This window comes from Astyanax mexicanus, chromosome 19 (genome assembly GCF_023375975.1).
Source record: "Astyanax mexicanus isolate ESR-SI-001 chromosome 19, AstMex3_surface, whole genome shotgun sequence".
In the NCBI taxonomy this organism is placed as follows: Eukaryota; Metazoa; Chordata; class Actinopteri; order Characiformes; family Acestrorhamphidae; genus Astyanax; species Astyanax mexicanus.
This window is the reverse complement of record NC_064426.1, coordinates 42,233,063-42,305,151: the sequence shown is the minus strand read 5'-3', so window position 1 is coordinate 42,305,151 and position 72,089 is coordinate 42,233,063. Positions and strand designations below refer to the sequence as shown.

Genomic DNA, 72,089 nt, shown 5'->3' with positions numbered 1-72,089 from the left:
GAGAAAAGTCAAAACCCTTAGTAGATAACGGAAAAAATATCAATCAATCAATAAATTAACCTTTATTTTCACTCGGAAAAAACATTGAGGGTGACCCTCAATTACAATGTTGCCGATTATGTACAACATCAAAGGGATTGAACACATTTAATAATAAATAACAAGTAAAAAAAATTATAAAATAAGTAAAAAGATAACACTAAAAGTAAAGTAAAGGAAAAGATAAACTAATAAAAATAAAAAAAAATAAAAAAAAACTTTTATTGGCTGTTTACAGGACCAGTTAAGTTCAGGTCACTAACCAGTATACCCCACCAGTTTACGATTACGAATTGGGTCAAAAAAACATCTGAACTGTCATTGGGAGGCCAAAAATCATAGCTCCACCCCTCACGCATCCCATCAATAATGCATAAAAACGTGATTGTTCCGGCTACTGCACTTGCGCAGATCTCCTCGTCTACAGTCGGCTTGGTGTTGGTGGGATGATGGGATGATGTCTCCAAACTTCACAGCTTTCTCTCCAAGAAAAGGAGGGAGGACGGGGGAAAAGTGGAACGAAGGAAGGATGTGGAGAGTGAGAGAGAAAGAGAGAGAGAGCTGAATAGCTTCACTGTGCGAGTCTTTTCCTCTAATGTGGAGCAGCCATGCTGAGAGCGAGCCGTTCCTCCAGAGACCGGGGCCCGGCCGCCTCGCTCTGTACCCAGCTCTCTAAAGCCCTTCGGGGGGTTGGGAGGGAGGGACGAGGGCTAACCCAGAAACCCCAGCTCTCGCCCTGTTTGTTCCATGGGAACTTGAAATGTGGAATCTAATCCCACTTTTTCGGTGGGAGAGCAGCGTTTCAAAGCGAATGTGGGAGTGCGTTTCCCTTCTTTTAAAACAAAGCGAGCGAAGACCCCGGTCGGCCCCGGTCGGCCCCTGTGGCTCCAGGTCTGAGCTTTCATGTCGGAGTGGTAGCTAGGGTAATGTAGAATATATCTACACTGATATGCGTGGTAAATTTCTGGTGTATTGCTATGTAAGCAACGAAAAACACAAGTGCACCACTGACTGAATACAACCTAGACAGACACCAACAGTCAGACGTCCACTGGTATCTTGGCAACACGTGCACAAACCCAACTTAAACTTAAACCCAACAATAAAAAGAATACTATATAAAATAACATTACTGTTCCTGTAAATTAGATGCTGGAGCTCCTTTACAGCATGGCTGCAACGTTAAAATAGCAATCCGCCAAAGTCAATTTTAAAATGTCTAGTTGTGTCTCTAGTATGAATGAATGCCTTGTAAACTGTTTTTTTTTTGTGGGAAAAAAGTCCTCCGGTGATCTGGTATAACACTGCTTTAGTACAGTGGAGGAGTGGGCAAGGGGAAACGATAGGATTTCGGCTCTTGCTCGTGAATATTCATACATGCAAACATATCTGGCATGTTTTATCATTTATGTGATATCTCTAATGCTTGTTCTACCATTTATCTCCACAAATTACGCCCCTAAATAGTCTTTATTAAGATATAGAAGGAAACTGTCACTTAGGCTACGTTCACATTACAAGCCACATTCCTCAAATCGGATTTTTTACTCCTTCTTCACCAACAACATAAAAATTCGTATTAGAGAGACGAGAGACTCGTAGCTTTATAAAGGGTTATAAATGGATGAGTTAGCAGCTCATATGTGGAGCATCTTTTGCTGGAGTGGAGAGTAAACAGCTGCTCTGAAGTTCATGCTCAGGTCCAGAGGGTGAAAAAAAGACAGGCTTTGGTTTGCTTTTGCTGTTTTTTGCAGCTAAGAGATGCAGTGTGGGTACGAGGGAGTAGCACGTAGCGCTAATGCTAATGCTAATGCATAAAAGCAAGAAGATGCATGAATTCTGATTTGACCGTTCACATTCATGTTGCATGTCCGTGTATTGGACACCTTTACGATTTAGAATATACATATGAAAGTGACTCAAATCAGATTTGAAAAAATCTGATTTGGCATGTTCACACAGCCTTGAAAAATCTGATCTGAACCACATTAAGCAAAAAAATCTGAGTGCGAAAATGAGTGCATCATTCAGAGCGAACTTCTATTTACTCCCTGAAGGCAACAAAAGCAGAGAGGATGTGGAGGAGCTTCTTTCCATGGGCCATTCGGGTTCTCAATTCTGATTTGAGTCACTTCAGCCTGGTAATGTGAATGTAGCCTTTGATATTGAGCCTAAATGACTAAACATTTTATAAACACGATTAACAAGTGGTGGGTTGTTCATTTTGTGTTTTGTGTGTGTGAGAGAGAGAGAGAGTGTGTGTGTGTGTGTGTGTGTGTGTGTGTGTGTAGAGTGTGTGTGTGTGTGTTCCTGAATGAAAGAGACAGACTTCAAACCAAGTGTTGGACGGCCTTCCTCTCACCCAGTTGGAGACTCCTGAGTGAAGGTGGTCTTTGACAGAGGACCTCACACTCAGACAACACACTCAGCGTGACACTCTCTCTCACACACACACACACACACTGAGGGCTTTCAAATGGACCTGTCACTTAATCCCACAACAGAAAAACAGAGGAAATGATGCCAGAGAGCGCCCCCCCAACCACTCACACACTTCTCTCTAACATTCTCTCACTCCTGCACACTCTTGCACACACTTGTGCAGTCTTGTGCACTCTAGTGAACTCTAACACTGTCTTTCTCACTCTAGCTTACTCTCAGATCACTCTCAATCACTCTCAGTGCACTCAAAGCTCACTCTTAGCTTACTCACCCTTGCATATTCTTGTGCACTCTAGCACCCTCTCAATCACTTTTGCTTACCATTAGCTCACTCTCGCTCACTTTCAGCTTACTCTTGGCTTATTCTGAGCTTACTCCTCACTCACTATAAGCTTACACTCTCTTACACACTCTCACTCACTCTCAGCTCACTCTCGGCTCACTCTAAATCACTTTTTACTCACTATTAGCTCCCACACCCTCACTCAATCTCTGTGCACTTTCGACTCACTCTCAATCACTCTTCGCTAACTTTTAACTCAAACATTCTCACTTTCTCACTCTCAGCTCACTCTCAATCACTATCTGTGCACTCAAATCTTACTCTTAGCTCACTCACTCTTGCGTATTCTTTTGCAGTTTAGCACACTCTACCTCACCCTTAATCACTCTTCTCTCACTATTAGCTCACACAATCTCACTCGCTCGCTCTCCATCACTCTTCGCTAACTTTTAACTCACACAATCTCACTTTCTCACTCTCAGCTCACTCTCAATCACTCTCTGTGCACTTACAGCTTACTCTTAGCTTACTTATTATTGCACATTCTTGTAGTCTAGCACACTCTCAGTCACTCTTCCCTCACTTTTAGCTCACAGGCTCTCACTCACGCTCAGCTCACTTCCAATCACTCTCTGTGCACTCTCGGTTGTTCTAAATCGTTTTTCTTGCACTGGTGCTTACTCCAGCTTAGTCTCACTCATTCTTAGCTCACTCTCAATCACTCTTCGCTATCTTCTAACTCACACAATCTCACTTTCTCACTCTCAGCTCACAATCACTATCTGTGCACTCAAATCTTACTCTTAGCTTACTCACTCTTGCATATTCTTGTGTAGTCTAGCACACTTTACCTCACTCTCAATTACTCTTTGCTCACTATTAGCTCACACAATGCCACTCAGTCTCAGCTCACTCTAAATCACTCTTCGCTCACTATCAACTATCATTCTCTGTGCACTCTCGACTGGTCTCGATCGTTTTTAATACACTGCTGCTTACTGTAGATTAGTCTCACTCATTCTGAGCTTACTTTTAACTCAGACAGAAAGAGCTAGAGGGGGAGAAAGAGTGAGATGAAAAGTGAGGGAGAGGGAGGAGGGGTGAAAGAAGAGTGAGAGGGAGAGGAAAAGTGAGAAGGGGAAAAAAGTGAAAGAGAAAGAAGAAGAGAGTGAGATAAATCTGGTGTTTGAAGCTGTGTGGTGTAGAAGGTGATTTTGATAATACTAGTTGTAGTTTTAATTGCAGTGCCTCTTCTTTTAGGACATATTGTTGCTGAAGTGTCTCCATTTTTGTCAGTTTTTAGTTTACTAAATAAATTTGAACAGATAAACTCTGTCTCTTACACTGTGCCAAAATTTATTGAGTAACGGACCAATAGAAACTCTTCAAAATGACCTGAAATAAACTCTTTTTACATTGACTTCCATTGAAAGTTTAGAAGGTTTTTCCTTTCTTCTGTAAAGTTGCAGTTTTGGAGATACTTGTTTTTTATTGGATCAGTGATAATATGATAGATATTGTGCAGTTTGGTTATTGGGTGGTTTTGTGAAATGTGTTTTGATAGTATTTTGATAAAACTGTAATGCAGAAAAGTACATTTTATAGATCTTAGAGCAATAAACAGTCATATGAAAAAGTTTGGGCACCCCTTTTAATCTTAATCATTTTTAGTTCTAAATATTTGGGTGTTTAATCTTAATCATTTATGCACACCTCGGGTGACTCTGTTTGTGGCGTGCTTGCAGAAATGGCTTCTTTCGCATCACTCTCCCATACAGCTTCTCCTTGTGTAAAGTGCGCTGTATTGTTGACCGATGCACAGTGACTCCATCTGCAGCAAGATGATGCTGCAGCTCTTTGGAGGTGGTCTGTGGATTGTCCTTGACTGTTCTCACCATTCTTCTTCTCTGCCTTTCTGATATTTTTCTTGGCCTGCCACTTCTGGGCTTAACAAGAACTGTCCCTGTGCTCCTCCATTTCCTTACTATGTTCCTCACAGTGGAAACTGACAGGTTAAATCTCTGAGACAACTTTTTGTATCCTTCCCCTGAACAACTATGTTGAACAATCTTTGTTTTTAGATCATTTGAGAGTTGTTTTGATGAGCCCATGATGCCACTCTTCAGAGGAGATTCAAATAGGAGAACAACTTGCAATTGGCCACCTTAAATACCTTTTCTCATGATTGGATACACCTGGCTATGAAGTTCAAAGCTCAATGAGGTTACCAAACCAATTTTGTGCTTCAGTAAGTCAGTAAAAAGTAGTTAGGAGTATTCAAATCAATAAAATGATAAGGGTGCCCATACTTTTGCCCCGGTCAAATTTTGGTTTAATGCATATTGCACATTTTCTGTTACTACAATAAACATCATTTCAATCCTGAAATATTACTGTGTCCATCAGTTATTAGATATATCAAACTGAAATGGCTGTTCAAACACCCAAATATTTACAACTAAAAATGATTAAGATTAATAGGGGTGCCCAAACTCTTTCATATGACTGTATCACGTGCTGTCTTTTAAGTCAGAAAAGAGGATAGGGGTCAGATTTGAGTTGTTCTGTCTGTTCTTTTCTCTGGTTTTATGTGATATACCTCTCTCCAGCTTCCAGATCATAAGATCAGAAGGTCACTTCATTAGATAACGTCTTTAGTTCTTCTCTTTTTCGTGATGTTCTGCATCTCGCTCTGAGCGTTCAGCACCTGTGAAACCTGCAGCCGATAAATCCTATATATTTATTAATAATCTCCTTATTTTCCTCCTGATAGTGACTGAAGCAAAGTGTGTATGAGCCAGATTTTAACACCACACCACTGCAGGGCTTTGATGTAGCCTCCTCTCGATCTCCAACCCCAACATACACACACACACACACACTGTTATACACACACACACACAGTGTGTGTTAGAGGTGTCTCTCTACTTTAAGGTGATTAGCTCCACAGCGGTTGTGCTGATGCAGTGTGAGTGAAGTGTGCAGTTTATTAACTTTATAAAAGAGACGCTATTAGAACAGGAAGAAGGCGATCGCTAGTTTCTCCTTTCAGCTCAGCAGCAGGAGCTCCGCCGCTTTGATCTCAATCACTGATAAATGTCTTTTGTGAGACAGTGGGAGCTGCTGGGACGAGGACCACATCAATTATTAACTCTCTCTAACTCTCTCTCTCTCTCTCTCTCTCTCTATTCTATCCCTCCATTTCCTCCTCCACATAATCTAGATAGATAGATAGATAGATAGATAGATAGATAGATAGATAGATAGATAGATAGATAGATAGATAGATAGATAGATAGATAGATAGATAGATAGATAGATACACAGATAGATACATATATAGATAGATAGATAGATAGATAGATAGATAGATAGATAGATAGATAGATAGATAGATAGATAGATAGATAGAGATAGATACATACATAGATAGATAGATAGATAGATAGATAGATAGATAGATAGATAGATAGATACATATATAGATAGATAGATAGATAGATAGATAGATAGATAGATAGATAGATAGATAGAGATAGATAGATAGATAGATAGATAGATAGATAGATAGATAGATAGATAGATAGATAGATAGATAGAGATAGATAGATAGATAGATAGATAGATAGATAGATAGATAGATAGATAGATAGATAGATAGATAGATACACAGATAGATACATATATAGATAGATAGATAGATAGATAGATAGAGATAGATAGATAGATAGATAGATAGATAGATAGATAGATAGATAGATAGATAGATAGATAGATAGAGATAGATAGATAGATAGATAGATAGATAGATAGATAGATAGATAGATAGATAGATAGATACATAGATAGATACATAGAGATAGATACATAGATAGATAGATAGATAGATAGATAGATAGATAGATAGATAGATAGATAGATAGATAGATAGATACATAGATAGATACATAGAGATAGATAGATAGATAGATAGATAGATAGATAGATAGATAGATAGATAGATAGATAGATAGATAGATAGATAGATACATAGATAGATACATAGAGATAGATACATACATAGATACATAGATATAGATAGATAGATAGATAGATAGATAGATAGATAGATAGATAGATAGATAGATAGATAGATAGATAGATAGTCCAGACAAGAGTCATGAGGCTTTTATTGTCATTACATCTGAGTACAAGCAATAGACAACATAAAGTGCAGGAGTGACGACAGTGCAACATAAAATTATAAAATTATAACACTAAATAACAATAAATACAATAAATACAAAAGACGAGACAATTTAAAGACAGGACAGTGCAGTACCGATACTTTATAATAAAGTGTATAGTGGGGATAAGGTGCAGAGATGTGTAACATACTGTAACATATAGAACATATATAATCACAGCAGTTACTGAGGTAGAGAGTTTATAGTTTTTTGGGAGAGGCAGCAAATATTGCTAATATAAATAAAGACATTTCAGTCTCTGTATGAGTGTGTAAAATGAGTAGTGGTGAGGGGGTTCAGCTCTGTCTCTGTGTGTTGAGGAGTCTGACAGCCTGGTGGAAGAAGCTGTTGCAGAGATAGATAGATGCTGTACAAAGAGATCATAAAACAAAAAACGTAAAAACTTGGTTGGAGGAGCGTAAAACACGAGGGGTCGAGCGAAGGTGAAGCAGGTCAGAAATGTAACTCGGAGCCATGAGTCATGAAGAGCTTTAAATTTAACAGTAAAACTTTAAATTCCACCTGGTATTTTAGTAAAGCCAGTACAAGAGAAAGTGGGGTGAATTGTGCCAGTGGGGAAGATGTGGCAACCCCCTGTTTCTAGGGAACCACAGAAGAAATTGGTCATGTGACCACACATTTTTGAAAAGTCAGCAATTTTAAAAGAACAGAGCCTCATTGCATGAGAGATAAGCACATTTAGGGTATTTTTGCCATTTAAAGTAAAATTTCTATGATCAAGGAGTTTTGATTGTTGTGTCTGAACAGTTATAGACAAGTTTGAAAACATTTCACACGTGTTTTAGTGCTTTGGTACACTATGCTTCACTATGAGTCTATACAGCTAGCATAATGTTAGCTCAAAACTGTTGTGGGGTCTAGAACTGGAATGGTACATTTTAGTGTTGGTTAATTGCATGGTTTATCCACAGGGTGTCTCTGTACTGCTCTCAAATGATCCTATTTAATGCATAAATCATTAAAACTGAGCATTTCTAGAGGTTCAGAACACACCTGTATCAGAAGCTACAGGATCTGATAATGATCTGATAATAATCTGATAATGATCTGATGATCAGGTTCAGGTGTGTTAAAGCTCAGAGATGCTGCAGTGTTTCAGGAATAAACAATGATGCTGGATCCACTAGATGGAGCCACAGTGCTTTAAAACAAGCACTTCTACAGCCTTTACTGACCCTTAAATACAGCATTTAACCTGTAAACTGGGGTAAAGAAAAAAATCTAATATAAATATCTATAAACTATTATAAGAGAAAAACAATTATTATTAAATATTAACAGTGAATAAAAAAACAAGAATAACAGTATTAAAATTCAATCAACCTTTATTTTTACTCAGTAATACATTAAGAGTAACCCTCATTTTCAGTGCAGCCGAACATTTACAACTCTGAAGGGACTGAAAAATACATTAATAAATAAAATTAAAATCAATTTTTTAATCAGGTGAGCTAAAATAAGAAACTTCATAAACAAAACAAACAAAAAAAATGATTAAATCAAATTTTAATTATTATTATTTGTAAATAAATAAAACTATTGGCAGAGGAAAACAATAATTGTTTATTATAAAATATAAAAGACTATACAAATAATAATTAAAATAGATTTAATTATTAATAAATTTAGTAATACTAGTAATCAAGTTAATAAAACAATACAATTGTCTCTTTAACTATGCAAATTACAAATTCATAGAAAATGATATACATTAGAATTAAAGTCTAAAATATATTTTAAAGATGAAATGTGGTGACAGGGTCAGAGTTTTTTTATGCTATAATTTAATTCATTTTATTTTATTTTAAATATAGTCAAACTTTTCTTTACCATGCTATATTTATGCATGTTTACAGCTCTGGAAAAAAATAAGAGAGCACTTAAAAATGATGAGTTTCTTTGATTTTACCAAATTAAAAACCTCTGGAATATAATCAAGAGGAAGATGGATGATCACAAACCATCAAACCACCAAACTGAACTGCTTGAATTTTTACACCAGGAGTAAAGCAGCATAAAGTATATATATATATATATATATATATATATATATATATATATATATATATATATATATATATATGTAGCTGCATCATCTCTGTATTATAAATGTAGAATTAGTTGATTTGCTCCACAGCAGCCAGCAGGTGTCAGTGTTGCACAATCTTACAGGTGATGAAACTGAATGACGTAGGTCTGAAAACACATTCAGCGCACCTGTATCTCTCTCTAAATACACACACAGGTGCTGCAGAAAGCCTGTATTACCTGCAGCAGGTGTGTTGGGTAAGGGATGTGGTCTGTGTTCTTATAATAATCCTCAAACATCACTGAAATACACTGATATGCCAGAATTCATGGGACAGCAGTATGTAAATTGATCAAAAGGTTTTTCTTTAGAGAAGAAGGGCTTGGGAACACCACACCTGTATTATGTAAGTTGTGAGGTGTTATCTTGTGAGTGAGGCTGCTTAAAAAATGCTTAGTTTAATATTTCTTCTGTTATAAACACAAGTACTAATTTTAGACTATAGGTTCTTACATAAAATACAATAGAACTAATTTTAGTGTACAACATTTTACATTATTAAAAAACAAGTACTAATTTTAGATTACAAGGTCTTACATTACAAAAAGAAAATACTAATTTTAGATGACAAATTTTTACATTATAAATACAAGTACTAATTTTAGACTATAGGTTCTTACATAAAAAACAATAGTACTAGTTTTAGTATACAAGATTTTACATTATAAAAACAAGTACTACTTTTAGTTTACAAATTCACTACTTTATAAATACAAGTACTAATTTTAAATGACTATTTCTTACATTATAAATACAAATACTAATTTTAAATTACAAGTTCTTACAATACAAATACAAGTACTAATTTTAGTTTACAAGGTCTTACATTATAAATACAGATAAGGTTCTACAATTACTTAAATTTTTGCAACACGAACAATTCCACAGTTAACCAGTATTTTGTTGTTTCAATAAACAAAAATACCAAAAAATGTCATTTTGCCAAAGTGCCCAATGTTTTTGCATGAAACAGTGGATTATTTAATCTATTTAATCAATATTTATGTTAAAAAAATACATATAAATAAATATATCAAGTTTTTACATTAATTTATTTTATTTTTATTTTGTTATTTATCCCCTCCCACAGCAGGGGGCGTGTCTGCCCTGTATAAAGCGGCTCATTTACCAAAACAAACAGCACGCTCCAGCCCCCAGAGATCCTCTATAGAGGAGATTCACCACTTCACGATCTGCTATTCCTTATTCAGACACTAGAGGGCGCTGCTGAGGGAGCACAAAATGAATGGGTTCTTATGGAGCAACTGAGCAAAATCAGAGTTTATTAAGGTTTGACTAATTAAATACTGAAAATGTACTAATTTTCAATATCTGATGTTTGAGTACCACACATATATAAGCTTTTAAACTCCCATTATAAGCCTTTTAAAATAATTTATATAATATAATATAAAGTAATATAATATAATTAAGGATGCACAATGACATCCAAATTTATTCATATGACTTAAAGCTTTAAAACTCCAATTATCAGCCTTTTAATTATAAAAATGCTCTGTCTGTATCTAACTCAGCCAGTCACCTGAGTTAGTAACAGCCAGGAATGCTAGCATCTAGCATTATAGCTTATTCTACTTCCTAAAATCGAAGAAATATCCTAAACAAGTAATTTGGCACTATTTTTAGGGTAAAAAAGTCAAAATACTAGGGAATAAACCTTTTCTTTGCTTTCAATGAAAAATATCCACTTAAAATTCTGTGTATTCTAAGTCTAGGCTTAATACCTGTACTGGCAGCTGCCATTAAAAGTGTAACATAAAAAAACATTGAATACTTTTATGTCACTAAACCCTTAATTATATATTTTTCATTAATAGCTGAAATGTGTTCACACCAGACCTGCTTTAAAGTATATAAAACATTTCCTAACCTTTAAAAAAAAACTTCATGCATCTGCATCTCGCACTGCTCAGCCCAATCAGCTCTCCCTTCTGCCCCGCCCCTAAACCCATACATCACCCAGTGCCCCTCCCAAACTGCCTCTCATTTTTTAGCCTTTTCCAAATTTGAGCAAATTTAAGAGTGGATTCAAATTAGCCTTTTAGTGACATCATATTCTATTTATGCTTATGATGTCTGCATAATGTATTTGTCTTTTATTCTTCTTTTTTATCATGCATTAATCTTTGGCCGATTTTAGGAGTGGATTGTTAAGAATTCGGATACCTATTACTTTCAAATCCAACAAAATGTTTTATTTCTGCAAAAGTTTTATTAAATTTAAAATGAGATATTATTAATATTAATTTTACATATTTTCAGTATCCAAGTATTTTCTTAATTTTTTGTTAATTAATTTTTTTTTATAGTTATTATTTTAATTTGAGTTTTTAGCTGTTCACCTCCATTCAACCCCATTCATTTAGTCTCCCTCGCGGGCGCCCCCTACCGGTTTGCATTATGTACTGCAATAACTCAGTCAACATAAACTGGAGCATCTCGCTATAAACCAGCTTTGTTATTAAAGGGACTTAATCGATCTCCGAGCTGGTGAATGGAGGGAGATCCGGGGATCTGATCCGGATTATTCTGGTCTGAATGATCCAGCTGGTTTTGTCTGTGGTTCGGTTTTGTTGTGTGAGCTGCTGTGGTTGTAAATCAGGGGAAATGGTTAAAAACAGATCCTGGACCTGCTGATGGAGATGTGAAGGAGGATTACACAAATAAACCGGATTAAATCGGTGAAGCGGAGCCGCGGAACGGTGAGACCGGATCACACCCATCCATCCATCCACCCTTCCTTCCATCCCTCCATCCCTGCATCCCTCCGCCGCCCCGCTCCTTTATACCGGAGCTCTGTGTGAAGCTGCGAGTGTGTGGTGAGGCTGGTGTGGGTGTGTGTCCTTATTGTGCTTATATATTTATGCATTAAACCATATATTACCTCTTTAACCAGTAAAACAGGCGTGCTCTGTGTGTTATATATTGATACAAATGTATATATTTATTTATATTGTAGCTGTTGTGTGAAATTTCGCCCCCACATCCATACAGATGGTGCTGATGCTGAGGATGATGCTGATGCTGAGATGCAGAGCTTTCAGACCTCAAATAATGCAAAGAAAACAAGTTCAACTTCATTTAAGTTTTAAGAGTTCAGAATTAATCAATATTTGGTGGAATAATCCTGGTTTTTAATCACAGTTTTTTTATGCATCTTGGCTTTTTCGTGTTCTCCTCCACCAGTCTTACACACTGCTTTTGGATAACTTTATGCTGCTTTACTCCTGGTGCAAAAATTCCTCTTGATTATATTCCAGAGGTTTTTAATTTGAGATTGTATGTTGGGAGTGTGAGACACAGGAGTGTGTGTGATTATTACAAATAGGGCTCTATATCACCTGTTGTTAGATGTATAATGATGTATAGCTCATCTAACGATATAGAATAGAATAGAATAAAATAGAATAGATTAGATTATAATAGATTTAATAGAATATTAATACACACATCCAAAAAACGCATATGATCTGTTGGGAGTGGAGGACAGAGAGGGGTGTGTTATGAATAAGACCACATATCACCTGTTAATCAGTACATATGTTTTAACTCTTTTAAATATATATTATAATAATATATTATATCAGTGCACACTCCATTCTTTCTTATGTGTTTTGTAGCTGGGAGTGAGGAAAAAAGATTAGAAAAAAGATTTTAATGAATTATAGCGCATATCTCCTGTTCTATTTGTATTACAGGGTTTTATATATATGTATGTATTATATGTATGTATGTGTGATTTCACTGGATGGTACTGGATGTTGAGGACAAGAGCTAAATACTATCGTTTAGTAAATTAGACCATATACTTCCTCTTTAATCACTATTACAGATTTGGTCTGTGCGCTGTATAAAATAATATAATATAATTAAGGATGCACAATTATATCAGAATTTATATATATGTTTTATTTATTGTATACTTGGAAAGAACCAAGCTATAACTTTATAATCCTTTGAAATAAGCTTATTGTTGTATACCTTTAAATTGTTTTTTGTCTGTTGTTTTGTTGTTTAACTTGTTTATTTGAACTATAAAGGTGTTAGAAGGATTGTCAGTATGATATTAGACAACATCCTACAGTGTTACCTGGTTTATATGTTGTAGTAATCTCCCTGTATGTAGAAGAATCATTGGAAATTATATATATATATATATATATATATATATATATATACAGTGCAGTCACTGTAATTTAACAGTAAAGACAACTGTAACTTGCTCTTATGACCTATAACACTGTGATGAAGCATTCAGTCATGATATACAGTAAAACATACTGTATCTGAACACCCAAGGGAAAGACTACACACTGATGGTGTGTGAAGGTTTGAGGGAGACTATACTGCATCAACAGCAATGTTCTGAATTTGATTGAACCAGCACTTTTCTCTTAGACTTTCCCTTTAATCATACATCAGTTAGCATAGCTCAGTGTATCTAATAAATATTACTGGCAGCAGTGATTTGATGTTGTGAGTGGGGCATATCACTGCACACAGAACCTGGAAACACACTGCCCTCATTAAAGCTGCATGATCCCCTGAGTACTGAATGAATATCACTCTCACACCCATGGAAGTGACAGGAGGAGGATGGATCCTGCCACCCAGGGCGGCACAGCGGGCATCCAGCGATGACCTCTACTGTAGAACAACTGCAGGCAAACAGTTCCTGCTCGTGTAGCAGCAAATTCCTGCTTTAAAACTGAACAGAAATGAGAAACAAAGCAAGATATTTCATATTTAATCTGCGTAACTTCATTTAATTTATTAATAAATAATTGATTTCTGCATTTAAGACCTGCTACAACAGTCTAATTACACATCCTCTGCCTTCTGAACTTCTGAGTATATCTACACTGATGGGCGTGGTGGTCTAGACAGATGCCAACAGTCAGACGTTCATTGCTATCTTGGCAACAAGTGCACAACCCCAACTTTTACATCAACAATAAACAGAATAGTAAATAAAATAACATTGCTGTTCCCGTAAATCCAGCAACCAGCAGCTCAGTTTCCTCTGCTGAGAAGAGTTTGTTGGACACGTCCAGGTAGCTGCACCGTTACAATAGCAATCCACCAAAGACAGAGCTCACCTGATCTACTCTTAAAGTTAATGATGAGCAAGTGATACTCTGATTGGTTTATTTCACGTTACGCCCAAAATTAACCACACCCATGACTAATTAAGATAAAAAAATTAAGTAGTACATGCCTTTTGCTTTGTGTTTCAAGGCTTGTGTACTTTTCCCGTCGTTACAATAGCAAAGACAGACTGACACACCCTAAAGCATGCTGCACAAAGTGAACGGTAGACGGCTCTTCTAGAAATCACTAAAATAGGACTCTGAGGAATATTTATAGATATATCATATTGGCTTAGTGTTATCCAAAAGCAGTGTGTAAGACTGGTGGAGGAGAACATGATGCCAAGATGCATGAAAAAAAATGTGATGGAAAAAACAGGGTTATTCCACCAAATATTGATTAATTCTGAACTCTTAAAACCATTATTTGAGGTCTGAAAGCTCTTCATCTTTTTTTTGTTATTTCAGTCATTTCTCATTTTCTGTAAATAAATGCTCTAAATGAGAATATTTTTATTTGGAATTTGGGAGAAATGTTGTCTGTAGTTTATAGAATAAAACAACAATGTTCATTTTACTCAAACATAAACCTATAAATAGCAAAATCAGAGAAACTGATTCAGAAACTGAAGTGCTCTCTTCATTTTTTTTCAGAGCTGTATCTTTTATTTTGCTTTTTTTAGGTTCCCAGGAACCATGAGGCATGCCGCGCCGCTGTGGCCCAGTGCGGACACAGTTGCAGGGGAAGATTGAACGCTGCTGAAGTCTCAAGGTGAGTGTCTTTTCTAAGAATCTGAATTTTTATTGATCTGGAGATCAGGCTGACCTCGCTCGGGCTGAACTGATCAGCTGATTTATGACTCCAGGAGTTTTCATTCGGGTTTTCTTCTGCTGGCTTATCTTTTATATTTTATAATATCACCACACTGAAAGCATCAGGCCAGAAGAAATGTGCAGAGTTGTGGTTTAAAGTGTCATTAAAACCAGCATTACGTATTAAATTTTACATTTAAATGACAGATTTAAGGCTCAGAGAGGTCGAGCTGACTAAGGCGCTGCCACTATGATCGGGAGATTGCTGATTCGAATCCCGGTCATGCAGCTTGCCATCAGCTGCCGGAGCCCTGAGAGAGCGCAATTGTCCTTGCTCTCTCTGGGTGGGTACAGTACAGTAGATGGCGCTCTTTTATCCCCTCGTCACTCCTAGGGTGATGTGGATCAGCACAAGGCTGCGTCTGTGAGCTGATGTATCAGAACCGAGTCGCTGCGCTGCTTTCCTCTGAGCGTTAGCGCTGTGATGCTACTCGGTAATGCTACAGCATCAGCAGCAGCTCAAAAAGAGGCGGAGTCTGACTTCACATGTATCAGAGGAGGCATGTGCTAGTCTTCTTTACCCTCCTGGTGTGTTGGGGCATCACTAGTGATCAGGGGAGTCCTAATGAGTGGGTTTGGTAATTGGCCGTGTAAATTGGGGAGAAAATGGGATAAAAATTTGGTTAAAAAAAAAATACAGATTTAAAATGTTTGCAATGCTCCACAGCCTAGTTATAAAGACACCCTAATTACTGCACTGTACTCAGCTCTGGAAAAAAATGAAGAGATCACTTCAGTTTCTGAATCAGTTTCTCTGATTTTGCTATTTATAGGTTTATGTTTGAGTAAAATGAACATTGTTGTTTTATTCTATAAACTACAGACAACATTTCTCCCAAATTCCAAATAAAATACTGTCATTTAGAGCATTTATTTACAGAAAATGAGAAATGGCTGAAATAACAAAAAAGATGCAGAGCTTTCAGACCTCAAATAATGCAAAGAAAACAAGTTCATATTCATGAAGTTTTAAGAGTTCAGAAATAATCAATATTTGGTGGAATAATCCTGGTTGGTTTTTAATCACAGTTTTTTTTTCATGCATCTTGGCATCATGTTCTCCTCCACCAGTCTTACACACTGCTTTTGGCTAACTTTATGCTGCTTTACTCCTGGTGCAAAAATTGAAGCAGTTCAGTTTGGTGGTTTGATGGTTTGTGATCATCCATCTTCCTCTTGATTATATTCCAGAGGTTTTCAATTTGCTAAAATCAAAGAAAGATTTTCCAGAGCTGTAAATCAGGTTAAACTGCACCTGAACAGCTGTTTAGCTTAAACCTGAAGAGTATATTTGATAGTCGGGTGAGGTCTTGGTGCAGTTGTTTTGGTCCAAACCTGAGCAAACCGGATCAAATATTTCTGGTGTGAAAATGCCCTAGGAAGGAAAGAGCAGAAGGGAAAGGATCCAAGCTGTTGATGAGATGTATAGTCATTTATAGTCATTTAAACCTAGTCATTTAAAGTTAATAGTTCCCTGATTGGATGGAACACACCTGGGTAAGATTCCTGTTGGTCTCTGAGATCCTGGACGGCTGTTTGGATCCTCTATAAAAGAGAGACTGAGGAACCAGGTGCTCATGCAGAACATGTAAATGGAATTTGTTTGTTTAACAGGCTGAACTGTGGTTTCTTGCTGTGGTGTTCTTCCCTGTAGGCCAGAGTGTGTGTGTGTGTGTGTGTGTGTGTGTGAGTGTGTGTTTAAGTGTGTGTGTGTGTGTGTGTGTAGGAGCACAGGTTTCATTTCTCTCAGTAGAACAAACTCAGCCGAAAGCTGCAGCTCCACCACCAACCGTCCTATTTATATCAGTTTAGAGGAGCTCAGATTTTGTTCTTTCTTTTCTTTTTTTCTATGTCTCTCACTCTTATTTCATCCCTCTCTCTCTCTTTCTGTCTCTTCACCTGTTCCCCTCTATTGTGTTTGATGATCAGATTATGTTGCAATCCGTTTTACACTGGGTCAGGTGCGGCAGGTGTGTGTGGAAGTGTGTGTTCAGGTTTCTGGGTTATTTATTTGGGGTTTATGTGGCACGTCTTCATTTTTACCACCCTGTTACACACCTGCTGTATTAACCCTTTAACCCTCTGTTGGAAAAGATGTTTTATGATTAATTATATTTTTTATTAAGGTAGAGCAATGTAGAGACAGATAAAGCAAGGTAGAGTGTGGTAAAGGTGGGGAGAGTGAGGCAGAGCGAGGGTAGAGTGAGGTAGAGTGTGGTAGAGCATGGTGGAGTGAGGTAGAGTAGGGTAGAGCAATACAGAGTGAGGTAAAGTGAGGGTAGAGTGAAGTAGAGCAAAGTAGAGTGTGGTAGAGTAGGGTAGAGCATGGTGGAGTGTGGTAGAGTAGGGTAGAGCAATACAGAGTGAGGTAGAGCGAGGGTAGAGTAAGGTAGAGCATGGTAGAGTGAGGTAGCGTGTGGAAGAGCATGGTAGAGTGACGTACAGCAAGGTAGAGTGAGGTAGAGCATGGTGGAGTGAGGTAGAATGAGGTTAGAGTAAGGCAGAACATGGTGGAGTGAGGTAGATTAGGGTAGAGCAATACAGAGTGAAGTAAAGTGAGGGTAGAGTGTGGTAGAGCATGGTGGAGTGAGGTAGAGTAGGGTAGAGCATGGTGGAGTGTGGTAGAGTAGGGTAGAGCAAGACAGAGTGAGGTAGAGCGAGGGTAGAGTAAGGTAGAGCATGGTAGAGTGAGGTAGCGTGTGGAAGAGCATGGTAGAGTGACGTACAGCAAGGTAGAGTGAGGTAGAGCATGGTGGAGTGAGGCAGAGTGAGGGTAGAGTGAGGTAGAGCATGGTGGAGTGAGGTAGAGTGAGGGTAGAGTGAGGTAGAGCATGGTGGAGTGAAGTAGAGCGAGACAGAGTGAGGTAGAGCATGGTGGAGTGAGGTAGAGTAGGGTAGAGTGACGTACAGCAAGGTAGAGTGAGGTAGAGCATGGTGGAGTGAGGCAGAGTGAGGGTAGAGTGAGGTAGAGCATGGTGGAGTGAGGTAGAGTGAGGGTAGAGTGAGGTAGAGCATGGCGGAGTGAGGTAGAGTGAGGATAGAGTGAGGTAGAGCATGGTGGAGTGAAGTAGAGCGAGACAGAGTGAGGTAGAGCATGGTGGAGTGAGGTAGAGTAGGGTAGAGCAAGACAGTGAGGTAGAGCGAGACAGAGTGAGGTAGAGCATGGTGGAGTGAGGTAGAGTAGGGTATAGTGAGGTAGAGCATGGTGTAGTGAGGTAGAGTGAGGGTAGAGTGAGGTAGAGCATGGTGGAGTGAGGTAGAGTGAGGGTAGAGTGAGGTAGAGCATGGTGGAGTGAGGTAGAGTGAGGGTAGAGTGAGGTAGAGCATGGTGGAGTGAAGTAGAGCGAGACAGAGTGAGGTAGAGCATGGTGGAGTGAGGTAGAGTAGGGTAGAGCAAGACAGAGTGAGGTAGAGTGAGACAGAGTGAGGTAGAGCATGGTGGAGTGAGGTAGAGTAGGGTAGAGTGAGGTAGAGTAGGGTAGAGTGAGGTAGAGTGAGGGTAGAGTGAGGTAGAGCATGGTGGAGTGAAGTAGAGTGAGGGTAGAGTGAGGTAGAGCATGGTGGAGTGAGGTAGAGTGAGGGTAGAGTGAGGTAGAGCATGATGGAGTGAGGTAGAGTGAGGGTAGAGTGAGGTAGAGCATGGTGGAGTGAAGTAGAGCGAGACAGAGTGAGGGAGAGCATGGTGGAGTGAGTTAGAGTAGGGTAGAGCTAGACAGAGTGAGGTAGAGCGAGGGTAGAGTAAGGTAGAGCATGGTAGAGTGAGGTAGAGTGTGGTAGACCATGGTAGAGTGACGTACAGCAAGGTAGAGTGAGGTAGAGCATGGTGGAGTGAGGTAGAGTGAGGTTAGAGTAAGGTAGAGCATGGTGGAGTGAGGTAGAGTAGGGTAGAGCAATACAGAGTGAGGTAAAGTGAGGGTAGAGTGTGGAAGAGCATGGTAGAGTGAGGTAGAGTGAGGGTAGAGTGTGGAAGAGCATGGTAGAGTGAGGTAGAGTGAGGGTAGAGTGTGGAAGAGCATGGTAGAGTGAGGTAGAGTGAGGGTAGAGTGAGGTAGAGCATGGTGGAGTGAGGGTAGAGTGAGGTAGAGCATGGTGGAGTGAGGAAGAGTGAGGGTAAAGTGAGGTAGAGCATATAAACTGGTATTTAAATGACAGTAATATAGTTTATTCCAGTTATATCTGGGGTTATAAACGTATAATAAATATATAGTTATGGCTCCAGGTCTGTCTGAATGCAGGGTTTAGTGCAGGTCGTGTTTATTAGTGCAGTTTTCTGTGTGTAAAGTAGGACAGTGAGAGACAGCGGCGTCCTCCTCCACCCAACGTCTCGTCTCCTTCAGACGCTCTGTCTGACAATTCTTCTCCTCTCTCCTTCTACTGCCATACACACTTTCAGTCATCTCTCTCTCTCTCTCTCTCTCCATCATCTCTCCATCCTGGATCTTCACACTTTATATAAACTCAGACTGGCTTAATTTCTCCTTACCTCAAATTCAGCCATCCCTATTTTATTATTTCAATATCCTCCATGGTTTTATATATATATGTGTATATATGAGTATTTAAACAACAGTTAGTTCCGACCTTACAATCTGATTGGTCGAGAAGTGTTCAAGCCGTGATGATATTCGTGATAACAGCACGGCCTTCTCACACTAAACCTGTATCACTCCGCCTACGCATTGCCGAGTAACGGCGTATGAACACAGGACAGCTTAGAATCTACAGCGGCTGCGGTAGCTTAGCACAGGCTAGCGCTCAACCATGCCATGCTCGCCCGCAGCGCTGGCTGTTTTTTGTGGAAAAAAGGGAAAGAAAATTGCTCGGTTAATGCCGTCTGACAGCCAGAATGCTAACCAGCCAGGCTAGGCTACGCTAAGCTAATGCTGAGCTAAAGCAAGCTACGCTAACCTAACCACAGTCCAGCCGGCTAGCCAAAACCAACACCACCCAGCAAAACAAGCAGAAATGCTCAAAAAACACACACCTTTCACCTGAAGACGACTCCACGGAGCAGGAGAGGAGAGTATTAGCGTTATTTCACGCTCCTAACATTTACCATCCTCACTTATTCACAATTTTACTTTCAGGCTAACTTTCGTGGTGTTAGTCTGTATAAAGCATACAACGTTTTGTAGTTAAGTTTCAGTTCTGTTACAGTTGTTGTGGAACTACTTTTTGGTGGAAGGCTCAGTCCATATTAAAGCATATTCATTCTGAATTCCTTAAAGTTCTTTGATTTATTTTCTTTATTCATTTTGTTAAAAAAACTGCTGTATAAAAGCAGTAGAACACTCGAGGTCGTGTGTGATGATCTACAGTACTCGCCTTCAGCTTGTGCCTACGACCGAATCACAGCCATGATGTTATTCGTGATAACACACTCCCTCTCGGGTTCTATTGCTTAAATATGTAATATGTGTAAAATAAAAAGTTTTGGCCGAAACTGAAGAAACAATTAAATATTTGCCCAAATACAGAAAATAGCAACAGTGCAATGAAACCAGAGGTGTTGAGTCTACTAACTCTGTTAAAATAATCCCTAATATTAGAGAAATTATGGCAATATCTTCTAAAATATACTTTTTTATCATTTTTTGGACAAAGAACAACATTTTTTGTCATTTTTCGGCTGAATTTTTTTGGCTTTTTTGGTCAGAATACCAAAAGTTCTTTTAAAATGCATTTCAACAGATTATTTTCGTGGGTTGCCAGATATTCAGGGCATGCCTAAAATTATTTGGTCTTTTTACTTATATGTTTGAATAAAGAAAGAGCTTTTTGCACAATTTTTAAGACAATTTTTTTTTTGTTTAACATATATTCAGTGCATTCTTAAAATTGTATTATTATTTTTTCATTTATTCAGCTGAATACCAAAAAGGGCTTTTCTCACAGATTGTTTTTTAAAATGTTAAGTGCATCCCTGAAATTGTTTGCTCAATTATTCATCCAAATATTTTTGCCACATGTCTGAATTATTTCGGTTTGCCGGTTTTATTTGTGCATCCATAACAGTATTATTTTATTTATTATTATTTATTTATCATTTACTCATCAGAATACCAAAAGTGTTTTACCATTTTTGACCAAATTACTTTGTTTGTCAAATATCGAGTAGATCACTAATATTATTCAGCTTTTTCACTTATTAATTTTCTAGTTGGGCTGGGCGATATATCAAGTTTTTAAGAATTATCAATATATTTTCATATGAGATATAATATGAGGCAATATCTCATATTTATTATCATATATGTCATAATATAGCCTTTCTCTTCCTACAGTTTGTCTTTACTGATACGTTGCCAATTTATGTTTCCAATCCTTTAAAAAATCTTATGTTTATCTATAAATTATTATTTTAGTTTATCTATATGCAGAAGTTTCTTTTTGCTTTTACCTTGTGGATGAAGAAATATAACATATATCCCCATTCAGCTAAAAAATAATCATATTTAGATATTAGTTTTGATCCAATTCGCCTAGCCTACACTGAAAAAAATGATGAGTAAAATTTTCTTTAAAAAAGTTTCCCAACTTTCTGCATTTACTTTTTTTAAGTAAATTTAATTTCAGATAAATTTAAGTAACTTCAACTCAGTTTCAAGACTTAAATAGAGTAAATAAGTGAACTGAACTTCAGTCAATCCTTTCTTTTATTAAACTTTACTTCATTTATTTTTACTGAATCAATCCTTTCTTTTAGTAAACTTTACTTCATTTATTTTTACTGAATCAATCCTTTCTTTTAGTAAACTTTACTTCAGACAATGTGCTGTCATGGTTCAGATCGTACCTCACTGGGCGCTCGTTCAAGGTGTCGTGGCAACGACAGCTGTCCTCAGCCCGCTCCTTATCCACTGGGGTTCCCCAAGGTTCGGTACTGGGACCCCTTCTCTTCTCCATATACACCACCTCTCTTGGTCAGGTTGTCCGCTCACACGGATTTTCCTACCATTGCTTTGCTGATGACACCCAGCTATACCTGTCATTCTCACCTGAAGATCACTCAATCTCTGCACGGATATCGTCGTGTCTCTCTGACATATCCTCATGGATGAAGGAGCATCACCTTCAATTAAATCTCTCAAAGACTGAACTTCTGGTTATACCAGTAAAACCATCTTTTCAACACAACTTCTCTATAAATATCGACTCTCTCTCTCTCTCACCGACAAAGGTTGCTAGGAACCTGGGTGTTCTGGTTGATGACCAACTCTCCTTCACGCACCATGTGGCCTCAGTTGCTCGGTCCTGCCGCTTTGCGCTCTATAACATCCGAAAAATTAGACCGTTCTTGACGCAACAGGCCACCCAATTCCTGGTGCAAGCGGTCGTCATCTCACGCCTCGACTACTGCAATGCCCTGCTAACTGGCCTCCCGGCCTGTGTAGTAAAACCACTCCAAATGATCCAGAATGCAGCAGCACGTCTGGTCTTCAACCAGCCAAAACGGGCACATGTCACCCCGCTGCTCATTGAGCTCCACTGGCTACCGGTTGCTGCTCGCATCAAATTCAAAGCTCTTACAATCGCCTACAAGGTGATGACAGAACAGCTCCTTGCTACCTGCACTCGCTCCTGAAGGCTTACGCTACCTCCCGGCCGCTGCGCTCCTCCAGTGAACGTCGCCTCGCTTTAACAAACAAACATTCACACAAAGCAATCCAGACTGTTCTCATACAGAGTTCCCCAATGGTGGAACAAACTACCTTCCACTACCAGATCAGGAGAATCTCTCGCTATCTTTAATAAACTCCTGAAGACAGAGCTCTTCAAAGAGCACTTACTCTCCTAACACCTCTAACTAACTACCTTCTACTACCAGATCAGGAGAATCTCTCACTATCTTTAATAAACTCCTGAAGACAGAGCTCTTCAAAGAGCACTTACTCTCCTAACACCTCTAACTAACTACCTTCTACTACCAGATCAGGAGAATCTCTCACTATCTTTAATAAACTCCTGAAGACAGAGCTCTTCAAAGATCACTTACTCTCCTAACACCTCTAACTAACTACCTTCTACTACCAGATCAGGAGAATCTCTCACTATCTTTAATAAACTCCTGAAGACAGAGCTCTTCAAAGAGCACTTACTCTCCTAACACCTCTAACTAACTACCTTCTACTACCAGATCAGGAGAATCTCTCACTATCTTTAATAAACTCCTGAAGACAGAGCTCTTCAAAGAGCACTTACTCTCCTAACACCTCTAACACACTAACTACTTCTAACCTCATTTCCTTCTTCCCCTCCTTCACTCCTCTATCCTATTATTCCCCTTTGACCTCCTTTTATCCCTATCCAAAGATGTTTTACCTTTAAACTTATTTTACATTGTACTTGACTATTGTAAGTCGCTTTGGACAAAAGCGTCTGCCAAATGTAATGTAATGTAATGTAATTTATTTTTACTGAATCAATCCTTTCTTTTAGTAAACTTTACTTCATTTATTTTTACTAAATCAATCCTTTCTTTTAGTAAACTTTACTTCATTTATTTTTACTGAATCAATCCTTTCTTTTAGTAAACTTTACTTCATTTATTTTTACTGAATCAATCCTTTCTTTTATTAAACTTTACTTCATTTATTTTACTGAATCAATCCTTTCTTTTAGTAAACTTTACTTCATTTATTTTTACTGAATCAATCCTTTCTTTTAGTAAACTTTACTTCATTTATTTTTACTGAATCAATCCTTTCTTTTATTAAACTTTACTTCATTTATTTTACTTAATCAATCCTTTCTTTTATTAAACTTTACTTCATTTATTTTTACTGAATCAATCCTTTCTTTTATTAAACTTTACTTCATTTATTTTACTGAATCAATCCTTTCTTTTAATAAACTTTACTTCATTTATTTTTACTGAATCAATCCTTTCTTTTAGTAAACTTTACTTCATTTCTGCATACAATATTACCTAATTACAATTACTTCATTTATACAATATTAATGAAATGTAAATATTTTAAGTTAAAACACACATTTAAATATTTACATAATCTCATAGATTTTTTTGTAAACAGATTAAGTCTCACTGTCTCTACACATGGACGGCATGTAATACATTATTTTTAGTTTACTAGTATAAAGAATGTATTAAATGCCGTCCATGTGTAGAGACAGTGTAATATGTGTGTTTTAACTAAAAATATTTAAATTTCAGGAATTATAATATATTATGTATCATAAATTATTTGAGTAATATTGTATAAATTAAGTAATTGTAATTAGGTAATATTGTATGCAGAAATGAAGTAAAGTTTAATAAAAGAAAGGATTGATTCAGTAAAAATAAATGAAGTAAAGTTTACTAAAAGAAAGGATTGATTCAGTAAAAATAAATGAAGTAAAGTTTACTAAAAGAAAGGATTGATTCAGTAAAAATAAATGAAGTAAAGTTTAATAAAAGAAAGGATTGATTCAGTAAAAATAAATGAAGTAAAGTTTACTAAAAGAAAGGATTGATTCAGTAAAAATAAATGAAGTAAAGTTTACTAAAAGAAAGGATTGATTCAGTAAAAATAAATGAAGTAAAGTTTACTAAAAGAAAGGATTGATTCAGTAAAAATAAATGAAGTAAAGTTTACTAAAAGAAAGGATTGATTCAGTAAAAATAAATGAAGTAAAGTTTACTAAAAGAAAGGATTGATTCAGTAAAAATAAATGAAGTAAAGTTACTAAAAGAAAGGATTGATTCAGTAAAAATAAATGAAGTAAAGTTTACTAAAAGAAAGGATTGATTCAGTAAAAATAAATGAAGTAAAGTTTACTAAAAGAAAGGATTGACTGAAGTTCAGTTCTCTTATTTACTCTGTGTAACTCTATTTAAGTCTCGAAACTGAGTTGAAGTTACTTAAATTTATCTGAAATTAAATTTACTAAAATAGTAAATGCAGAAAGTTGCAAAACTTTTTTAAAAGTAAATTTTACTCATCATTTTTTCAGTGTACTCCCTAAGCACTGATGTTAGACATGCAGCAGGGTCCACCACCTTTACTCCAGCAGCCTTCTCCACACAATATAGTATAAATATATAATAGCAGTGTTTTCCGGTTGTGGAATTTCCCGGTTATGGCGGTACAGTAACAGGGCAGTGTGTGTGTGTGTGAACAGGAAGGGAAGGCTGGGAATCTCATTGGGAATTTCCTGGAAAAGCTCAGAGCATCCTGGATCAGAAGACTGGTGTCTGTAGCTCCGCCCCCTCGCCTCAGCGCTCCCCAGAGAGCTATATAGTGTTATAACACTACACAGCTGTGATACAGGTTAACCACCTATATCCTCCAGCGCTGTTACACCGCTGACCCCGCCCCTCCCTGCCGTCGCTCTGCGTGATAGGCCGAACGGGGTAATGGGGAATAGAATGGCTGTGTTTAATGTGTTTAATATGTTTAATGTTATATCAGAGTGCAGGGTATATACTATAGAGAGCTATTAAATAATAATGAAACTATATGAGAACATTAGTGCTGTTATACAGTCATTACTGCGGAGTATCTCTGTTTAAAGCACAATTATCTGTGGATGATGTGAGTCTGAGAGTGGGAAATGATGAGTAAAGACTGTGTAGATTAGTGGGACTCTTTGGGTGGATGTCTGCAGTGTCTGTGGGAGATATTTAGTGTACCTGGTTTAGTGATTACCTGCTTCATCAGTAGGGGTGAACGATTAAATCTTATATATTATACCCTGATATATGGTGCCATATCACCCACTTCTAATTACAACAGCAGGGCCCTACTTTTTGGTTGTTTTTAGCAAAAGAAAAATTCACACTGTTCTCATTATTTCCTATTATATACCTACTAGAGACAGATTATATCTGTCCAGTATCATTTATTTTACTTTAATCCTGATATATGGTGATATTTGGAGTGCATTATTATTATTAGTATCACGCTATTTTTTAATATCTCAGTGATATCTTAGGGATGTGCCATACCATATCATATGCAGTAAAATCAAATTTAATTTTCACTTTGTTGCAGCAGTGTATATTCTTAAAATAGATTTTTTAATTCAGTGTTTTATTATATCGCCAAGAGTATTGTTATCGTGAAAATACCATAAAATATTGTGATATTATTTTATGGCCATATCGCCCACCCCTAGTCATCAGTCATTACCACTTAGGACAATAATGCAAAAAAAAAAATAGAAAAAATTAAGCTTCAATCTAAGTGTCTTTATTTGGTGAGAAAAAAAATCACACATTAAGAAATAAATCTTTTAAAAAGACATCTCAGCAAGATATTTGTACCCCAGGGAAACAGAAAGTGATGAAGAAGTCAAAGTCAAAGTGGTTTTTATTGTCATTTCAGCTATATACAGAGTACACAGTGAAACGAAACAACGTTCCTCCAGGGACCATGGTGCACATAAACACAGTGTAGACAGAACAATAGTGCAACAGTACAAAAGTGCAGACAGACAATACAACACAATACAGACAAAGAATAATAAATAACAAGACAGTGTGCAAATTATGCAGTGTGCAAAAAAGACCAGTGAGGTAGTAATTACCTCTATTACACAGTGTGCAATAGAGTCCAGTGAGGTAGTAGGGTTTTTAGTGCTTTCCATTTTCTGGGGTAAGTGGGGTAAGAGTGTGTGTGCATGTACAGAAAAACCATCAGTTCAGTCTCTGCAGTTAAGGAGTCTGATGGCTTGGGGGTAGAAGCTGTTGCAGAATCTGGTCGTGCTGGACCGGATGCTGCGGTACCTTCTTCCCGAAGGCAGGAGGGAGAACAGTTCGTGTGAAGGATGGGTGGGGTCATTCACAATGCTGGTTGCTTTGCGGATGCTGCGGGGGGTGTAAATGTCCGTGATGGAGGGGAGAGATACGCCGATGATCCTCTCAGCTGTCCTCACAATACGCTGGAGGGTCTTGCGGTCAGAGACGGTGCAGGTCCCAAACCAGGCAGTGATGCAGCTGCTCAGGATGCTCTCAATGGTCCCCCCTGATGAATAACTAATTAAAGGTTCCTAGATGCTTTGATCCACTTTATAAACTACATTAGAAATGGCATAAATGGTTCAAATAGATTTATTTCCCAAAACATTGTTAAGGGTGCTGATAATTGTGGAACAGACCATTTTATTAAAAAATAATTATATTTTTAATAATTATATAATTATATAATCATATATTTTTTTATAATTCACTTTAGTTGAAGTTTGCTCTTTTCTATTTCTTTTCAGAGTGAGAAGAAATAGTGAGAGCTTCTGCAAAAAATGTATAAAAAATATATTTATTTTAAGGCTTTTAACACATTTTAACTAGGGGTGCCAATAATTATGGAGGTGCGCTATATATCCATCTCTCTTACTCACTTATCGAATTTGATAATTGTTTTATTTAATGGGATCATATAGGCCTGTCACCATAAACTATTTTTATGTAGCCGATATATCGTCCCATAAATAATTGCGATAAACAATATTATTATAATTCTAAGCCCATTGAATGCCACTAACATTAGAATAATATAATAGCAAAAGCAGTTATAGCTATTTAAGGACAATAAATTGTAATTAATAATAGTTTTGGGTAATATTATATAGTTTATTCTTCATCTACTGCAGTCTATTCACAGTGTGTAGGTTATATGTTCTTGAGTCGCAGTTATATTGAAGCATTGGTCATTTAGCATGACTGGCTAAAATACAGTTGTCAGACCACAGAGCCTGTGTCTGTCTCTTTTTTTTACTGTCTAGCTTCTTGTTTCTGTTTTGTTTTTTTGTCTTTTCTGTCTTGTTGTCTTTCCTGTGTGCTCTATAAGCACATGTCATCAGAGTGAGTCTCCTCTTCTGTGGTCTAGTTTGTTACCCCGCCCCCCCATTACCTTCCCCAGGTGTTCTTGGTCTGGTCTTTGTGTGCTTCATGTGCTTTTTTTCCTTTTCTTTGTTGTTTTGTTGTTTCTTGTTTTCTTGGCCATGTTAAATCCGTCTAGTTTTCTTAGTCTTGTTTATTTGGGTTTACGCTACACTCTCTTGTTTTATTAAATATTATTACTTGCAATTACATCTGCCCTATTATCCCTCCCTGTCCGTGACAACTGTTCACTGATATACTAGTGCATCTTACAAAATTTGAATATCATGGAAAAGTAACTTTATTTCAGTAATTCAGTTCAAAAGGTGAAACTCATATATTATATAGATGTATTTTATACACAGAGTGATCTAGCGAAAACCCAAAAATCAGTGTCTCAGAAAATTAGAGTGTTATATAATACTAAGTTGTACTTTTGGCAGTGTGGGCGGTGTGCCAAGTCCTGCTGGAAAATGAAATCTGCATCTTTATAAAAGTTTTTTCTCAGCAGAGGGAAGAGATTGATCTTACAGCACTTCATGCTTCCCTCTGCTGAGAAACACTTATACGGAGAAGCAGATTTCATTTTTCAGCAGGACTTGGCTCACTGCCCACACTGCCAAAAGTACCAATCGGCCTTATATAATATTTTTCTGAGACACTGATTTGTGGGCATTATTAAATATTATCATGTTTATTTATCGTACTATTAAAGCAATTTTTTCTGCCTTTAAGACCACATATTTTCCAGGGATGTCCATGCATTTTTAAACAAGACAATGCTTAACCACATGCTGTATGCTGTAAGCTAGTTGTAGAGGTTACAGGTGTTGTCTTGGCCTCTACACCTGTATTACTGCAGCTATTCTTATTGCATTTTGAGGAATTATTTGATATCTCTTTTCTATTCTGCATATAAACTCTATATTTATTTATCTATTTATTGTATCTATTTCTAACATCTCGCTCCACAGAGGTGGAGAATCCCCCTGCAGAGTGCAGCTCCCTCACTGTTCCCCCCGGAGCACTCCATCTGCCTGCACTATCAGCCTGTCTGTGTGTGTGTGCATTATTGCCTATTGGCTGCTCTTGTGGTCCGCCCATCTACATAACCCTGACTAACACAAACACACACTTATACCCAACACACACCCATACCCAACACACACCCATACCAAACACACACACACATACCAAACACACACCTGTACCTGACACACACCTGTTCCCAACACACACTTATATCCAAAACACACACCCATACCAAACACACACCCATACCAAACACACACCCATACCAAACACACACCTATACCAAACACACACCCATACCAAACACACACCTATACCAAACACACACCCATACCAAACACACACTTATACCAAACACACACCTATACCAAACACACACCCATACCAAACACACACTTATATCCAAAAAACACACCCATACCAAACACACACACATACCAAACACACACACCCATAACCAACACACACCCATACCCAACACACACCTGTTCCCAACACACACTTATATCCAAAACACACACCCATACCAAACACACACCCATACCAAACACACACTCATACCAAACACACACTCATACCAAACACACACCTATACCAAACACACACCTATACCAAACACACACCCATACCAAACACACACTCATACCAAACACACACCCATACCAAACACACACTCATACCAAACACACACTCATACCAAACACACACCTATACCAAACACACACCCATACCAAACACACACTCATACCAAACACACACCTATACCAAACACACACCCATACCAAACACACACTCATACCAACACACACCCATAACCAACACACACCCATACCAAACACACACCCATACCAAACACACACTCATACCAAACACATACCCATAACCAACACACACCCATAACCAACACACACCCATACCAAACACACACTCATACCAAACACATACCCATACCAAACACACACTCATACCAAACACACACCCATACCAAACACACACTCATACCAACACACACCCATACCCAACACACACTCATACCCAACACACACTCATACCCAGCACACAGTCACACCCAGCACACAGTCACACCCAGCTCACACTCATACCAAACACACACTCATACCAAACACACACCCATACCAAACACACACCCATACCATACACACACTCATACCAACACACACCCATACCAAACACACACTCATACCAAACACATACCCATAACCAACACACACCCATAACCAACACACACCTATACCAAACACACACCCATACCCAGCACACACTCGGTCAGAGCAGCAGGGCTCTCTGGGTAAACTGTGGGCCGGTGCCACAGGCGTCTCTGATAAAGGCACTTAAGAGGTTTTGCTTCCAGCCCATTACTCCCCGAGCCAGAGCTCAGAGCTCACAGATCATTTACCCTGCATTAGTTCAGCCTGCACTGCTGCAATCATCCCTGCACTATTACTACTATTATATAAGAAGAATTTTATTGCATTTGTTAATATACAGTACCAAAAAAAGACAATCAAAAGTTTAGACGCACCTTTTCATTCAATATGTTTATTTATTTCTTTATTTTATTAATTTTCTACACTGTAAATTCATATTAAAAACATGAAAACCATTAAGGGACACATGAATTATAGTGAAGAAAGTGTTTAAATGCATAGAAACTTATTCATTTAAACACTATTTGGCCAAATCTTTCTTTTGTAAGGTTTCAGTTTTGGCAAAAAAAAAAAAAGAAATTTCTGAATTTTCTGAAATCTAAAATTACAAAGATTTAAAACTTAATGCATGCCAATGTTTAAAAGAAAGATAAAAAATATTAATTAGAAGAATAAAATTAATGCAAACTAAGTGTCATTTACCAAATATGACATTTGTAACAGATTTAAAATGAATAAAATTGTAATATTAGAAATAGGTTTAAGAGGTAATACAGAAGAGTGTTAAAAGATACAAAGTTACAATTAAGTGACATTATAATTAAAATAATAAAAAAGAATAAAAATTAGGTATTAAAGAAATCTAATTACAAAATATGACAGCAATCAGGATATTGCTTTTGGTTCGAATCCTAGTCATGCAGCTTGCAATCAGCTGCCAAATCCCTGAGAGAGCACAGTTGGTCTTGCTCTCTCTGGGTGGGTACAGTACAGTAGATGGTGGTCTTTCTTTCCCCTCATCACTCCTAGGGTGATGTGGATCAGCACGAGGCTGCATCTGTGAGCTGATGTATCAGAACCATCAGAGTCTCTGCGTTTTTCTTCTTCTTTCTTCTAGTCTTCTTAACACTCCTGGTGTTGGAGCATCACTAGTAATAGAGGAAGTCTATCACTATTAATGGGTACCAAATACATACCGACATGCCCTAAATCCAGCTGCGCAATAAGCAATTGAACGATGCGCTGTAGAACGATAAATAGGATCTGGTTGGGAGCTTGTTGGGCGGTTTGGACGCAGGTGTGGTTAGATGGTCACGTGGTGATGTGTGGATGCTCGTCCTCAGCTCTCCCTCAGTATTTTTAATGCTCAGCTGCTCATCCATTAATAAAGAGATTAAATCTGAGATCCCTGCAGCCGCTTTTACTGAGTCAGACAGGCGGAAGAAAGGCTGGAGGCAGAGGGCATGTTCTGAACATCATACGTGGCAGACTGTTCGTTCTGTGCCAGTGTTATAGATCACGCCAGGGCACAGCACTGGGGGATAAAGTAAAAAAAATCTTGCATGAGAATTCCAGCCCTGTAGGATTCAATAGTACCTCATGAAGAGAGACATCAGTACTAGGGGTGTCATGATTCTCTAAATCCTCGATTTGATTTTATTTCCGATTTTAGGGTCACGATTCGATTCGACTCTCGATTTTATTTTTTATTTTTATTTTTACAGCAGAGAGGTCTAATGCAAAGTGATACAAGTGATCTGTAATCAGTGTTGGGAGTAACGGCGTTAAAACGGTGTTACTAACGCTGTTACTTTTTTCAGTAAAGAGTAATCTAACTAATTACTCTGACTGTAACTATAACGCCGTTACCATTTCCGACACCCCGTTACTGCACGTTACTTTAGCCTCTATGAACTTTTTTTTGTTGTAACTTTGGTTTGCCCTGGTTAACCCCTCTTCTTTCCGGTGAACTTGAGCTTCTGGTCGCTGTGCCTGTGTGTTGGCGTGGTGAAGTGAGGCAAAATTGTGACGATTTGCTGCTCTAATCAATTCAGTGATTGCCCTGGACAGGCCAAGTTCCGATTTAAGGAAGTTAAGCTCTTTTTAGCTGCTCCGGTTTTTGTGGTGCTGCTGCTTTCTCTTTTAGAGCTTAGATTCTCTGCCCGAACCCGACCTGACCCAAAGACCGTCTCAAAATCGGGCTCCTATTTTTATTTTATATAAAGCTCCGGTGTGATAATCACTATGTTGCTAAATAACCAATTATTATTGTTCACTAAAGCGAACGAAATAGCGAAAACTGAAAGTGAAAAAACATTTGTGTTAACTGAATCTAATAAAAACGGTAATTAAAAGGAAAAAACATAACTATCTCGAACTGTATTTTGTGTTTATAAAACTAACTAAAACGAACTAAAATTACTGAATTTTCGTGTTTAATTTATTTACAAGAGCTGTTGTACAGCGGAGTTGTACAGCGGGCGGTGTAGCCGCAAAATACGACAGAAAACACTGAAAAACTGCAGAACTATGTATGGGATTACAATATGAGCGCAAGGCAGATGAAAGAGAAACAGGAGATTCAGTATGTGAGAACATTTACCTGTGAGTAGCTCATTCCAGAACAAGCAAATATCTCTCTCTCTCTCTCTCTCTCTCTCTCTCTCTCTCTCCCTCTCTCACGTTTATTAGATTGATCTCTCTGATGAGATGTGTGAAAACTAATAAAAACTAGCAAGCCCACCCTAAAAACAAATTAAAACTTACTGAATTAAACTATAATAAAATGAAAACTGTAATCACGTAGCTCTGGGCGCACGTGAACGCCTCCGCGTTTGACTTGCAGCACTGTGTGTGTAGCTGTTCTTAAAAATCATTTTAATTAAATAATAGTTTTATGCTATGTTTCAGTGTTAATTAACATAATTCTGGTTATATTTCGCTCATTCAATCAGCCCGAAAACAGACAGTTTATGGTTTGGGTTGGCTCGGGCTCATAATGACAGTTCATGGTTCGGGCTTGGGCAGAACGTGCACGGGCTCCGGCTGGGTCTGGTCGGATTTTTTGGGCCCGATCTAAGCTCTATTCTCTTTTGGTGAAGCTGTTATATTAATACCATTTTAACGGTCATTAGATTGTTGTTTTTGTCCATTATTTTGTTTTGTTTATATAAACATATTTCCTTTGAGTGTGGCTTGGTTTGTTTAACTCCATCCCCAGACGCGTTTTTCCGTTTTTTCCGTTTTTTTCAGTATTATATGTTTTAGTAATTTTCTTTGGTTCTGTGAAGAATTTCGTTTTTATTTTTTGTAATTCGTTAGATTATATTTTTGTCAACATTTTGGGTTTATTATCGTTTGGTATTTTTCTAATAATAGTAAATACATAATTCATTTCCTTTTTTTTTTGACGGGCAAATAATAAAAGTAACGCGATAGTTACTTTTACTGGTAACTAGTTACTTTTATAGTGGAGTAACTCAGTTAGTAACTCAGTTACTTTTTTGGAGAAGTAACGAGTAACTATAACTAATTACTTTTTCAAAGTAACGTGCCCAACACTGTCTGTAATACACCACGTTAGGCACTAATGGTCAAATTTAAATAATTTAATTAATATATACATATATATGTAATGTCATCTAGTGGCTTTCTTTGGTAGCAGCAGTGTGCACTATTAAAACAGCAATGTGCAACATAACAAAATAAATAATAAAAAAAATACAGGAACAGTCATGTACAAAATAATAGAACAATTAGAGCCTTAACAAACTGAACTCTATCCTACTATAACAGTTAAACATGAACAGTAAGACTCGAGACCATGACATAATTTCGATCGATTTTGATAAAATATCGGAATCGTGACACCCCTAATCAGTACACCATGAAGAAGTGCGTATGAGAGGCCAAAATATATTCTGCAATATAGCAGTCTATTTTGTATTCATTTTGCTAATTAATGAATGTATTTGATTTTTTTGTGGTTTATCTGCAGCACTTAATATTCTACACTTTAGTACTATGGTAGATTTTTGTTTTAAAATTACTGTATTTTGTAAAAAAAAAAAAAAAAAAAGAAAAAAGTGTATTATGCTAACAAATATGTTTACACAAGTTCAGCATCATTAATATATTTTTTTATTTTCCTACAGTAATATATTCTTGAAAATAATAAAAAATATCTGTTCTTTTTCTCTAAAATAGCATAATTTTAGTGTAGGGTCCCTGAATTTCAACTATCCACCATCATTTCTCTGTACTAGGGTTCTGAATTTAGCTACTCGCTAGCTTCTATCTCAGACTTTTTCTTTCCACCTTTGTATTTCGATTGTGAGACATTTAGATGGAAACATGACTTATTTCACAACTTTGTTTCTGCAGAAAAGTCATAATTTCACATTTTTTAGTGAAGTATATATGTTTGGATGTAAACCAAGAATACAGCTCTGGAAAAAATAAGAGAGCACTTTTAAATTTTCTTTGATTTTACTAAATTAAAAACCTCTGGAATATAATCAACAGGAAGATGGATGATCATAAACCATCAAACCACCAAACTGAACTGCTTGAATTTTTGCACCAGGAGTAAAGCAGCATAAAGTTATCCAAAAGCAGTGTGTAAGACTGGTGGAGGAGGAGAACATGATGCCAAGATGCATGATTAAAACTGTGATTAAAAACCAGAACCAGGGTTATTCCACCAAATATTGATTTCTGAACTCTTAAAAATTTAAACTTGGACCTCCTGATTGTGTAGAGTCCTTGCAGTGTGTTCTGGGAGTGTGTGTGTTGGGGGTGGAGATTGGCTCTGGTTGCTGTGATTAATTGAATGTGTGAGCTGAACCGGTGCCAACTCTGCAGATCTGAGCTTCAGCACTGAGGAAATGTTCACCCGCTGCCTTCATCCTGTTATACTGTTATACCCTCCCTCACTTATTCACTCATTCATTCATTTATTCATTCATTCATTCATTCATTCACTCACTCACTCATTCACTCACTCATTCACTCACTCATTCACTCATTCATTCACTCACTCATTCACTCACTCAGTCACTCACTCATTCATTCACTCACTCATTCACTCACTCATTCATTCACTCATTCACTCATTCATTCACTCACTCATTCACTCACTCATTCATTCACTCACTCATTCACTCACTCAGTCACTCACTCATTTATTTACGCACTCACTTGCTGCCTTTATGCTGTTATACTGTTATACCCTCACTCACTCATACACTCATTCACTCCCTCATTTACTCACTCATTCACTCCCTCATTTACTCACTCATTCATTCACTCATTCATTCACTCATTCATTCACTCATTCATTCACTCACTCATTCATTTACTCACTCATTCACTCCGTATTTTTTACTAATTTATTCATTCACTCACTCAGTTTTTTACTCATTTATTCATTCACTCACTTGCTGCCTTCATCCTGTTATACTGTTATACCCTCACTCACCCACCCACTCACTCACTCACTCATTCACTCCCTTATTCATTCACTCACCCACTCACTCATTCACTCACTCATTTATTCACTCACTCATTCACTCACTCATTTATTCACTCATTTATTCACACACTCACTCACTCACTCACTCATTCACTCCCTCATTCACTCACACACTCACTCACTCATTCACTCCCTCATTCACTCACACACTCACTCACTCATTCACTCCCTCATTCACTCACACACTCACTCACTCATTCACTCCCTCATTCACTCACCCACTCATTCACTCCCTCATTCACTCACTCACTCACTCATTCACTCCCTCATTCACTCACTCACTCATTCACTCCCTCATTCACTCACTCACTCACTCATTCACTCCCTCATTCACTCCCTCATTTATTCACTCACTCATTCATTCACTTACTCTTTGACTCACTCACTCACTCATTCATTCACTCACTCATGCACTCCCTTACTCATTCACTCACTCACTCATTGACTCACTCACTCACTCACTCACTCATTCATTCACTCACTCATGCACTCCCTTACCCACTCATTCATTTACTCAATCACTCACTCACTGACTTACTCATTCACTCACTATTTCACTCACTAATTTACTCATTTCCTTACTTTCTTTCTCATTCACTCACTCATTCATTTACTCACTCACTCATTCACTCACTCATTCATTCACTCGCTCACTCACTCACTCGTTCACTCGCTCACTCACTCATTCATTCACTCACCCCTGCAGCTGTAAAATAAGCAAAATTTGTTTTTACACAATTATTCGTCACCAAACGCCCATAAAATAGTAATTTATGCAGGAAAATACTGTAAAATCTAAATATAATATTGCACAGATTGTCTGACTCTTAAGAACTGGGTTTGCTGCTGAGAGCTGCTTGCTGGCGCTCAGGTTGGCAGTAATGATAATAATAATAATAAAGTGTATTAATATTAATAACTGTGAGCATATGGCTCTGTAACATCTATGTTCCCTTTTTTCGTCCACAGGCTCTGAGCCTTCTGGAGTACTGCCATGACCAGTCAGGGTGGTGGCAATGGGGACACGCCCGGTCCCCCGCCGTCCTCGTCTTCGCCTTCGGCTTCATCTTCGTTCCTCAGGCCGTCCGCTGGCCCGAAGCTGCAAGTTCAGCGCTCGCTGTCTCGCGACACGATCACCATCCACTTCTCCGCTCAGGGTAAGGATGAGGAAGAAGAAGATGAAGAACTGTACGGGCTGGCTGCCACCACGTCCGGACCGGATGGAGACGAGCAGGGCGTAGCGACAGCTGTGGAAGCCAGTGAGGAGTTACTGTTCGAGGGGGCAGGGACGGGGACAGGTCCAGGAGGTCTCCCTGTTTCGTCTACTGTGGCGTCGTCATCCCCAGCCCTTTCCATCCAGCCGTTACCATCCACCACATCGTCCATCGTTTGTAGCCCTGCCAGCTCCTCTTGGCCCTCAACCCAACCTCTCGCTTCTACAACCTCCTCCACCTCTTCCTACACCACCGGTTCTCCAGCCACCAGGTCCTCAAAACCATTCCTCAGCCTGGTCAAGTCTTTATCTACTGACGTAGAGCCTCGCGAAAGCACCACGCCAGTTCCTGTTCCTGCTCCTGCTTCTGCTCCTCAACCCAAGCGCCATCGCCACTTGATGAAGACCCTGGTCAAGTCTTTGTCCACCGACACAGCTCATCCGGAACAAGAATCGCCATCCCATCGCCAGACGGATTCTCGCCTCAACTTGCACCTTTTTAAGCCTTTCGCCCAACAGAGGGTCACCGTACCGCCTGGCGGCGACTCCAAGACGGCACCATCCTCGCCCATAACCTCACCCGATGGGCGCACCTTCTTCAAAGTCCAAGAAGTTGAGGCGCGAATCGAGGACACCAAGCGGCGTCTCTCAGAGGTCATGTGCGAACCTCTTCAATTGCTCAGCAAGATCATTGGCGAAGAAGGGGGAAGCGGAGGGAGTACCACTAGCGCCGTCGCCGCCACAGCCATTGGTGGTGGTGCCACAGTGCCAGGGCAAGGGAGCAGCCATCGACCCAAAAGCCTCTCCACTAGTGCCACAGAGCTTTCCACTCTGACCACCCTCAATGGCCACCTGGAAAGCAACAGCGACTACTGCATCAAAGAGGAAGAAGACCTCGAGGGCGAGAGTCCTCTAGAAGGTACCCTACCCAGGTCACCATCGCTAGGTCTGGACAGGTGCTTCATGTCTGCTCTGGCCCGGCAGGAAGACGAGGAGTTTTGCGAACTTTACAGCGAAGATTTCGAGCTCTGCACGGACACCGAAGCTGACGGGGAACTTGCAGACTCCACCAGGCTCCAGCGAGGGAGCACGGCGTGCAGCGAGGAAGCAACCGAGGGCGAGGAAGACGGTGAAGAAGAAGAAGAGGAAGATGACGATTATGATAAGTCTACGGGAGTACCGCAAAACGGACTCATTCTCCTCGTTTCCATCGTGTACGGCTACTTCGTGCTGCCGCTGCCCACGTACGTAGGGGGGGTGTTGCTGGGAGTCGCCGCTGGCTTCATGCTAGCGATTTTGGTGTTGTGGCTCTCGGCCCCGCGCCGGGTCCCGGCCTGGGGCCCTACTTGCTTTAGCCGGTCCAGGAGAGAGCGCTGGAGTGGGGTCCCTTTGGACATCAAGGAGCCGAGCATCTACAAGGTAGGTCATGTTGCTCGGTTTTTCTGCAAATTTGTGAAAGAATCGTGTATCACTTTGTGATAGAAGCATAAAATTTGGCAAAATCCCCTTTTAGACCTATTTTGTTGGCCTTCATTTTCCAAGATGGCCACCATTATATGTGTTTGGTTTCTGAACACATACTGTAGATGATCTTGGTGTCTAAATATAAGTTTCTGAGTAAGGAAAATTCAATTTTCTCTGATTTTACCAAATTGAAAACCTCTGTTATATAATCAAGAGGAAGATGGATGATCACAAGCCATCAAACCACCAAACTGAACTGCTTGAATTTTTGCACCAGGAGTAAAGCAGCATAAAGTTATCCAAAAGCAGTGTGTAAGACTGGTGGAGGAGACCATGATGCCAAGATGCATGAAATTAAAACTGTGATTAAAAACCAACCAGGATTATTCCACCAAATACTGATTATTTCTGAACTCTTAAAACTTTATGAATATGAACTTGTTTTTCTTTGCATTATTTGAGGTCTGAAAGCTCTGCAACTTTTTTGTTATTTCAGTCATTTCTCATTTTCTGTAAATAAATGCTCTAAATGAGAATATTTTTATTTGGAATTTGGGAGAAATGTTGTCTGTAGTTTATAGAATAAAACATTAATGTTCATTTTACTCAAACATAAACCTATAAATAGCAAAGTACTCTAGTACTCTTCTATTCTATCCTTCAATATGCTGTTTGTATTTGGTTTAGCGTTAGCGTGTTAGCGGCAGGCTTCCTGACCTTAAACAAAAGGAAGCTGCGGGCGGCCGGGGTGTACAGCTGTTCTGCTGTGGAATTTTACCCATCATGCACCGTGTGTCCGTTTATTCTCCTCAGATTTGCAAACACAGTGTTTTACCTGCGAGAGGAAAATAAAAATGCAATTCATCATACAGATAGTAGACGCTGTGGAGCAGCACAGTCTGATGATCAGGAGATCTAAACCTGGAAAAGTGCTCTACTAAAGCTTTAAATACGCTCAATTACAGAGTGCAGTGTGCTGCGTATTAAGATACAGGGTCTGTAAACAGACCCATTCCGACAAGGCAAGCAAACCAACCAATTCAGAAATCAATATTTGGTGGAATAATCCTGGTTGGTTTTTAATCACAGTTTTTAATTTCATGCATCTTGGCATCATGTTCTCCTCCACCAGTCTTACACACTGCTTTTGGATAACTTTATGCTGCTTTACTCCTGGTGCAAAAATTCAAGCAGTTCAGTTTGGTGGTTTGATGGTTTGTGATCATCCATCTTCCTCTTGATTATATTCTAAAGAAACTCATCATTTTAAAGTGCATCAGCGAATTTGTGTGGTTTGTTGAGGCCCATTTTGGTGCGTTTAAGTTTTTGCCTGTGTGAAAACAAACCAAACCAAATGTCGGGAAAACGCTCCAAGTAAAAAAACTCATCAACTAATTCAGACCAGATAAACCAACTACAGAACTACAGGTGTGAAAATGGCCTTAATTAGTAATTGTTTAAATAAATGATCAAATCTTTACACCTTACTAGTGCAACTCAAAAAATTGATTATCCTTGAAAAGTTCATTTATTTCAGTAATTCAGTTCAAAATCTGAAACTCGTATAATACATACACTTCCCTCTGCTGACAACTTTTATGGAGATTGGATTATGGATTTCATTTTCCAGCAGGACCGGGAACACTGCCAGCACTGCAGAAAGTACCAATTGTTCTTAATATATAATATTCAAATTTTCTGAGACACTGATCTTTGCGTTTCTATTGGCTGTAAGCCATAATTATCATCAACAATAAAATTAATGATCGATTAAAATAGATCACTCTGTGTTTAATACATCTATATTAAATATGAGTTTTACATTTTGAACTGAATTACTGAAATAAAGTAACTTTTCAACGATAATCTTCAAATTTTTTGAGATGCACCTGTATTTGGCCAAACACCAAATGTGTCCAAATATTTGTAGTCAGCATATATTTAGTGCATCCCTAGTGTGTGTGTGTGTGTGTGTGTGTGTATGGGTGTAGGCGTGAATGACCTGTGAGCTTATGCAGTGTACTGAACCTGTGTGTGGGCTACAGGCTATATATATATATGTGAAAAAAGAGAGAGAGAGAGAGAGATGGAGAGTAAGTCTGAAAGACGGAGAGAGAGAACAGTATATATAGAGTAGAGAGAGGACGTGTGAGTGCTGAATATAGATATAGGCTATTCTGTTCTCTGTGGGGTTGCAGATTTTCAATATATGACAACCTCAGAATAACTCACATAAAACCACGATTACAGTTTATTTCACAGCATTGTAGATTAATACTGAACTATTACCTATTAAGAAAAATGTGGAATTATTTATTAAACAATAAAGTGTTAAAAAAAACAATATGTTTTATATTTTACATTCTTGATTCGATGACAACTTTGCAGATCTCTGCTGGATTTTCTCTGCTGGATCTTCTGGAATTCAGGCTTTCAGTTAACAGCTGTGCTGAACTCATCAAGAGTTAATTACTTGAATTTCTTGTCTCTTAATAAAGTGTTTGAGAGCATCAGTTAAAGTAAAGTGGTGAAGAGGTAGAGTTACAGGTATACAGTGAATAGTGAATATTTGAGTAATGTTCTAATCCAGATTACAGAGTTTTAAGAGTTATAAGAGTTTTCATTGTTGCACAGTTATTTAACACTTTTAAGTTACTACAGAGTCCTTATGTGTTCCTTCACTAGATCACTTCAATATTAACCCCTGTATCATGATATTTATCATATCATCACATTCACAAATTGTTGGTGCACGTCTTGCTGGAGCATCTGTGACCAAGACAGCAAGTCTTTGTGATGCATCAAGAGCCACGGTATCCAGGGTAACGTCAGCACACCACCAAGAAGAACCAACCACATCCAACAGGATTAACTGTGGACGCTGTAAGAGGAAGCTGTCTGAAAGGGATGTTCGGGTGCTAACCCGGATTTTATAAAAAAAAAACATAAAACCACGGCTGATCAAATCACGCAGAATTCAATGTGCACCTCAACTCTCCTGTTTCCACCAGAACTGTCCGTCACCACAATCAATTATTGTGCTCTAAAACCAGGTGTTTCAGTTTTATGCTCCAAACCCTGTAGATGTAGAAATAGAAGAGATTGCTTTATTATAAAATAATTATATGCATGTTGTGTGTGTTTAGGGTTGGATGAATGAGATCCACAGCTATGACCCGGAGTCGTATCACGCCACACTCACCCACTCAGTGTACGTACGCCTGGAGGGCTCCGTGCTCCGCCTCTCCAAACCCAACCGCAACATCCCCCGCCGGGCCAGCTTCAGCGAGCCCAAACCCGACGTCACCTACATCAGCCAGAAGATCTACGACCTGACCAGCAGCAAGGTGAGACACTAACGGTCACCATGTGGGCTTTTGTTACAGGAATAGAAAAAACTCCTCTTCTTCTTAAAACAGCAGGTCTCTGAGTTGTTTATGATGCTGCACATGATGAAACTCTTCCTCATCCTCTTCCTCATTGTCTGCAGCAGCTAGTAAAAGAAAATATTCAGAAAAAACGAGTCGATCAGGAAAAGCACCGTGTCTACATCAACCCGTGAATTAGTATTCATTGCCCCGCCCACCTCGGGTCGGGACCGCCCACAGGCAGAGCTGAAGCCGGGCAGCGACGCCGTCTCGTCAGATAGGAGATGACTAACAGCGCTAGGAACAGCATGCAGTTCATTCCTGTGTTATTTGTGCGAATAACACATCAGTGTTTATATACTTTACCCAGTAATTCAGAGTTAAGAACAAATGGTTAGAATTAGTCTATGGAGGAAAAACACCACCAGCCAAGTACAGTTGAGATAGATAGGTGTTTAGATGTTCAGAACAGTTCTGTTTACACTGATTAATAGTAAAAATCCACTTCAGGGTGCACTTCACTTTCTGGACCTGGACTTTGCCCATCTTTGTATGTAACGAACTATAGGTATACATAGGATCTCCGGTGGATTTGGCGTTTTACAGAGACATTGTAAATACTGTTATTAGTGTAAAAATGTCTTTATTTTAAAACATTTGTCCAATCAGAGCCGATATGTTTGTAAGTATGAATATTTATAAGCAAGAGCCGAAATGCTCGTTTCTCCCCGCCCACCACACTCCTCCACCGGACTAAAGAAGTGTTATACCGGATCACCGGAGCATTTTTTTGTTCACAAAAAAAAACAACCAGCTCACATGGCATTCATTCATACTAGAAACACAACTAGACATTTAAAAATGAATAAAAAACAATGGAATAACACCTTTAGGTTCATCTCAGACCATCTCCTGAAGAGGTGTGAATGATCAATTAGATTTGGATCTGTTTTAAATGCGTCTCAGACCACCTCTTCAACAGGTTTTAATAATGGATTTGTGTCTGTTATAATTTTGTCTTAGGCCAATTCCTAAAGTGGTTTTGATTGGTTTGATTTGTATCTGTTTTAAATGCATTTTAGACCACTTTCTAAAGAGGTTTAAGTGATCGATCAGATTTGTATCAGTTTTAAGTTCATCTCAGACCACCTACTGAAGTAACTTGAGTGATCAATTGGATTTTTATCTGCATTTTTAAATGCATCTCATACCCCTTCCTTAAGAGGTTTGTGTAATGGGATGTGTTTCTGTTTTAAGTTTGTCTCAGAAACACCTTCTGAATTATTAGTTTAGTTAACAATTTGATTGGAAAAAAGTGGTACGAACTGATACAGCCCTGCAAACCCCTGTTGTTTTCTGTTCTAAGGGATGTTTAGTTATTAATTATTTGGTGTGAAACCCACAGTATGGTAGCACCTGAAATGTGCTGTTCCTGGTTCTGCAGATCTACCTGGTTCCCCACAGTCTGGCGAGGAAGCGAGTGTGGAATAAGAAATACCCAATCTGCATCGAGCTGGCCAAGCAGGACGACTTCATGTCCAAAGCCCAGGGGGAGCGTCCCGACCCCGCGGAGGAGAAGACTCCCGCCCCGGTGGAGAAGAGCGAGGGGACAGCGGGAACCGAGGACAACAGGAGACCGTCCTCAGACCCTGTCCTGTTCCTGTTCGGGAGGACGGGCCGGGAGAAGGAGGAGTGGTTCAGACGAATGCTGCTCGCCTCCAGACTCAAAGCTGAGATTAAAAAACCTCCAGGCCTTCCCTCACGTAAGATCACGATCAATACCTCATGATTTATAGTTAAATATGAGCTAAATTTAAAAACCAGAACGCATTGCAAAGAAAACTGCAACAATATTACAGTGGTGATTATGAATTTTACACATTTCTGACTAAATATGAGCTAAATATTTATTCTTATCTTATATTTCTCAATTTATTTCTTTCGTTATTTTATTTTTAATAGTTTTATATTATTACTTTTTAACTCATTTTAATTGTTTTTTTATTATTTATTGTAATGCATTGGATGCAGGATGCAAATGCAGCTTGGTTTTATGATGTGACATTAAAAAAATTATAATTGAGACCAAGACTAAAACACTAAGACTAAAAAACAAAGACTATAAAACAAATGGTCTAAACCAGGTCTAAACAAACAAAGAAGTTAAATAAATAAACAAAGATTCAAACAATATAAAGCAAGCGAACCAGAATTTAAAACAAAAACACAGAAAAAACATCCAGACAGGGTCAAACAAAAAGCACGACAGAGAACAAAGGAGCACATGGGGTATTTATGCACAGGCACAGACAAGAGACACCTGTGAAAGTAACGAGGGGGCGGGGTTACAAATAAGACAGAAGGAATTACAGATGACAGGGTGAGGCTAAGGCGGGGACAAAACCAAAACAAAAACAGAGGACAGGAGTAGGAAGGACCAAAAAAAAGAAAAGACACGAGACAGACACAGGCTAAGATGTGACATTTATAATTAGCAATAATATTTTTATTGTACTATGTAAGTTAGTTTTAGCATAATTTTTACTGTTTTTTTATTTTATTAATCTCTTATCTCCTTTTTATCTTAATGAAAAATTTTATATCAATTATTTTACCCTATAACACCCTTATTTTTGTATCTATCTTTATCTTTTTAATTCACTGTTATTTTAAATGTCTTTTAATTTTAAATTATTCAATTTTATTATCATTTTCATTGGCTAGTCAACCCCTGTTTTTGTAAATGCTCGGCTACTTTAAAAATGAGGGTTTTTCTCAATGTAGAGCCAAAGTTAAGATTTATTGATTGATTGATAGATAGATTGTTTGAATGATAAAGCATCATTAGATTTTCGATAAGTCTTAAAAGTAGATAAAGAGAAACCAGTTAAACAAAAAATATTATATTTGAACATTTATTTATTAAGGAAACCCAAACTGTGGCCACACATTTTTTTTTCTTTTTGTACGTAATGCCACCTTTGGAGTTTTCCTTCATCCTTGCACATCTTCCAATGCACATTATTGTAGTTCTATGTTCTCCTGATGGTGGAATTTAGCATTAGCCAGTAGGAGAAATTGGGCCTTTAGTTGCTTAGAAGTTCCCTTCGGTCCTTTTATAAGTTCGCAAACTTTTACATGCATTGCTTTTGGTGTGAACTCAAGATATTCACAATTCTTTATCTAATTTCCACCAACAGCTTTTGTCCCCTCCCACGGGCGCAGCAGCAGCCAATCAGGCGCTCTCTCTCACAGTCGCAGCAGCAGCCGGGGCAGCCTGGACGACCTGCTGCAGTCTCAGTCTCAGACCCGGCAGAAAGACCCGGGGGGCGGAGCCAAACAGAAAGTTCTGGACTACAACGTCTACATGGCCAAATACATCAGCCAATCATCAGGGAGCCCTACTGCCAGCCCCGCCCACAGCACGGACAGCAGCCCGCGGACCGTCAAGAAGGTACCGATAGAGTATTAATATACTAATAAAAAATAAAAACTGTAGATACTGGCATTTCTAAAGTTATAGGACAAGAATTAGGTACTTTTAATTGTAGTTTTTTAAATTGCTTTAAATTTTTCTTTGGCTACTATTCCAAATTTAATCAAATAAATTCAGTGAGCTGCTCATTTTTGTTCTTTTCTTGTTGTGGGAACATGACTTTTGATATTTTTAGGCTAAGATTAGGATGTAATGTAAATAACAAAAGAGCTGTTTCATAAGTTACAATTTAACTTTTGTTCTAGAAATCAGTCCAGAACTGTTTATATGGAATCTAAAACATTTGATTAAAGCATTTTTATTGTTGAAATGTTTGTAACCGAGCTGTAGTACACAATATTTTTGTATGGATTTCATGAGTTATTTATATATATTTATATATATTTGAGAGTAACAGCTAATTTTTACTCGTTTAATGTGATTTAAAACACTTTTTAATCCTGTTTTTTTACTGTTTAGTGATGGTTTTCAAAAAATAAAAAATATGACACACAGGCTTCGAATGCAATATAAGCTGATGCAAAAATAATAATAATAATTGGATAAGGTAATTGGAGGTAATTGGACTTTATTTACTATATAGATTTTATAGTAGAATATTAGACTCTGAAAGTCTTCTTTTCTGTGAATTACAGACAGAAATCAGCTTTCTTTCTTCATCATGTTTTAAAGGGTCTGTGACACACTGTGCTCTTTTGGGTTAATTTATGCAGTTATGAATTAATACAAAAAAGGTAATTCTGTGTTTTTTCTGGTATTTGTTTTTGTAGAAAATACTTACTTTTACTAATGTAAAATTATTCTATATTTGTTTCATCACTAAAGCTTTATTTTAACCGTCTCCAGATGCATCTAAAAGCCAGGGGGGTCTTTATATTTGTCCTGCATTAATTGAATCGTCATGTTTTTCAGTTTCCGGATGGTCTGAGTTCAGAGGCCGGGTCTGAGGCCTGGGTTAATGCTCTGCTGGGTCGTATCTTCTGGGACTTCCTCAGGGAGAAGTACTGGGCTGATGTTGTGTCCAAAAAAATCCAGATGAAGCTGAGCAAGATCCGGGTCAGTACCTCTCCAGCTCTGTAACTTACAGTAACTTTAGTTCTTATTTTACTTTAAAAATTGTAGTTGTGTTTTTTGTTTCAATATTTACGTTTCATACTATTATTATTTATTATTTACATATTATTCATATTTTTTCCTTTTTTCTTATATCTGCTTTCCTTTTAATCTTACCCTCTTACTTTTATGTTAGTTAAACCTTCATTTAATAATTTTATATACTTTTATTTATTAGATGCTTACTTTTTATACTGTTATTATTTATATATTATTCATATTTTTTCATAGTTTTTTTCTTATATCTGCTTTCATATTAATTTTACTCTCTTACTTTTATTTCAGTTAAACCTTCATTTATTCTTTTTATATTAGTTTTTTATTAGTTCCTTTTATTTAGGTTAAACCTTAATTTTATCATTTTATATCAGTTGTTTTATTAGCTGCTTACAATTCTCTTTTTTTCAATATTTACTTTACATACTGTTATTATTTATTATACATATATTATTCATATTTTTCCATTGTTTTTTTTTATATCTGCTTTCATTTAATTTTACGCTCTTACTTTTATTTTGGTTAACCATAATGTAATCATTTTATATAAATTTTCTATTAGATGCTTACATTTTTCTTTTTTCAATATTTACTTTTCATACTCTTATTTTTTATTTATTTATTATTCATATTTTTTTCATTGTTTTTTTATGTCTGCTTTCATATTAATTTTACTCTCTTACTTTTATTTCAGATTTTTCTTTTTATATTAGTTTTTTATTAGATGCTTACATTCCTCTCCCTTTTTTGTCCATTTCACATGATTGCATACTTTTTTTTTTTTTATTAGTTTCAATCTTTGTTTATTGTAAATGCTCAGCTGCATTGGAATTAGGGTCATTCTTAATTTATTGTACCTACAAGTTCATGTAAAGGTTAATTAATTGTTTTCCTGACTTTGTCTTTTGGGTATCTTGTTGCTTTGAGTTTAAAACTCTAATGTTTTCTGTGTTTAGCTGCCGTACTTCATGAACGAGCTCACGCTGACTGAGCTGGACATGGGCATGGCTATACCCAAGATCCTGAGATCCTCCAAGCCTTCAGTCGACCATCAGGGTAAAACACTGTCTACTTGTATATAATGATATGATGATGCACTTGTAATAAAATACATACATATAATAAATCCTGCACCTAAAAACTGGGATTACACATATGGATTAGCCATTGACTGGATCTTTAGGCTAAATCTGAAAAGTCATTGCACACTCACAGAAATATTTAACCCTAACTTTTAAGATTTATGTAATTTTATTACATGACAAATTCCCATTTACTTTTTTTTAGTAATTTTAACACAAACCTATCAAATAGGCCGTATGTGATGCATATGCATTCGTGTAATACAGCTTATTTATTTTAAATGCATAATAATCAGGTTTATGTAATGAGTATTAATAAAGTATAATTACTCTAAATTAATAACAATAATGAGTGTATTTATTTTAAATACATAAAATATACAGTTTGAATTATAACAAGCGTAACCAGGTTACCTATTCAAAATGAATTGCATATATTTATTTGAATTAAACGTCTATGTTTAAGGAATAAACCAAATGAATCAAAAGGCATCACATTTATGTAATTCATTTCCAATCAGTACAATTATAATAAGAACAATCAGACCCTCTTGTTGATTAAACAAAGCTTTATTAATAATAAAGCCGAACATAAAAGAGACACAAAATTATAATTTCTTAAAATCACATCAGTCATACTTTTGACCCAAGTTTGTCAAAAATTTTCCTTCAATATTACTGAAGTACTTTTTTGTTTAACAAATATTGTTTAACAAACATGGAGAACTCCAGTGTAAAATTGACTTTGGCAGTAGTAAAAACTTGTAAACTTTGTTTTAAATAAACTTGTGCATTTTTAAAAGTTATTAATGCCTCGTTTTAGATGTCAGGGCTCTGCGGATTCTACCAATGAGGTGTTGAAAAAAAATCTGGAAAATACCCATCCCCAATGAGAAGGTTTGGAGAGGGTTGGATAGGAGAGGAGTAAACCTTACCCCTACAGGAGCTCAGAGAGAGGAGGTGAGTGGAGAAGGCAGAGGGTAGAAGAGAGGGAGAGGTTTGCCTCCTTTCCTACAATTTTCCCTGAATCAATGAACAGTTTTTCATATCTACATAACTGATCTTTCAACAAAATTTGAATGCTTCGACAACCAAGGTACAAATTTATTAAACAGCTATTTCCCTGGCGTAACCTTCAAGAACCAAGGGACCATTTTAACAAAATCCGGTCTTACTGTGTGTGGGGGAGGTGGTATTTGCCAACCGAATGACTGGAACAATTTGAGTTTCAGTGCATGCACTTTTGGTGTAAGCTTAGTTGAGTCCAGGTCAATCAGGGTTTTCTGGTACACCTCAAATGTACGCTTCAGGCTTTTTGGATAGCTCAAGTTGAGTGCATAAATCTGCCCATAAAGCAGCACGCATGCATGGCTGACACTCTTCAGGTTAAGGAGAACGTCCAGGCCATCCAGCACAACACCAACATCAGCAAAGCGTCCATCACCTGGACAATCAGAACAATGTCCCTCTGCTCAGACAGTGTAGATGCCCATAGTCTTCTCTGCAATGCGAGCCTCAGCCTCTCTGGATTCAATGTCCTGGAATATAAAGAGAACAGAATGATGTTCTGTGTGACCCTAACAATGACCACCAAAATCTAAGCAGATCTAAGATGCATTTTGTGTTCTTGTTAACATGAGATTATACACACTCTGTCTTGACTACTGTCAAATTGTGCACTTTTCTGTCAAGGTGACAACAACAATTAAAACTGTCAATTATCCTTTACAGTAGCAGACTAGCTCTTACATGTTTCTGGGTTGATCCCCCACTGAGGTTGATCTCCTCACTTCAATACAGGGATTTCTGGCGAGACTGTTGAGACTGCTCCTTTCCCAATGAAGCCTTTGACCTGCCAGAAAAAAATACAATTAACAAAACACCAACTAAAAATACGTAGATATATAAAAATACAGAATCAGGAACCCCCACTTATTTTGTTGAAAGATCAGTTATGTAGATATAAAATAAACATTCCTTGATGCAGGGAAAATTGAAGGAAAGGAGGCAAACCTCTCCCTCTCTTCTACCCTCTCTCTGCCTTCTCTACTCACCTCCTCTCTCATAAGCTCCTGGATAAGGGTAAGGTTTACTCCTCTCCTATCCAACCCTCTCCAAACCTTCACTTATGGTTGAGTTGGAGGGAGGATGATAGGGAAGAGAAAGGACCAACCATTGTTTATCCTAATCTTCTGTCTCCCCATTTACCGCTCACCTGTTGGAAAGTTAATAATCTAGTTAATAATCCACCCCAAAAGCAAAAACAATTCATGTTTCCAACTACACTGCTTTATGACTTACCCTTTGACATCTGGCTTCAGCTTTATGTACTGCCTCAGATCCTCAGCTGCCTTTTGACAGAGAAAAACAAAAAATATCCCATTGTTTCTCTTCATGGGCAGCAATCCTAAACATTAATGGTCTGCTTAAGGAGGAAAACAACATTATCTTTGTAAACTACATAAAAAAGGAATAAGAACAAAGAATCAAACATACCATGTATTCTTTAACCAATATGTCCAGGTCTTCACTGAGGTAGATGCTCAGACAGCTCAGCACACAATTACACCTCACATTGATGTCTTCATTCTACAAAAAGAAAACATAATTTATGCTTGTCAGTGACAAAGACAAACTAACACACAGAAGCTGAGGCTAACAATGTCAGTTACATTTACCTTCTTCACCACACCAGCACCTTGCTTTACTCCACTCAGGTTGATCAGGTTGTCTGTCTGACCATCCATACCTAACTCATACCTAGTAGGTAATGAACTGTCACACAATTTGCAGAACCTGTAAATGAAGAAAAAGAACAATGAATCAATTAGATCATCTGTAAAATGAGCTGAAAATACCTGAAAAACCAACACATCCAACCTTGTCCAAAATCAAAATGTGTAAGCCTAAGGAGTTTCGTTGTACTGTGAAATCAACCATTTAATGTTTTAACATGCTTACTCTAAACATTTGGAATTGTAAACATTTTATCCAAATTATTATTTACAGTCCATACTAACTACAATATGACCTACATTTTGACATGTACATTTTTTAACTTATACTTACTAAATCTATGTTGCAACATGGAGGTGAGAAAACAGGATAGGAAAAGTAGAAAAATACTAGGTACCTGGAGAAAAAAGAATATCAGTGAGAAGAATTTAACATTAAGTTCTGTAACCCAAGCCAGTAAATAAATAAATAAAATATAAAATTTAAATATAGTACTCTAAAAGGCAGTCACTCACCTAACAATAGCTAGCTGACAGTCCTGATTCATGACTCTTGTTCAGTTTTTTAGTTTAGATAATTGTAGTTGAAAAGCTCACTTTACTATATGAAAATCTTTACATCTTTGATCTACACTATTTTTTTCATAAAAATGCATTTGCAAAACAATCACATTTAATCTTTAAGCAAACAGACAGAGCCTAACATAATATAAAATGAATAGGCTAAATGTTGTGGACAAAGGGAATGCCATCTGGCTCGTTTAATGTTAATAGTAGTCATTTTAACTGACATTAAAACAAACTGGAAAGGGTTAGTTTAGTTCAGTATCGAGCTGTATTACCGAATTAGCCAAGATGCCATGTAATAGCTAGTTTGTTAGCTCTAATGCTAATGGCATTGTCTGGAACAGCAACGTGGCCAAGATAAAACTGCTTAAAATAAGCACACACTAACTTACATAAATGAAGGAATATTTGTGTAATATGAAATAAACTACACATTTAGGTCACATTTGGCAGTAATACAACATGTCTTGGATTGCTTACCTTCTCACATGGACGTAAGTTGTAGCCACATTCAACTGCCAGTCCAGACCATAATAGTTTTCTTCTTCTTCTTCGAGTTTTATAGCAATTGGCAACCAACGTAAAGGGGCATTACCGCCACCTACTGGCAGGACATCGTTTCCATTTTCCCCATTTCACTTCTCATAACTTTTATGAAAACCAATCACATACATTTTACATAACAGGTTCTTGTTTGTTTTAGGGCTCTGATTATTTAAACCATGTTAGTATGTATTAACTAATTACATTCAATACATTTTAGAATTGGTTAAATTATCTAGATAATAATAAATTTAAATGCATAAATATAGAAAATATGAGCTTTTAAATAAAGTCAAATAGATGTAAATGCATAAAAATTAACTCTGCCATGAATCATTTCTGTGAGTGCAGAATTGCTATAAAACCCCTAGCACCTCCTCTACCAGTCTACTGCTCTAATTAATCTATAAACTGAACAGTTAGCTCTATAATAGATAGATAGATAGATAGATAGATAGATAGATAGATAGATAGATAGATAGATAGATAGATAGATAGATAGATAGATAGATAGATAGTTTACTGCCTAAATCTACTAAAGACCTCTCCACTTTTTGAACATTGCACACTAAATATGCTGCACTTTTTTGTTTTGTGGTAGATTTTTGTTACATTTTTTAAATTTTGTTACACTACTATTATTTTTACAAAAAAAAGGGTTTTAATAAGTTACTGTTTATAAAATACACCATATACAGCTAATATTAGCACCCACACTGAACAGTGCAATCTGGTAAATGATGGTCGCTGGCAGCATCTGGCTACAATTGTCCATGTGAACAATAGTACAAGTTACTCTGTCAGAAATGCAGAAATCACATCCAGATTCAAAGCAGGAGACCCCGCCCACATATCCCACAGGTCCATGCAGCATTCTTTAGCTTTCATGGCATATGGCAAAAGTCATGGGACACAATACTAATCTAATGTCCTATGATATGTGTCATTTAATGTCATACAACATGTTTTTTAAATAATATAATCTACAATCTATACATTTTAAGAGTTTTTAAATTTTTAAACCTGCTGTTTTGTTAATAATAACTGTAATCGCTGTAGAATAAAATATTGTGAGCTCAGGATATAACTCATAATGAGACGACTGGGATTAGTGAACATTTTCACTTCGTGTTCTCTCACCCCTCGTGTCTCGGTTTAAGTCGATAAAAGGATTTAATCTGTACAGTCAGTGCAGTTATTATCAGATCTTACAGGTATTTTATCACCAAAGGAAAAACCTTTCGGATTAAAAAAGGAGCAGATATTAAGAGAAAAAATTATATATATATATATATGTGTATATATTAGTGAATATAGTAACTCTGTATTGTAGTAGAGAAGTGGGCGGAGCTTCTTCTGGTCATGGTGAACATAAGGCTTGTGTTGTGTACAGTAGTAAAGTTGTAGTAAAGTGGTATTAGTGAATATAGTAACTCTGTATTGTAGTAGAGAAGTGGGCGGAGCTTCTTCTGGTCATGGTGAACATAAGGCTTGTGTTGTGTACAGTAGTAAAGTTGTAGTAAAGTGGTATTAGTGAATATAGTAACTCTGTATTGTAGTAGAGAAGTGGGCGGAGCTTCTTCTGGTCATGGTGAACATAAGGCTTGTGTTGTGTACAGTAGTAAAGTTGTAGTAAAGTGGTATTAGTGAATAATATAGTAACTCTGTATTGTAGTAGAGAAGTGGGCGGAGCTTCTTCTGGACATGGTGAACATAAGGCTTGTGTTGTGTACAGTAGTAAAGTTGTAGTAAAGTGGTATTAGTGAATATAGTAACTCTGTACTGTAGTAGAGAAGTGGGTGGAGCTTATTCTGGACATGGTGAACATAAGGCTTGTGTTGTGTACAGTAGTAAAGTTGTAGTAAAGTGGTATTAGTGAATATAGTAACTCTGTATTGTAGTAGAGAAGTGGGCGGGGCTTCTTCTGGACATGGTGAACATAAGGCTTGTGTTGTGTACAGTAGTAAAGTTGTAGTAAAGTGGTATTAGTGAATATAGTAACTCTGTATTGTAGTAGAGAAGTGGGTGGAGCTTCTTCTGGACATGGTGAACATAAGGCTTGTGTTGTGTACAGTAGTAAAGTTGTAGTAAAGTGGTATTAGTGAATAATATAGTAACTCTGTATTGTAGTAGAGAAGTGGGCGGAGCTTCTTCTGGACATGGTGAACATAAGGCTTGTGTTGTGTACAGTAGTAAAGTTGTAGTAAAGTGGTATTAGTGCTGGTTGTTGGTGTGTAGCTGAGTTCACGTTGGGGTAGTGAACTTTTCCACTGATGCTCAGGAAGCCGCCGACCGCCTTGCTCAAAGGATCAGCAATAGCTCTGAGCCAATCAGAGAGCAGCGTGTCTGAGAATTGACCTTTCACGGGCTGGTGGGGGGGAGTGGTGTTCGTGACAGTGAGGGCTGGAAGTGTTTCCTCATTTAGGACGGAGCCGCAGGAAGCGACAGTGTGATTATAGTGATGTCAATGAGGGAGCATCTTCACAAGAGTAGTAGTACAGCTCTGAAAATATTATATATAAGATTTCACTTAAAAATGATGAGTTTCTTTGATTTTACCAAATTAAAAACCTCTGTTATATAATCAAGAGGAAGATGGATGATCACAAACCATCAAACCACCAAACTGAACTGCTTGAATTTTTACACCAGGAGTAAAGCAGTATAAAGTTATCCAAAAGCAGTGTGTAAGACTGGAGGAGGAGAACATGATGCCAAGATGCATGAAAAAAACTGTGATTAAAAACCAACCAGGGTTATTCCACCAAATATTGATTTCTGCTGCTGACATATGGAAAAAATAAGTTTTATATATATACAGTATATATATATATATAAGTTTTATAAATGGGTTTGACTGTAATAATCCAATAAAAGTGACACCCATTAATATGAATAGGCAGCATAGCATCCTTGGAGTGTGCCAATCTCTCTTCTACTCACTCTAAATACAGCTCCGGATAAAATCACTTCAGTTTCTGAATCAGTTTCTCTGATTTAGCTATTTATAGGTTTATGTTTGAGCAAAATTAACACATTTGTTTTATTATATAAAGTACAGACAACATTACTCCCAAATTCCAAATAAAAATATTCTCATTTAGAGCATTTATTTACAGAAAATGAGAAATGACTGAAATAACAAAAAAGATGCAGAACTTTCAGACCTCAAATAATGCAAAGAAAACAAGTTCATATTCATAAAGTTTTAAGAGTTCAGAAATAATCAATATTTGGTGGAATAATCCTGATGGTTTTTAATCACAGTTTTTTTTCATGCATCTTGGCATCATGTTCTCCTCCACCAGTCTTACACACTGCTTTTGGATAACTTTATGCTGCTTTACTCCTGGTGCAAAAATTCAAGCAGTTCAGTTTGGTGGTTTGATGGTTTGTGATCATTCATCTTCCTCTTTTTTCAATTTGGTAAAATCAAAGAAACTCATCATTTTTAAGTTGTTTCTTATTTTTTTCCAGAGCTGTATAATAATCATTGATTATTATTATTCCTCTTCTGCAGGTCTGTGGTTTGATCTGGAGATCTCCTATAACGGATCTTTTCTGATGACTCTGGAGACGAAGATGAACCTCGCTCGGCTTGGGAAGGAGGGAGAGGGTTTAGGAGAGCAGGGAAAAGAGGGGTAAGAGTTCAGTCCTGCACGCCATCATCAGAGAGAGAGAAGGATGAAGAGAGACCAACAAAGAGAGCTGGAGAGAAAGAGAAAAACAAAGAGAGACAGAGAGAAAAACAAACAGAGAGACGAAGAGAAAGAGAGACAAACAGAGAGAGAAACAAACCGAGAGACAGAGAGAGAAAGAGAGATACTGAGAGAGAGAGAGAAACAAACTGAGAGATGGAGAGAAAGAGAGACAAACAGAGAGAAAGAGAAAGAGAGAGACAAACAGAGAGAGATGGAGAGAAAGAGAGAAACAAATGAAGAGAAAGACAAACAGACAGAGATAGAGAGAAACAAACAGAGAGAGAGACAAATAGAGAGACTGAGAGAGAGAAAACAGAGAGACAGAGAGATATGGGAAGAGGGAGATCGAGAAAATGAGACAAAGCGAGAGAAAAAAACTAATGGAGTGAGAGACGGAGAGAGAGAAACAAAGAGAGAAAGATGGAGAGATAGACAGATAAACAAACAGAGAGAGAGAGGCGGAGAAAGAGAGAAACAAATGGAGAGAGAGACAAACAAAGAGAGACGGAGAGAGAGAGACAGAAACAAACTGTGAGAGAGGCGGAGCGAGAGCGAAAGAAACAGAGAGAGAAACAAACAGAGAGACGGAGAGAGAGAGAGAGAGAGAGAGAGAGAGAGAGAGAGACAGAGAGAGAAACAAACAGAGAGAGATGGAGAGAAAAAGAGAGACAAACAGGGAGAGATGGAGAGAGAAAGAGAGAGAGAAACAAACAGAGAGAGAGAGAGAGACGGAGAGAGAAACAGAGAGATAAAGAGAGACAAATACAGAGAGAAAGAGAGAGAGAGAAAAAAAAGAGAAACAGAGAGAGAAACAGAGAGAGAAACAAACAGAGAGAGAGAGATGGAGAGAGAGAGAGAAAAACAAACAGAGAAACAAACAGAGAGAGAGAAGAAGATATACAAACAAACAGAGAGAGGTTGAGTGAGAGAGAGAAACAAATAGAAAGAGAGAGAAACAGAGAGAGAGACTGAGAGAGATAAACAAATAGAGAGAGACAGAGACAAATGGAAAGAGAGAGTTAAACAAACAAAGCTCTCTATCCGGGTCGGAGCTGGAAGTCTGAACCAAGTCTTTCTGACAGAAAATTTACTTAACAGCCCTGATTTAAACTGTTGGATTTTGATTTTGAGAATCACTGAAAGTAAGATTTCTTGATTGCTTTGTTGTAACTTGATGTTTCTTTGTTTGTTTCTCTTTTCTTCTCTCCGTCTCTCCATCTTTCCTCTGCTCCTCTGCTCTCTGTGGATCCTCTGTGGAACTGTTGGGTTGTTGGTGAGTTGAGTCTGGTGCTCAGGTTTATTAAACCCTCCTGTCTGTCTGTTTTATAGACGCTGTATTTCTGCTGCAGCTCTGAAAATCTGATCCTAACCCTGAGATCTGAGATCTGCAGCTCTGTGTGCATTAATAAAATAATATAATATAATAACTCCATTTCTGCTGTGGAGTGTGGGCGTACTAATCTACCGCTGATCAACAGAAGGGCCAGATGGGATCAGTGATAGCGCTTATGTAGCAAATTCCCAAATTCCAAATAAAAATATTTTAGTCATTTAGAGCATTTATTTGCAGAAAATGCAAAATGTCTGAAACTACCAAAAAAAGGTGCAGAGCTTTCAGACCTCAAATAATGCAAAGAAAACAAGTTCATATTCATAAAGTTTTAAAAGTTCAGACATAATCAATATTTGGTGGAATAACCCTGGTGTTTAATGTTCTCCTCCACCAGTCTTACACACTGCTTTTGGATAACTTTATGCTGCTTTACTCCTGGTGCAAAAATTCAAGCAGTTCAGTTTGGTGGTTTGATGGTTTGTGATCATCCATCTTCCTCTTGATCATATTCCAGAGGTTTTTAATTTGGTAAAATCATAGAAGTGCTCTCTTATTTTTTTCCAGAGCTGATTTTAGTTACGATTAAATTCGCCATGACAGTCATTTTTATTAGTAAATATTCACCCGCCTTTTACTTTCTGTAAAATTAGCCGTAAACCTCAAATATAAGTATTAAATAATATAAATCAAATCAAATCAGGTTTATCGTCACATTACATATATACAGAACACACTGTGAACAATGTACTGTAATAAAATAAAATAGAAAATCTACACTTGTTTATTCTTAGCTCTTATTTCTTGTTTTAGTAATTTTCTTAGTTTTTCATTTGTTGAATAGTTTTGTATTATTGTTATCTTTTATCATTGTAGTTTATTATTAGTAGTTTTAATATTTGTATTGCACAATGTAAGTTTGTTTTAGTTTAATCTTTACTGATTTTTGAGTTTATTAATCTCTTGTTTTCTTTTTATCTTAATTTCTTATCAATTAAACCTCAAGTTTTATTTGATCTATTATCTATTTTTATCTTTTATTCACTGTAATTTTATATACGTATATATTTTTTAAATTTAAAATGATTTAATGTAGTTGGCAAGTCCATCCCTTTTGCCTTAAGTCCAAATAGGGTTTAAGCTGTTTAATTGTTTAATTTATACAGTTCTGGACACAAATAAAAGAGAGCACTTAAAAATGATGAGTTTCTTTGATTTTACCAAACTGAAAACCTCTGGAATATAATCAAGAGGAAGATGGATGATCACAAGCCATCAAATTTTTGCACCAGGAGTAAAGCAGCATAAAGTTATCCAAAAGCAGTGTGTAAGACTGGTGGAGGAGAACATGATGCCAAGATGCATGAAATTAAAACTGTGATTAAAAACCACCAGGGTTATTCCACCAAATATTGATTTCTGAACTCTTAAAACTCGTAAAACTTGTTTTCTTTGCATTATTTGAGGTCTGAAAGCTCTGCATCTTTTTTGTTATTTCAGACATTTCTCATTTTCTGTAAATAAATGCTCTAAATGAGAATATTTTTATTTGGAATTTGGGAGAAATGTTGTCTGTAGTTTATAGAATAAAACAACAATGTTCATTTTACTCAAACATAAACCTATAAATAGCAAAATCAGAGAAACTATATATTATAGTTTATGTTTTTATTTTTAGGTGAAGGCCGCGCACGTACTGCCTGGCTGACAGTGATGAGGAGTCGTCCAGTGCTGGATCTTCTGATGAAGAGGATCCAGCAGAAGATCCTGAGATATCAGGAGTGGAGGGGTGAGTATGAAGAGCTGCTGTAGCTGATAATTATTTCACAGTTTGGGAATCAGATGTCTTTGAGTTTTCCAGAGTTCCAGAATTTATTTAATCTACATTAAAACATTAATCTAAGGTCCAGGAACAGAAATCGCCCCGAAAGCAGAGAGAAAGAGATAAATGAATAAGTGATGACCCTGACTCACTGTCCCCTCGTCCCCCCGCAGCTACGTCGGGGGACATCGTCCCAGCAAGATCATGCGCTTCGTGGACAAGATCGCCAAGTCCAAGTACTTCCAGAAGGCCACGGAGACGGAGTTCATCAAGAAGAAGATGGAGGAGGTGTCCAACACCCCCCTGCTCCTGACGGTGGAGGTGCAGGAGTGCCGGGGGACGCTGGCCGTCAACATCCCGCCGCCCCCTACAGACAGGATATGGTGAGTTCAGATCAGTTTATTCATATTTCTGCTGCACTGTTCGCCTTTTACATGAATGAAGCTGGTCTGAAGCCTTTATACGTGTTCTCTGTGCGCCCTCTGCTGGTTATATGAGATACAGGCTGAGAAAAAATATGGTTCTACAGTATTTAGAACTAAAAATGGGTACTTTGATTAATGCTGGTATTTGGTGCTATTAAAAAACATTCTAAAGCTTTTGCGCTTTTGTTTTTTAAATTGACAGGGTAAGAGAGAGAATTATTGGCTTTAATAACGAGAGAAAGAGAGAAATTACTGTTTGGTGCAAGTCCAAGCTAATTAAGGCCAATCCAAACAAAACAAATCAAACCTAATCAAGCCAAGATTAAACAAACCCAAACAATTTAAAACAAACAACATCAAACCAAAACATTCCAAATATCACCAATCAAAAAATCAAGCCAAACCAAACCAAAACAACACCAGCGTCAGTAGACGTTAATTACAGGTTGAATGTTGGTCATGACATCAGATGACAAATTTTTATGTCAAGATAACATCTAATGCTGTTACCAAACAAACCAGACAACACCAAACCAAGCCAAACCTAAACAATGCAAACCAAACAACACCAAACCAAACAAAGACAAACATCAATCCAAACTAAACTAAACCTAAACAATTCAAACCAAACACCAACCCAAAGCAAAAAACACCAACCCAAACCAAATCTAAAGCAAAGAACACCAAACAACGCCAAGCCAAACCCAAACAAACCAAACCAAACAACACCAAGCCAAACCCAAACCAGACATATCCAAACCAAAAACACCAACCCAAACCAAATCTAAAGCAAAGAACACCAAACAACGCCAAGCCAAACCCAAACAAACCAAACCAAACAACACCAAGCCAAACCCAAACCAGACATTTCCAAACCAAAAAACACCAACCCAAACCAAATCTAAAGCAAAGAACACCAAACAACACCAAGCCAAACCCAAACAAACCAAACCCAACCACATTAAGCCAAACCCAAACAAACCAAACCAAACAACACCAAGGTAAACCCAAACCAGACATATCCAAACCAAACACCACCAAGCCAAACTAAAGCAAACCCAAACAATCCAAACCAATCAAAATTAAGACAAGTTAAACCCAACCAATCCAAACAACATCAAGCCAAAGTAAACTAAACCCAAACCAAACAACACCAAACAAGGCCAAACTCAAGACAAACCAAACACAAACCAAACCACATCAAGCCAAACTAAACCAAACCTAAAGAATTCAAAACAAACATCATCAAACCAATCAAAAACAAATCAAACCAAGCCCTAACAAACCAAACCAAACAACACCAAACTAAACCACACCTTTAGCTAACAACACCAAAACAATCCCAACCCTCAAATCAAACCAAACCCAAACAAAACCAAACCCAAACCACATCAAGCCAAAAAACACCATGCCAAGCCAAAACAAGCACAAACACTAAACCAAACCAAGAGGAGAACACTTAACTTCTTCAGAACAGAGCAAACGACTGTAGTTGTGTAAACACTTTAGAAATGTGTAATGTAGTGTAATACTTGTTTACATCACTGCCGTTCTGGTAGATCTGGGGATTATATCAGTTTCTAGACTCAGTAACCGGTTGTTGATCTGCAGGTATGGATTCAGAAGTCCACCACACCTGGAGCTGAAGGCCCGACCCAAACTCGGGGAGAGGGAGGTCACGCTCGCCCACGTGACCGACTGGATCGAGAAAAAACTGGATCAGGAGTTTCAGGTACAGCCGGGTTCAGTTTTTTTCCGGGAGGGGTTATGTATTTAGCTCAGTATATTTCCATCACAACAGACCAGCTGTAAGCTGTTAACCAGTGATTTTTTTTGCTAAAAATGACCTATTCTCTTTAAAAAAAAAATTTAGCTTTAAGTTAATTTGATTTCCTTACAGCAAAATTTTGTACAATAGATTTTCGGACCTGAAGAGCTTATAAGACAACAATAAAGGGAAGAAAACAAGGAGTTCTAAAACTTTTAACCGATAGTGTATATTCACTTACAGCTCTGGAAAAAAAAAGAAACCACTTAAAATGATGAGGTTCTTTAATTTTACTTTTGATTTTATCAAATTGAAAACCTCTGGAATATAATCAAGAGGAAGATGGATGATCACAAACCATCAAACCACCAAACTGAACTGCTTGAATTTTTGCACCAGGAGTAAAGCAGCATAAAATTATCCAAAAGCAGTGTGTAAGACTGGTGGAGGAGGAGAACATGATGCCAAGATGCATGAAAAAAACTGTGATTAAAAACCAGGGTTACTCCACCAAATATTGATTTCTGAACTCTTGAAACTTTATGAATATGAACTTGTATTTCTCATTTTCTGCAAACAAATTATGTAAATGGAATTTGGGAGAAATGTTGTCTGTAGTTGAATAAATAGAATAGAATTTACTCAAACATAAACCTATAAATAGCAAAATCAGAGAAACTGATTCAATCAATCAACCTGTATTTCCACTCGGTAAATACATTGAGGGTACATAAAGGGATTGAAAATTAAGTTTAAATTATAAAAACAAGCAAAGAACGTAAGATTTAATTAAGAAAAAATAAAATAATTAAAAATAGAAGGATATGCAGACAGGCTAAAACATAGAGCAATAAAACAAAGCGATGGTCCCACTTTATAATAAGTGTCCCTAAGTACTATGTAGTTACACGGTAATAATCCATGTAACTACAGTGTAACTACTGATGAAGTACACATTGTTACAGATTAACTACAGAGGTACAGGTTATGTAATTACACATGTGTATTAAGGTTAATTTTGACATGTGTAAGTACACTCCCGCTAGTACACATGTGTAATTACATAAACTGTTCCTCTGTAGTTAATCTGTAACAATGTGTACTTCATCAGTAGTTACACTGTAGTTACCTGTATTGTTACTGTGTAACTACATAGTACTTAGGGACACTTATTATAAAGTGGGATCAAAGTAAATGATGGAACTAAAATAAATAGTAATAAGTAAGAAAATTATAAAAAAATAAATGGATAACTAAAAGAAATAAATGAAATAAAAAGGTAAAAGGTCAAAAGTAAAATCAGTAATAAAACAAATAAAAGGATGAAATTGAGTAAATGATTAAAATGAAAGGGATAAAAGATAAAAAGACAAAATAATTAAAAGAAAATCTTAAATTTTTTCCAGAGCTATATCTGTTCTTATCTAATAATGACTTTTCTTCTGTTAATTTTTTACAGAAAATATTTGTTATGCCAAACATGGACGACGTATGGCTTCCCATCATGCACTCTGCCATGGACACGCGGTCCAACCTGAACTTGGTTACTGTGATTTCTGATGCTGTGAAATCTGAGGCGACCCTGGACCTGGAGGATCCTGCAGAAGAGCTGTGAACCTGCTGGAAAACTGCAGAAAACCTGAGGAATGTGTTGGATACTGGTGGTGCCTGCTGGGTAATGGGGAGGGTAATCATCCTCACTGTTTACTCAAGTGGTTTTAAGCTCGTTTGGGTCTAAATGCATATTAATAATGCATTTATTACAGGAAGAAGCTGGAAATGAACACTTTTATATTGGTATTGGTGTAATGTGAAGTATCGTACAGCAGGGGAATGGATGGATCCATGGAAGAACGTATAAAAGCAGCGTATAGAACCAATCACCTGTATGCTATACGCGACGCCTCACTGCTCCAGCGCTTTTACCTCTCATTTCCAGGTGGGTTTAGGCGCCATCTTGGCCTCCATGGCATCAACCCGGGAGCGAACGAACTTAATCCAGGATAAAGAGTCTGAATTCAGTGCCCTGCAGCACAGCGATCTCTGAATAATGTAAACTAAACGATGGATGAATGAATTTTTAATTCAGATTGTAAAGCGATTCGGGAGATTATCAGATTTGTGTGCCATGCTGATCTGCTTTTCGCATCGGAAAAAAATGTGATTTACAGCATCAATAACCAATAAAACCAACATCAACATCAACATACATATAGAAAAGAAAGTACCTGCCGCCACCGACCTCTGCCAATCACATTGCTGCCTGAGGAGGCATCTACAGCGGTGCGTAAGAGTTTTTGGAGAAAAATGACTAATTTTCTATATTTCTGTGTAAAATTTGATCATTTGACATTTTTCACAAAAACGTAGAACTAGAAAGAAGAACCAGTGGAATCAAACAAATGAAATTAATTAATAATATATTATTTAGACTCATTTTTTAAGTGAGAAAAATTATATACAGCTCTGGGGAAAAAAGTCACTTTCTGAATCAGTTTCTCTGATTTTGCTATTTATAGGTTTATGTTTGAGTAAAATGAACATTGTTCTATGAACTAAAGATGCAGAGCTTTCAGATCTCAACTAATGCAAAGAAAACAAGTTCATATTCATAAAGTTTTAAGAGTTCAGAAATAATCAATATTTGGTGGAATAATCCTGGTTGGTTTTTAATCACAGTTTTAATTCATGCATCTTGGCATCATGTTCTCCTCCACCAGTCTTACACACTGCTTTTGGATAACTTTATGCTGCTTTACTCCTGGTGTAAAAATTCAAGCAGTTCAGTTTGGTGGTTTGATGGTTTGTGATCATCCATCTTCCTCTTGATTATATTCCAGAGGTTTTCAATTTGGTAAAATCAAAGAAACTCATCATTTTTAGGCGCTCTCTTATTTTTTTCCTGAGCTGTATTCTGTTTCTAGCAACTAAACGTTTCCAGTAACTGTTGTTTGATTAGGAATTAGGAATTTTAGCCCCGCCCATTTCTCCTCCTTACTAAACACCCGCCTATATAATTTCTTTTAGATTAAGCTCAAGACCTTGACTTGTCCCGATTTCAAAACGAAATTCAAAATTAATTCTTCTTTATTCTTTGTTTTTTGGTATGATCACATGTGCACATGTGCTTGGGTCGTTGTCTTGCTGCATGGCCCATATTGTTCTCTTGAGATGCAGCTCATGACTAAAATGCTGTTTGTTTTTGTCGACTAAAACTAGACTAAAACTAATAATAACCAAAAGACTAAAATGTAACTAAAACTATTATGCATTTTAGTCAAAAGACTAAAACTAAAATTAAACTACCAAAATTGTCAAAATTAAAACACGTAATGCAGGATCATTACCCTCTATAACTAGACTAAAACATATATAATAACCAAAATACGAAAATGTGACTAAAACTATTATACATTTCAGTAAAAAGACTAAAACTAAATCAAAATCACCTGTCCAAATGTAAACTGTCACAGATACGTAATACCGGATCATTTCTCTCAATAAATTAATAGCGAGTCTAATATTTGTATCATATTTGTTTGATTTGATTCTGCTAATCTATGTTTTTTAGGAATTTCGATAAAGTTTTAGGTCAAATCTTTGCAAAAAATATTGACTAGACTAAAATGCTGTTTGTTTTCATTGACTAAAGCTAGACTAAAACTAATTATAACCAAAAGACTAAAATGTGACAAATTATTATATATTTTAGTCAAAAGACTAAAAGTAGATCAATATTACCTATTGTTATTCATTACCCTCTATACATTAATAGTATTTCTAATATTTAGTTTAGTTTTAGGTCAAATCTTTGCAAAAATATAGAAAATACTTCACGAACAGTCCAGAAACCTCTATGCTCCGCTGTATGTGGCATCTAATTATGCAATTAGATCAGTTTCACTGTGCTAAAGGACACCAGCTACGTCCCCACCCCCCCTGAAACGCGTCCCTACCCGAGCTGGCTGGTGCAGGGGGTACGAACACGCCGCTTTCTGTGGACCCCGAGTGTCTTCTCTCAACCATTGCCTTTCTGCAGCCGTCTGGAAAAATGACGCGGCACCTCCACCTCCGTGCCGAAGAAATCGACGGAAACGATGGAATTTTACACTAAAAATCAAATAAAATTCTCTCTGCCATGAACTTGTATATCATTGTGCAATATGGAGAAGCCATCTGAATGTAGAAATCATCGCCTGATCATCTCCGTTTTTATTTCTGGTCGTTTTTCTAGATTTCATTTGTGCTTTTTACTGAAGTTCTAAAACAAAAGCTTGTGTTCTGTCTGAGGTTGTGTTTATGAGTTATTGAAGATCTGTGATATTGTTTTATTTGGATATTAATTATTATAACTCTGTTAATTCCAGTGATCTCTGAACGTATATGTTACTGTTTGACATGTTGATATACAGTAGCTGGTAAACAGTCCTTCACACCTGGAATTAACATGCATTTAATGTCCTGATCCAATCAGTGGTGGACTTTTTTATGTTTTATAAAATTTGTGCATCACTAATAACAATTTACTTTGTTTTATACCATTAAATACAGTTTATCTCATTGTGAGAGTACCTATAATCCATTTCTCCATTCGAGGAGCAAGTATAGAACCAGACAGAAGATTTAATTCACCGTAAATTCTGTATTTTTTAATTATTTTAAAATGTCCTGTATTGTAGATTAATACCAAACTCATTCAAACTATGAAAAAAAAGGTGGAATTATTTAGCAAACAAAAAAAATGTTTTATATTTTTTTAACGCCTTTAAGTAGCACCTTGCTTTAAGTAGTTAAACCTCTGAAAATGCTTTGTACTGTATACAGGCTTTAGGTGTAGGTGATACAAAACCCTTTTTTCAGCAGTAAAATAACTTCTAATTCTAAATTCTAAAAATTGTTTTCTCTCTACTCCACTTAATAATTCCAGATCAGGAATCAAACCCAAATTCTGCAGGTTTAAAAATAAAAACGTAAAAATTAGACAAACATAATGAAACTAAAGGTTTGGAGACATGAACTGTTTATTTTGTATTTAGGAAAATATTGAATTTAAAATGAAGTTCAGGTTAACCAATCATGCGCTCATAAGAATTTGAACATTATAATAACTTTCATTAATATATCCTTAATTAATAATTAATAATTATTATTTTTCACATTTTAAGGAATAAAAAAGTTGCTAACGTGTTTGTAAATATTATTAGACGCTTTGGCAAAATTAACTGCAAAGTGTTACCCATTTTATTTTTGACATTTTAGCAGATTTACTTAAATATTTTTGTATATATTTTCTATTACAATTACTATTATGCTTTTAAGTAACGTTCCTTATCAAACATGAACGTTTTTTATGTGATGCTTAAATAGAAATGCTTAAGATTTAGTGGTGTAATATCAGGCAGAAAATTAAGGGGGTAACAGCTGTGCTGAACTCATCAAGAGTTAATTATTTGAATTTCTTGTCTCTTAATAAAGTGTTTGAGAGCATCAGTTAAAGTAAAGTAGTGAAGAGGTAGAGTTACAGGTATACAGTGAATAGTGAATATTTGAGTAATGTTCGAATCCAGATTATGAGAAGCAACAACTACTCAACTAAATAAAGAAAAGTGAAAGAAAAAGATGATTTAAGTAATGAAGGTCAGTCAATGATGAAACTGGCACTCATCAGGACTGTCTCGGGAAAGTAAAAGCAAAGGAAGAGTTGCTCTGTTGTTTGTTTAACACTCTTTTTAAGTTACTACATGATTCCTTATCTGTTCCTTCATAGTCTTTTCTAAACTGGTACTGTATTTAATAGCCGCGATACCACACCGTCCACCCTCCGCGGGGGTTAGCTGAGCTTAACGCTACAGTAACAAGCTATGGATTGCTAAGGATAATGAAAGGTGATACCAATTATTTGTCATTTGTGATCGAATGACACAGAATCCATGTTAATTCCAGATGTGAACAGAGTCTGTTTGTTCTAAAATCAGTTTTATTTTACAGAATTTTATCATTAAAATTTCGGAGAAAGAGCCGAACACTGAATATGAAGATTAGCGGTTTTGTTGAAGCTTTTGTTGAAGTTTTTAAATTTAAAGTTTTCATTTCTTTATGTAATAATGTTCAGAGTTCATCACTCCAAAGACTCCAAACTAGGCCTGTCACAATAATTAGCTTTTAATTAGAATTATAGTAAAAATTACGGATATAACCTTAATCTTTTGTGCTGTCCTCAACATTGTCCATATTTACTTAACAAGAAAAAGTTCCCATTAACATGAATGAGATGTATTTTTTTTTGTTTTATTGACTTCACCAATATTCCAACATTAATTTCTCTAATATTAATTAGACTAAAACTAAAATTAAACTACCAAAATCACCTGTCAATATTAAAACTGCCACAGATATATACCATCAATATTCCAATATTAATTTCTCTTGTTTCATGTTTTTTTATACCAAAAGACTAAAGTGTGACTAAAACTAGTATACATTTTAGTCAAAAGACTAAGACTGAAACTAAAATTAAACTAACAAAATCAACTGTCAAAATTAAAACTGTCACATATACGTAATACCGGATCAATATTTCAATATTAATTTCTCTTGTTTCATGTTTTTTTATACCAAAAGACTAAAATGTGATTAAAACTAGTATACATTTTAGTCAAAAGACTAAAACTAAAATGAAACTACCAAAATAATATGTAAAAATTAAAACTGTCACAGATACGTAAAACCGGATCTTTACAAATAAATAGTGAGCCTAATATTTGTTTCACATTTGTTTGATTTGGTTCTCCTGATCTCATTTTTTTATTTTTAATTTTGTTGAAGTTTTAGGTCAAATCTTTGCAAAAAATATAGAAAATTCCTCACAAACAGTCCTGTATGTGGCATCTAATTATGCAATTAGATCAGTTTCACTGTGCTCAAGGACACCAGCTAAAATTCATTAGACTAAAACTGTGATTAAAAATGTGATTAAAACTATTATACATTTTAGTCAAAAGACTAAAACTAAATCCATTTTTAGAAAGGTTTTAGGTCAAATCTATTTAACTAAAACTAGACTAAAACTAATAATAACCAAAAAACTGAACTGTGATTAAAACTATTATACATTTTAGTCAAAAGACTAAAACTAAATCAAATGTATTATTATTATTATTTGTTTAAGTTTTAGGTCAAATCTAGATAACTAAAACGAGACTAAAACTAATAATGACCAAACAAATAAAATGTGATTAAAACTATTATACATTTTAGTCAAAAGACTAAAACTAAATCAAATTTATATAAAAAAAAAATAGAAAAGTTTTAGGTCAAATCTAGTTAAATAAAACTAGACTAAAACTAATAATAACCAAAACACTAAAATGTGGTTAAAACTATTATACATTTTAGTCAAAAGACTAAAACTAAATATTTTATTTTATTTTTATTTTTTTAGAAAAGTTTTAGGTCAACTCTAGTTAACTAAATTGGGACTAAAACTATTATATATTTTATTTAAAAGCATAAAACTAAATCAAAATCCCCAGTTAATATTCATTACCCTCTATAAATGAATGAGAAAGTCTAATATTTGTTTCACATTTGTTTGATTTACTCCTCCTAATCTACCTTTATTATAGAATTAATTTCTCTTAATCAAGCTCTTAAGATTCTCTTTAAATGCATTGTTATGCTACTGCAATGTCTGCAAAATATATTGTCTTAAAATGCTATTATTTCCAGGATTTTTATATTGTCCAATAAAATAAAATAAAAATTAATTATGGTGACAGGCCTTCTCCAAACCTCATAATTCTACTCATCTCAGCTCAATTCTTGCCGCACTATTTGTGCCATTGTTTTATTTGTGTAAAACGAGCCAATGATAAACGATCTGTGTGCTTCTTTTTGCCGACCGCTTATTATTTGTTTTGCACTTTGTGAGAATTCTTGCCGTTTTTAAGTGATTGTGTTTTGAGCCATATTGTGATAATGGTTGTGTGTGAGGATCTATAAACAGATTTTGGTAAAATTATTCTGGTTACAGTTGATTTCTTTATATACAGCTCTGGGAAAAAAAAGAGACCATTTAAAAATTATGAATTTCTTTTTATTTTACCAAATTATAACCTCTGGAATATAATCAAGAGGAAGATGGATGATCACAAACCATCAAACCACCAAACTGAACTGCTTGAATTTTTGCACCAGGAGTAAAGCAGCATAAAGTTATCCAAAAGCAGTGTGTAAGACTGGTGGAGGAGAACATGATGCCAAGATGCATGAAAAAAAAACTGTGATTAAAAACCAGGGTTATTCCACCAAAATTATTTCTGAACTCTTAAAACTTTATAGTTTATAGAATAAAACAACAATGTTCATTTTACTCAAACATAAACCTATAAATAGCAAAATCAGAGAAACTGAAGTGCTCTCTTCATTTTTTCCAGAGCTGTATCTTATTTACTCATTTATTATGAAATTTTCGTTAATATAATGTAAAATGGCATATCTACGTCCAATACAATGACAAGTTAGGTCATAAATAATTCTTACAACTTTTGAAAAACACTAAAACATTTTGTTAATTTAAGTCTCAAACTTCCAAAAATTAAAAATTAACTTCCAAAAAATATAGCTCTGGAAACAAATCAAGAGATCAGTTTCTGAATCAGTTTCTCTGATTTTGCTATTTATAGGTTTATGTTTGAGTAAAATGAACATTGTTGTTTTATTCTATAAACTACAGACAACATTTCTCCCAAATTCCAAATAAAAATATTCTCATTTAGAGCATTTATTTACAGAAAATGAGAAATGACTGAAATAACAAAAAAGATGCAGAGCTTTCAGACCTCAAATAATGCAAAGAAAACAAGTTCATATTCATAAAGTTTTAAGAGTTCAGAAATAATCAATATTTGGTGGAATAACCCTGATTGGTTTTTAATCACAGTTTTTTTTTCATGCATCTTGGCATCATGTTCTCCTCCACCAGTCTTACACACTGCTTTTGGATAACTTTATGCTGCTTTACTCCTGGTGCAAAAATTCAAGCAGTTCAGTTTGGTGGTTTGATGGTTTGTGATCATCCATCTTCCTCTTGATTATATAAAAGAGTTTTGGAAAAATTTGGTACAATTAAAGAAACGCATCATTTTTAAGTGCATTCTAATTATTTTTTTCCAGAGCTGTATATGAATCTTGTAGATGAATAAATGCAGAATCACAGAAGAGAAAAAAGACAAAACACAGCTGTTTTTGAAGTTATTGACAATCATATATTGGAACAATCAGTTTTTACAATATTTTTATATACAAGGACATAAAAGAAGTTTAATGGGACAGTTTAATGAACACACTCTTCAGGCAGAAGCTCCTTTTATCTCTTTATCTTTAACAGGGCTATCAGGATTAGCCTGTTCACACACTGATATTTAACAGGGTAGAAAAGCCAACAACAGATCTGTTTGATTGATTAGAGCAGTCTGGGTAATTAAAAAGCTTTAAAATCTGAATCTCTTGGCCTTTACTAACAACAATAAGGTACAAAACTAAAAAACAGTGTGTTTCACCTTTAACTTTATGCTTTTTAGAGATAATTTCGTCTTTTTTTGTTTATAATAACAGTATTTTGACCGGGGTGCTCAAATTTTGCATGCCACTGTAAATGAACCCTCTATTCCCAGGCATCTGTTATCTGACGTATCAGAGCAGGGGATGCAGCGCTTTCCTGTGTTTGGTGGCAGTTGAAAAAGAGGCGGAGTCTGACTTTACCTTCATAGTGTAAAGGCCAATTTATACTCCTGCATCAAGTTAGCGCATTGCTTATGCCGTAGCCTGTGCGAGCGCCCTACGCAGCTACTAGCATTTATCCATTTATACAGACTAGTAGCTCTCCAGCCCAGAGGGTTGTTGAACCAAATTGTAAAACAGTTGATCTCAAAGCAGGTAAACCCAAGAAGAAAGGAATTAAAAAAAAAACAAAAACAAAAAACACATCGCTCCTCACGCAGGATCGAACCCGTGCCGTCAGGGTCGTGGTCCAATACACTATCGCTGCCCCAGCTGGTGAATTGGGACAGGGCCTGGAAAAAACAAACGCCCTTATAAGGAGATCGGGAGCCCAAGAACAGGTGGAACAGGGGAGACATGTAAACAAAAGCTCGCCAGAGAAGCTTTTTATAATTTTTTTTTTTTCATTATTTTTGTTTATTATAGTTTAAACAACCTCACGGGCCAGATGTTTTATGCTTGCGGCCAACATCTGGCCCGAGCGCGTCTATTGCTGACCCCTGGTCTATGGTGTAGCCTGTGCGAGCGCCCTACGCAGTTGCTAGCATTTATACTTTTGGTTATGCTATGGTGTTTAACGCAGAAGTATAAATTGGCCTTAAGAAACATCACTATTAATAGGAAAGGTTATACTTGGCCTTAATAAACGCTGTATATTGAAAAGCTCGGGGTGAACGGAGGTGGTCTATTTGACTAAAGTTTGTACTTGTTATTGTGTTTTAACATACAACAAGTCCATTTCACACCAGATTTCTCCTTTAAAGTCTGAGACCTCTGTAAAAACTGTTGATTAATTGAATCTGCTTAGGTTCCCCTACTTTTTGCAAGGTACTCCTTTTAGTTTCTAGCTCTAAAATGGTAAAAAACTAAAAAAAACAGTGTGTGTCACCTTTAACTTTATGCTTTTTAGGGGTAATTTCAGATTTTTTGTTCATATTAGCCTGTGCAAACATCATACGCAGCTGCTAGCATTTATACTTCTGCATCGAGTTAGCGCATTGCTTATGGCGCAGCTGCTAGCATTTATTCATTTATAGTGAATACAGACTAGTAGCTCTCCAGCCCAGAGGGTTGTTGAACCAAATTGTAGAACAGTTGGTCTCAAAGCAGGTAAACCCAAGAAGAAAGGAATAAAAAAAAAAAGAGATCAAACCCGTGTCGTCAGGGTCGCGCTCCAATACACTATCGCTGCCCCGGCTAATGAATTGGGACACGGTCAGGAAAAAACAAGGAGATGTGGAGACCAAAAACGGGCAGACAGAGAGACAAGGGAGAATTTAAACAAACATTTTATTAATTAATTTTTTTCATTATTGTTAATTATAGTTCATTATTTTCCTGTGCGAGCGCCCTACGCAGCTGCTAGCGCTTATACTTTTGGTTATGCTATGGTGTATGGTGTTTGACGCAGAAGTATAAATTGGCCTTAAGAAACATCACTATTAATAGGGGAGGTCCTAGTTTAGGGGTTGGGTTAATTGGCTCAGCAAAATTTGGGAGAAAATTGGGCGTTTTTTAAAAATGTGCACAAGAGACAAACAGTTTTGTGAAATGTAATTCTGATGCAATTTAGAGAAATTAACTGTAAAACCATTAAGACCATTAAGACCATTAGGCCATTAGTACCTGGGAAAAGGCAAAGGAATCTTCTGGTAGAGACATTTCAATAAGTAAGACAGATAAAGACAATGCTAACACCAGCGCCATCCTGAGACCCGTCCCTGACCCGCCGGCATCACGTCCATTGTGCCATTAGAAGAGCTGTGATTAAAAAGTCATTTCCTCAAATGTTATTGGACACTACTAACTCTAAAATGCACTCTCCTCATTTAAATAACAATCTAAACTTCGTTACAGAGGTTCATACACAGAATAAAAGTCCTACCAGCATCGCTCCTTTAACTCGTTATATATACTGTAGATATAGAGATCAGTCATGTTACATACAATACATATTTACACAATACATAAAATCACGGTAAGTGGTGTGAGGACAGGTCCGGAGTGTGAGCTGTATCTGTAGCCGTCGGTGCGCGAGAGCGAC

At 36.8% G+C, this 72,089-nt stretch overlaps 2 protein-coding genes and 1 long non-coding RNA gene across 3 annotated transcripts in view; 1 reads left to right on the top strand and 2 right to left on the bottom strand.

Annotated features, from left to right (window-relative positions):
• The first annotated feature begins 11,659 nt into the window (after positions 1–11,659).
• tex2 (testis expressed 2) lies at positions 11,660–65,371 on the top strand. Its single transcript, XM_022671410.2, has 13 exons — positions 11,660–11,823; positions 14,895–14,983; positions 36,611–38,273; positions 41,465–41,665; positions 43,131–43,449; positions 44,887–45,140; positions 46,095–46,238; positions 47,249–47,348; positions 54,740–54,860; positions 57,935–58,039; positions 58,246–58,455; positions 60,109–60,229; positions 61,725–65,371. The coding sequence occupies exons 3-13, from the start codon at positions 36,636–36,638 to the stop codon at positions 61,878–61,880; spliced, it is 3,369 nt and encodes a 1,122-aa protein (XP_022527131.2). The 5' UTR covers positions 11,660–11,823; positions 14,895–14,983; positions 36,611–36,635; the 3' UTR covers positions 61,881–65,371.
• On the bottom strand, positions 47,915–49,647 carry LOC125784460 (uncharacterized). The gene is made up of 3 exons (XR_007427273.1): positions 49,429–49,647; positions 49,124–49,226; positions 47,915–48,912 (listed from the first exon to the last, which is right to left on the bottom strand). It is a non-coding gene; the product is annotated as an uncharacterized LOC125784460 (long non-coding RNA).
• A 4,137-nt stretch (positions 65,372–69,508) lies between the features above and the next one.
• The window catches only part of LOC103030423 (ethanolamine-phosphate cytidylyltransferase), a 49,855-nt gene continuing 47,274 nt past the window's right edge, over positions 69,509–72,089 (bottom strand). The window contains exon 13 of the mRNA XM_049468139.1: positions 69,509–72,089. This exon is cut by the window's right edge and continues 1,777 nt beyond it. The gene's annotated coding sequence lies outside the window, so the exon portion shown is untranslated.

What these genes read in the sequence shown, in the direction of transcription:
- tex2 (XM_022671410.2), top strand. Translation starts at nt 36,636, where the DNA reads ATGACCAGTCAGGGTGGTGGCAATGGGGACACGCCCGGTCCCCCGCCG. An exon ending in GGAGAGCAGGGAAAAGAGGG is followed by an intron (nt 54,861 to 57,934) that starts GTAAGAGTTCAG and finishes TTTTAGGTGAAG; the next exon opens with GCCGCGCACGTACTGCCTGG. An exon ending in GAGATATCAGGAGTGGAGGG is followed by an intron (nt 58,040 to 58,245) that starts GTGAGTATGAAG and finishes GTCCCCCCGCAG; the next exon opens with CTACGTCGGGGGACATCGTC.